This window comes from Nothobranchius furzeri, chromosome 7, assembly GCF_043380555.1.
Source record: "Nothobranchius furzeri strain GRZ-AD chromosome 7, NfurGRZ-RIMD1, whole genome shotgun sequence".
NCBI classification, from domain to species: domain Eukaryota; kingdom Metazoa; phylum Chordata; class Actinopteri; order Cyprinodontiformes; family Nothobranchiidae; genus Nothobranchius; species Nothobranchius furzeri.
The window spans coordinates 67009345-67081433 of NC_091747.1; the positions used below are offsets into that span (position 1 = coordinate 67009345).

General features: G+C 44.2%; 1 protein-coding gene across 4 annotated transcripts; it reads right to left on the reverse strand.

The window, feature by feature from the left end:
- Positions 1-6960: 6960 nt before the first annotated feature.
- Positions 6961-57155, reverse strand: hoga1 (4-hydroxy-2-oxoglutarate aldolase 1). 4 transcript variants are annotated; one of them, XM_054751877.2, is made up of 8 exons: positions 56925-57155; positions 46225-46507; positions 44638-44766; positions 40007-40134; positions 39484-39618; positions 19321-19417; positions 16086-16219; positions 6961-7769 (listed from the first exon to the last, which is right to left on the reverse strand). In XM_054751877.2, exons 2-8 carry the CDS (start codon positions 46433-46435, stop codon positions 7620-7622), a joined length of 984 nt encoding a protein of 327 aa, XP_054607852.2. In that variant the 5' UTR covers positions 46436-46507; positions 56925-57155; the 3' UTR covers positions 6961-7619. The 4 variants fall into 4 exon arrangements, 1 of the variants encoding a protein (XP_054607852.2); XR_011521225.1 differs by lacking the exons at positions 6961-7769; positions 16086-16219; positions 39484-39618; ... (2 more) ...; positions 46225-46507; positions 56925-57155 and adding exons at positions 27767-31829; positions 32039-34680; positions 35009-37583 and having other exon boundaries at positions 19331-19417; XR_011521227.1 differs by lacking the exons at positions 6961-7769; positions 16086-16219; positions 39484-39618; ... (2 more) ...; positions 46225-46507; positions 56925-57155 and adding exons at positions 27767-31829; positions 32039-34252; positions 34466-37583 and having other exon boundaries at positions 19331-19417.
- Positions 57156-72089: the final 14934 nt, after the last annotated feature.

The following is a 72089-nucleotide window of genomic DNA, read 5'->3' on the forward strand; positions in this document are numbered from 1 at the left end:
ATTTTCATCAATATAAGAACCCCCAGTCCGGACGTCCCGGACAGAGAGTGAAAAGTGGACACGGTCCATCTCCTTTCCTTTTTGTATTGTTTTCTCTCTGTAAACATGCTGTTAACTTGCTTTGCACATCTTCTAATTGAAATCTGTCTTTATCATATATATATTATTTTTCATAAGCTTGCGTTTGGTGCCCCTTCCCCAGCGTGGTGCCCTACGCGCTGTGCGTGGTGTGCGTGTGCGGAGCGCCGGCGCTGGCGGTCACGTTACTGAACCAGAGCCAGCTCTAAAGGTGAACGTTTTAGGCTGATCTCTGTGATTTGACTCCTGGTGAGAAGTTTTGTGTATTCTTTCCTGCGTAACCTCTGTGCCTTTAAACGAACAAAAAAGGGTAAAAAATGGTGCCTCTGGGAGCCAATGGGCTCAACGTCCTGATGGTGGAGCTCCTCCCCCTAAGGCTGAGACCAGACACCCTGAAGACGAAGCTCATCTTCTTGTTTGGGTCATAATCCACATCTCGTGACCATATTTACGGGCTGGAAAAGGAAAGGTCCAGTGATCCAGAGCATTGTCCAAACAGCATCCTGCTCCATCCTCTGAGACACAGAGGGACCTGAACTCCTCCAGCGGAGGCAGAGACTCTCCCAACCATCCAGGCTGGGAATGGTAACCATTTCCTGGTCTAAAGTTTAGATCGCTCAACTCCAAACAAAAACCTTTTTCTGGATAATTTAGGATAATTGTGAAACTGATCATTTAACTCATGAAATCAGCTTCTTCTCTCATCTGCAGACAAAAGCACACAGATCAGTTTGTAGAATCAGTAGAAACCTGGAGAAATCAAAGAACATGACCCTCACAGTGCTGCCTGCTTTGTCCAGATGACAGTGGGTTGGTTGAAGCAGCTGGATGATGGCATCTTCAACTCCAACTCCATGGCGATAAGCAAACTGCAGCGGGTCCTGATATGTTCTAGTTTGCTTATTCAGGTGGACCAACAGGAGTCTCTCCAGGACCTTCATGATGTGGGATGTCAGGGCAACCGGTCTGTAGTCGTCATTGACTGATGGACGAGTTTTCTTTGTAACTGGAACAAGGCAGGATGTCTTCCACAAGACTAGAACCTTCTCCTGGGCCAGGCTGAGGTTGAAGAGGTGCTGCAGAATCCCACAGAGCTGCTCTGCACAGGCCTTCAGTACCCTGGGGCTGACACCATCTGGACCTGCAGCCTTGTTCCTGTTCAGTCTCTCCAGCTGCCTCTTCACCTGACTTCTAGAGACAGATAGGTAGGTGTGTGTGTGTGTGTGTGGGGGGGGGGGGGGTAAATGGGGCAGCAGCATCTCCTGACTTGGTTGAAGACAGATTTATAGAACCAGAAGAGTCCATGACTGCGTTAGAGGACAAAAGAGCTGGCGTGTGACAGGAAAATGTTGGATCAGAGGAGGATGGGATGTCTGATTGGCTGGGGACAGGCGAGGAGGATGCTGGGTTTGTTCCTGAACTGAACCTATTGAGGAACTTGTTCAGTTCATTGGCTGTGTCCAGGCTGCCATCTGTGCAATCCTTCCTCTGCTTGAAGCCTGTGATGTTCTTCATCCCTGACCAGACATCTCTGATATTGTTCCTCTGTAGGTTGTTCTCCAGCTTCTTCCTGTATGCCTCCTTGCTGTCTCTGATCTTGATCTTCAGATGCTTCTGTTTACTCCTCAATAATTCCCTGTCTCCCTCCTTGAAGGCTCTTTTTTCTCATTTAGCAGATTCTTCAGTTCACTGGTGATCCAGGGTTTGTTATTAGCAAAGCATCTCACTGTTCTGGTGTGTATGATGTTGTCCACACAGAAGTTTATATAGTCAGTGGCACATCCAGTCATGGCATTGATGTCCTCTTCATATCCTTGGCAGAGAGTCATCCAATCTGTGGTCTCACAACAACTCTGCAGGGCTTCTTCAGCATCCTGTGACCATTTTCTCACAGTTCTTGTCACAGGTTTCCTCTGAACAAGTGGTTTGTATTCTGAGCAGAGAAAAACAAGATTGTGATCTGATTGTCCCAGAGGAGGTCTTGTTTGGACATGGATACATTCTTTACATTTGCATAACACAGATCCAATGTCTTGTTTTCTCTGGTGGAGCAGCTGACAAACTGTTGAAATGCTGGAAGTGTAGCAGAGAGCGAGGCAAGATTAAAATCACCAGATATAGCCACAAATGCATTGGGGTGCTGGGTTTTTAGCTTAGCGACAACGGAACTGATGGCATCACATGCATTTTCAGCAATGGCTGAAGGTGGAATATAAACGGTTGCCAAGACAAGACTGGTGAACTCTCTTGGTAAATATATGGGTGACAACTTACTGCCAAGAGTTCAATATCTGGGCTGCAGAGACGACATTTCACTGAAACATGACCTGGATGGCACCATCTGTTGTTGACAAGCACTGCCACTCCACTTCCTTTTCTTTTCCCGCTCCTCTTAAGACCTCTGTCTGCTCGTACAGTCAGGAATCCTGGCAGAGAGACGCTGGACTCGGGGATATGGTCTTGCAGCCACGTCTCAGTGAAACACATAACACTGCACTGCCGATGCTCTGGATGAGTCCTTGAAAGGGCTTGGAGTTCATCCATCTTGTTGGCCAGTGATCTCACATTGCCCATTATGATCGATGGAAGAGATGGTTTGAATTTCTTCTTTCTCTGTCTCCGTTTTATTCCCGCTCTGCACCCACGCTTCTTGCGTTTTAGCTCACTTGGAATTTGTGGCTTCAGTTGAGGTATTATTTCAGCCTTTCTAATGTTAATCAGCTGCTCCCGATTGTAAACCAGCTTGTTGCCATGGTTACGCATCATAACAAATGCTCAAAAAGTGAAAAACGTGAAAAAACAGCAGTAAAAATCCGCTAAGCTTCACAGCACCAGAAACAGAAAAGTAAAAGGTCCAAATAAATAGTTTTTCTTAAGACGCTAGAAGAACAAATGTCCAAAAAAGGCAAAACTTACTTGTAGTTAACAGAGCTACTCCAACATGCAGCCACCCAGAGCAGCGCGGGAATTGGAACTTAGTTATGTTTTTAATACAGCGCAGTAAAAACATTGTTCTTCACCTTGAAACTGACATGTTTCAGCAAGCGACTTTAGTCATCATCAGGGCTAGTCGGTGTTGGTGGTGTCACTTCCGTTTATCCGCGGCCAGCAGAGGATGATGTCACCCACTACTGCCTGTGTCCTTCTGCCACTGTCCCATGTGTGATCCAATGGGAATGCTCCATTGTCTCTGTTCATTGTTTTGGGTCCACGTCTCCTCATCAACATCGTCCTCCGCTGCCTCGGACAAACAGAAGTGAGGCCACCAACATGGTCACGCTCTGATGATGGCTAGAGTTGGTAGCCTAAACACGTCAGTTTCAAGATAAGCACTATTTTTATTACTGCACTGTGTAAAGAAATACAAAGCACTGGAATATTAAGTTACACAGAGAACGAATGTACAAAACAATATCAGTCATTCATAAAGCACCTCCATGCAACCAGCCAATGAGCCAAACACAATACACGCAAATATAAAGTAAGATAAAATGCTAAACTCAATCAGATTTTGTGATCCCTGTTGGCAATGAAATAAAAACCAAGTAATACTTTAAAACATCAACATTAAACAAACACGCAACACATAAAATAATAATTACAATCATTAACCAACCACCAAATAACCATTACAGCACAATTAAAGCAAAAGTCACCTGAGGGAAACAGTGACCTCAGGTTCTCATGCAGTCGGGCTTTAAAACTCCAAAGGGAAGTAGTAGATTGCTAAACATCACCAGGTAAGCAGTTCCACAGTTTTGGGTTATCACAGCAAATGCACAGTCTCCATGACATCTGCACTTGGTTCTAGGGACCACCAGCAGAGTGCAGTGATCCAGATGGAACATATCACACTGAGTACCTGGTAAGGAGTACCTGCAACCGAATGGAAAAGGTAGCCATCCCAGTGCATGCACAGGTGGTGATATGTGATCCGCAACCCAAAGATGGACCTCACTGCAGCATTTTGGGCCATCTGGAGCCTGGACAGCATGGATTGATTCAGTCCAGCATGCAGTGTATTGCAGTGTTCAAGCCTAGACAATACAAAAGCATGAAAAAATTCAGAGGGCCCAAAACAGATCCCAGAAGCACCCCCCATTTTAGCTGAGCCTTATCTGATCTGTGCTCACCCATCGACATGATGAAAGTTCTGTCTGAAAGGTAGGACCTCATCCACTGCTAAGCAGCTCCAGTTTTATCAGCAGAGGTTTCACGGCAGCATGTATGAGTTCCCATGGGACCACACCAGCAGTTTCAGAGTCTTTCTGTACATTCAAATACCAACTTGTTTCCATCACACCAACGTTTCCGGGCTAAGGTGTGCCCGTCGCATGGGTTGGACCAGAATTCCACTTCTTTTTTCCATCTGGAAGTGTGTGGCTTATTTCTGTGAGCCAATTAAGGGTCATCACCATCAGCTGCTCAGCTGGCAGCGACACTCCCACCAAACTCATATCTGATGACATGAAACAAGAAAACTTCCTCAGAGCTCACGCTGATGGTGGCGTCACTTTCTGTGTTTTAAAACGAACCAAAAAAAAGCGATGTCAGGATATTTTTGGTTCTCACTTTTTTGGAAGCTTACCAGAAGCTTACTGTAACAGTCAGAGGTCTGGTGTGAATTAAGTTAAAATAATCACAAGCCCCCCTATCATTTTGAGTTGTTTTAGGGCCGGGACTTTAACGCGTTATTATGATTAATTAGAAAATAACGACACGTTAAAAAAATTTCACGCATTTAATCGCAGCTTGCATTTCAAGCACGGCGGAACCTTTGTCATTGCACGACTTCCTCGTAGACTGAATATCACTGACGCACACAACAATGCACAGTGCTACTGGCTACTAACGTAATAAAAACAGAAAGAAGTTGCCTTGCTTGGACTGATGCAGGATTTAGGAAACACGTCCGCCTCTTTTCTTAACTTGAAAAAAACAAACTTCCAGACAACAACGGAGTCCATGTCGCGGACATTTTTCAGAGGTCGTCCCTGCTGCGGCTGCCCGGTGGCACCGGAAACTTTACAAAAGTAGCGGTAAGCTATACTTTTAACACTTATGTAACATCTGTGCAGCGCTGAAAGCACCAGACAGAATAATTCTTTGCCCTAACAGTAGTTTATGAAAGTAGTCAGAATAACGAGAGGCACCTGCAATGGAAGCTAGATGTTTAGCAAAACCGTTCTTTGTATCTGAGACAAATTGTGAAGTCTGGGTTGTAAAATAATTTGTTGTTTGTTTATAAACTAGAGAGTTGTTTATTTATAAAAGTCATCAGCCTCCAGTGTGCAGGAAGGAATTCTTGTTTTAATAAACCACCGTGTTACAAGTTTTGCCATATCAGTTTCGAGCACTTTACCAAACACTCCTCAGAAAGCCACGCCTTGTTCACATACAAGGATGTTTTTAACACTCTGTGAATGAGAAGGATCAAAACTCTTATGTGAGGTGAGTATTAACCTTAATGAGTATCTTATTGCAATGCGTATGAATGTAGATATGAACTTGTTACATCAACACGTACTGATTAGTGATATAAATGGGTCATAAGAGCAACATTCATTTTAAATTCATTGATTTAAGTGCAGATGATTCAAATGTGTGATTTAAACATCTTGTTCATTCATCACAGGATTATTTAAGCTTATGAGTTGTAAAGTCCTGCAGTCCTCACTTATTCAGAGTGAAGACTGTTGACGTCTGGCTTTAACACAGAGTGCCGGACCTTGGGTCTGTCTGAATGTTGTCTTGTATGTAAACAAGCACCGAGCAGGACTGATTTGGAGGCCAGATAGAGAGTGGGTTTATTTCTTCAAATCAAAGGTCAATTAGACGGTGAAAATGGACCATTTTGGTGTGTTACACACACTCCAGTTCAGCATTTTAAAGTCAAATTTCACACCTTTTCTTGCATTTTTGTGTCTCCAGCTAGCCACCAGCAGCCACTGCCTTGTGAGATATTAGTAATAAAAAAGCTTAGGGGGCTATCTTGATGCCTGCATCAGAATCTGAGCCAAACATGATTGTTTTTCACATCAGAGCTATTATCACAGCCTTCAAACAGAAGATCATATGAAAGGTTGTCTAAATATTTGTCTGGCTTGACACCAGCAGCAGCAAAGGCACCACCTTTAAGAATCCCCATAAATAAACAGAAAGGAGGTAAAAACACTGACGGTGTTTTAAAATTCTGCTGTGAAGTGAAAACCTTTTTAAAATAATGTAGCTAACAGTAAATACCGCCGGATCAGGGGAGACTCTTCTCGCGGCTGTGGCAATGCGCCCCAGGAGCATTTTCTCCGTGAACAGCTTCTTTAAACAGATGTGTGTTATTTTCAGACAGAAGTTGAATGCTTTGTTGTTGCTGGTGTAACACAGAGGGACACAGCCATCTTGTGATCTGCTGACATGACCTCCACTGTCTCTGGTCTAATCAGCAGCCATGACAGAGCCCCAGGATATCGCTCGAAGCCACTCACCAGGCCAGATGCACCACAGACCTTACCGGTCTGAAACCGAAGGGTGCCCTGAATCCAGCAGAACCCCCACAGGGCCCAAGGGTCCGTGCCCCATCAGGCAGCCAAGGGCGCCCCCAAGGGGTGGCCATGGCCACCCCTAGAAAATTGCTGCCCCACCCCCCAGGAAAAGCCAGTGTTAACAAATCATATTAATGCTCACTCAAACCATATATTGATCTTGTTTATTCTTGGCCTAATTGAAAAAAAAAAAAAAGAAAATATTACAATTAATGGGGGCCTTTGTGTTCGGACCCAAACCCAGCCTTTTCAGTTCTACTCCATGGTGGGTTCCTGTTAGAGAGCTACCTCCACACTGGAGTCATCTACGCACCGTGTGGAATAAACACAGACAGCAGCTGAGTTAAGGGAATTGGTTTTTATTCACTTACGGCCCAAATATTTAGACTTTTCATCTTCTGATGACATTCATCTGTGAGAAAATAAAAAAACATCAGCAATCAGCTGTTAATCAGTGAAATTTTAAAGAGCAAGTGACCCTCACTGCAACTTTATTTTGCTGATAACTGAGTGTCTATTGTACTGTAGACACATCTTACTAAAACTGTCAGTGTTACGCCCTCTTCAGGTAAAAACTCTGCACTACATTTGAATTTAAATCTGCCATCGCTATTGGCCAAGAGGTATCCTATGACGTTAGCTGGTGCCATATAACGTCACAAAGTGTGTGCAATTGTTGACAGGCAACCTCTCCTTGTGGTGTATTTTTCAAACAGGAAATGGGAGTGGAGTTGGACTCTGGTAGGGGGTGACTTTCTCTTTAATGTGTCACAGTTAAATAATCACAAAAATATATTATAAATTGTTTCACAATCACATTTTTATACTTTGTATGTTGCGCACCGTTGTTCAGTATCCATGGAAACGTGTCATTTCTATTGACATTGTTTAGTTTGGTTCGGTTTGGTTCATTTCAGTTCATTTTAGTTCAATTCAATTCAGTTCAGTTCAGTTTAGTATTTAGTAGCAGGCAGCTGCATCAGCGGCTTGGACTCCGGGTCGTCACAGCCAACCGTTGGTGGAGAAGCCCCGTCTCAGCTGCTCAGTCTCCGCCTCTGTGAGTGGCTGAAGTGGAGAGCGGCATGGACCGCCATTGAAACCAAACCACTCCATTGCCTGCTTGAGGGCAGGAACACCCAACGTCCTGGTTACCTAGCAACACAGAGCAGCATTCAGTCTTCATACACCCTCTCCCTCCCAACCCCTTTATACTCACAATAAAACACTACCTACGAGACGGGGTCATCTTCAGGGAGAAGAAAATAGATAAAGAAAAATTACCATACAGTTAGAATAAAAAATACTATAAGATATAAAGTATGCAGTGCAAGGTCACAGGAAACTAGTACTTGTAAATAAAAGCCCTTTTATTTCAATCCACAGATATCATGGATAACAAAGCTTTACGTACTGTTTTGTATGAAAGCGTGTTGCCGTCAGAACAGAGGAAACGTGTAATGATAAAACGATTCTTGTTATAACGATGTAAACTTGTCTTATAGAGAAATGTGTTTGTTATCAGGACACGCTGCTCCTTTGTTTTATGCTGCTTACACATTAGCGTCGGTACGGTCGGGAGAGGACAGCGTCAGCTCGGTCTCGAACAGGCAGTGTAGTGTTCACATATAGTTCTGAAGGAAAGCTCGTGGGTGGCATTTAAAATGCGCTGGAAAGTCTGCGGTGTCCTCCATTTTAAGTAAACAACGGCGGGCATGAGCTGTGCTGCTTTCAGACTCTGAACCACATTAGTTTATTAATTTGCTGTGCGTGTCCTCGCTGCTGTGGGACACACACACACACACACTGCTTTCTCCTCCCACTGAGCAGCTGTCTGCCGGCTCGCTGGGGCGAGAGCTCCGACGCAGCTTCGTGCTACAGGCAGAGATGTTTACCCAACAGCGTCCAGCATGAAATAGAATCCAGTCTGCAGGAACCACCCGCTGGCTGATTCCACTTGCCAATTGGAGGCAGAAGGCATAGTTCTCAGCAGGCCAATCTGTCCGAAGTGTCACCTCAGTCCCAGTTGGACTGCTGGGGAGGACGTCTGAAAAAGAGTCGCCTCAGAACCAGAAACGCTAATCTGATCTTTGCGTGAGACCAAAGTCCAGCCCCGGCTTTCGTGTTTCTTCTGACAGCAGCGTGCTTCTGTTCACCTTTTTATGATTCAGTTATGAAACTATCAGTTCAGCCATTTGACTACAAAAGCTGCTTAGAAAATGACATTTTTAACATTTGTTAAATAAGGCAAGTCATTTATAGGATAAATACAAACTTGTCCATAAACTGTATTTCAGAACTGCACCAAAGGCCAAAAGCAGCATGGCGTTGTGATGTAGACGTGTTGTGTGTAGACGTGTTGTGTGTAGACGTGTTGTGTGTAGACGTGTTGTGTGTAGACGTGTTGTGTGTAGACGTGTTGTGTGTAGACGTGTTGTGTGTAGACGTGTTGTGTGTAGACGTGTTGTGTGTAGACGTGTTGTGTGTAGACGTGTTGTGTGTAGACGTGTTGTGTGTAGACGTGTTGTGTGTAGACGTGTTGTGTGTAGACGTGTTGTGTGTAGACGTGTTGTGTGTAGACGTGTTGTGTGTAGACGTGTTGTGTGTAGACGTGTTGTCAGTGTTAATTTTGTTGACAAAATATTTTCGTCTTTTTTTCGTCACGAAAATATATTTACAGACGAAAATGAAACAAAAATTCAAAATAAATGCTTGGAAAAAGACGAAGACGATAATTAAATTGATTGAAACTTTTAGTCAACGAATGAAAGACGAGACGAAAATCTACGATGACGCTCTTCTACATGGCGCTCTATGGTGCGGTGCGACTATTGTGTTGTTGTGAGACGTGAACGTAGTAGAAGACAAGGGGCGTGGCGTGCCGTGAACGTGCGGGACGACGTGAGAGAAGACAGACCCTGAATAGTATAAAGGGGCAGGTATGCGCGGTGTGCTAAACATAGCTCACTGAATATATCGACGGCATAAGAAGAAGGAGTAGAGGAAAATGTTAACTGCTGGGCGAAAAAGAAGAGAAGATGTGTGGAGTCATTTTTCTTATGATAACATTGCTACCAAAACTACATGCCGAGAGTGTGGACTGTCGTTCCGAGGAAAGAACACAACGAATCTGAAGAGGCATCTACAGAATGGCCACTTCGCCATTTTCTCCGAGGTAAATCCACTTAAATGATGTACACGTGACGACCCGAAAAGTAATATACAGGCAAATAAAACTGTATCAACTCTGTCATGTTGGGATAAAAATTCGGAAGTACCGTATTTTCATGACTATAACGTGTGTTATTAGGGAAATAGCGGGCGAGCAGTGTTGATGCATGATTGCGCATGCGCCGTGAGCGGTTCTGGTACTTTTTGGGTCACAGCCGCTCGCTGCACGTGCGCTCTAAACCAGGACTAGACCAGTAAAGTGAAGCATGCTGTTGGCTGTTTATAATTTTCACAATGTCTGGTTTGCACTGATATGATCCGAGTCCCGAGCCCGCACAGATGTTTATGTGTGTGTGTGTATGTATATATATATATAATATAATGTATGAAATCTCAAAAAGCAACAGGTAAATCATTGTTAGAAAGTCAATGTTTTAATTGTGTATTTTTATTTTTTTGCAGTTGCAGAAAACCATTGCTGATGGTGGCCAACCAGCTACCAAAAAGGCAAAAATGTCCAACCAGAACATTGAGGACGCATTTACAAGTACTACAAAGTACAAGAGTGATGCCAAAGATCAACAAATGAAAGAAGAGGCTATCGCTACATGGATTGGATGCACAGGATGGCCGGTCACAACAGTAGAAGATGAGGATTTTATTCTGATGATGGAAAGTTTGGATAAGAAGTTTACTGTGCCAAAGAAAACCAAGATAAGTAATCTAATTGAAAAACACTATGAAAACAAAAAAGCTACATTTAAGAAAAGACTGTCTAGTGCCAGAAAAGTATGTATTGGACTGATCTGTGGACTAAAAAGGGAATGACAGCATCATTCCTTGGCACAAGTTGCTGCTTTTTCTGTGTTGAACAACAAAAACCAGAACACTTACTGCTAGCTCTTGAACAACTTGACCATCCACACACTGCCCAGTCCATTAAGGCTTGTGTGGAAAAGTGCAGGCAAGAATGGGGGATCCCAAATGAGAAAGTTCTCACCGTAATAACAGACAGTGGTAGCAATATGGTGGCAGCATTCAAACATAGTGCTCCAGAAGATGAAGATTCCAGCTCCGATGATCCAGATGCATCCATCCTAAGTGAAAGTGATTCCAAGGAGACAGAAAACCTGCAGTGTCAGGACATGGGCATGGACAGGATGCCATGTGTCGTCCATACTCTTCAGCTTGTTGTCCACATGATAAACAAGGAGGAAAGCATCAACAGAGTCTTGAACAAAGTCCGATCAATCGTGAGACTTTTTCGCAAGTCATCAGTCGCAACACAGAAGATTTTGGATGAGTGCGGCCTAACTGTTGGGAATGACTGCCCCACACGCTGGTCAAGTACTTATGAAATGGTTGCACGTCTCCTCAAAGTTAAAGAATCTGTTTGTGAAGTAGCAGACGAGATGGGATGGGACTGCTTGCTCTCAAGTGAGTGGCAGAAGCTGAAGTCAATGCAAGAACTTTTGCAGCCTTTTGCTGAGCACACACAAACTCTTCAGAGTGACACAATGTCTATGTCATTAACACTCCCTGCTCTCTTTGATTTACTCAGCCATCTGGCAGATGTGGAACAAAACACAAGTCGAGAGGTTGCTGCTCTAGCACGTAAAATGGAAGGTAATGTGAGCCAGCCTTTTGCCTGGGTACTTGATCCCTCAGATGACACGTTTTCCCCACTTGTAGCAGCTGCTTGTTTTCTCAATCCTACTGTGTGTCAGACCCTCCTCAATGTGGCTGATGATAACATTCAAGCAGGCAGAAGGGTATGTTGTTCGGTGCTCTCAGACACAGGAGAACCACTCTGATCTGGAGGAACTGAATGGACCTGAACCGGCACCACTCGCCACCGTCTCCTCTTCATCATCTGCCTCCTCCTCCTCCAGACAACCAGTCTTCAGGTTTCTCTCCAAATTCAGAACAAAGCCTAAACCAAAGTCTTCCAAGTGTAGTGTTAGACAGCAGATGAGCCAGTATAAGGAAGAGCTCTCACAGTCCATCACTTGTGAAACGGGAATGGAGTTTTGGCTTGGAAAATGTGACACATTTTATCACAGCCTGAAACCATTAGCATTAGATATATTGGCAATGCCAGCTTCTCAGTCTTTTGCAGAAAGAGTGTTCAGTATCACAGGTGACCTCACTAGAGGGAAACGCAACCGAGCAAAGGTCACACTAGCACGAAGTGCTTTTCTCAAAATGAATCGCAGCAAATAAATATTCACACTGTTTGGTTGAGCCTGTGTTGTAACAAGTGAATATCTACAGACTCAGGGTTAACATGTTTAAATTTGCTGTTCTTGTAAATTCTTGTTGTGCAGTTGCTAAAAAGAGCACCTTTGTAATTTCCAGTGTGCTTTTTGTTTTTTTATTAAACACGTAAGTGTTAAACATGTGAAGTGTTTTTTATTCAAATATTCTATGTTCTTAGCTGTGTGTGCTATATCTGATCAGTGGTGGTTAAGAGTTTGGACCCTGTGTATTAAATTACACTAGTTTTTCCGTGCTCTATACAAAAGTATGAAATTACTTCATTAGAAAAAATATATGCATTTTGTTGACTAAAATTGCTTATTTTTATCGACTAAAATTACTTGTTATTTTCGTCGACTAAAATGGGACTAAAACTAAAATAAATCCAATGACTAAAATTGGACTAAGACTAAAATTAATTTTTAGCCAAAAGACTAAGACTAAAATAAAATTAAAATTTCCTGTCAAAATTAACACTGCGTGTTGTGTGTAGACGTGTTGTATCGCGTTTAAAGCGTGCCACAACCCGTGCACGCGCATTGGGTCCACAGCGCGCGCGTGAACGGGACTCGCGAGCGAAAATATACATGGCGAGAGGTCATTTGTGCACTGAGAGGGAGCAAACTGTGTCTGTGAGCGCACAAGGATGTGCACAAGTGACAAACCTGCGTGCGCGCGTTGCCAACGAGCACACGGCAGAGGAAAATGTGCGCGCGCGGCAGCCTCTCTGCGCGCTTGGTTTCTAATTCCGCTCGCTCGGCTGTGAGGAGTTTTGGCACTCTGGAGGCGTGGCCTGTGGCAGATCTTCCCTATCCTCTGATTGGTTAGTTTACCCCGCACTTTACTCTCTAGCTATCTATATAAAAAAATCTGATATTCAGTAGTTGCTGTCATAGCTCAGCTGGGAGAGCGGGTGACTCTCACTCTGGAGGATCCAGGTTCGAGTCCGGCCAAGTAACATAGAGTTGATGTCATATTATTCTTTCCTAATTCCTGTGATATTATTTTACAGTTGTGACCGTTCAACTGTCATTAAACGTCCGAATGTTTGCTGGGCAGTGTTTTAAAAAGTGCACATAAGCTAGATGGTTTTAACCAGGTAAAAATAGACTTGTGGGTGTAGGTATGTTCAAGTTTAAAAAGTTCTTGCCTCATTAATGAATTGTTTATGTTTTTCAGCATTTAATTGACAAATTATCCTTTCAAATAATTAATTGATGAGTTACATAATTGTCCATTTAGAATTGTTGAATGGACTGAGTCAAGTTTGGTGCACTTTATATATTTCAAAACATGTTTTTTTTTATTATGCATATAAATAATTTTAATGTTAATTTATTGAAATATTTCTATTTCTTCATTACCTCACCCTTGTTTTGACAAAAACAAGACCTTGCTGGATAATATCACGGAGAAACTATTTGTTCACAGTACTTGGCTCAGTGAGGATCTGTGTACCAAAGGAGGAGATACTCAGAAATCTGTCTGCAGATTGTTACAACCCAGACTGGAAGTGGTGGGCTGTAATAAGAAAGGAGACCAAACAGAGGAGTGGGGGTTCAACAACTGATTTATTTAACCACAGTAAGGATTTACTAAAGCAGATCAGTGCAGTCAAGAATTACTGGTGTTTGGGTAGTCCTGAACGTGTTGTGATGCCCCCACCGTCTCATTGGGTTTTCATTTGTGTTTAATTGTGTTTTTCTTCTGTTGTAGGCAGCTGGTTAAGCAGCCTTGGAGGCACCTGGGCTCAGGGTGTGGTGCTGCCTACAAAGCCTACTGTTTTTCTGCTTTCACTGGGTCTCTCCTGTGTGGTGGAGAGTCCTCACTGGCCATTTTCTGTTCACTAACTTGCTTTAGTAAATCCTTACTTTGGTTAAATAAATCAGTTGTTGAACCCCCCACTTCTCTGTTTGGTCTCCTTTCTTATTACAGCCCACCACTTCCAGTCTGGGTTGTAACAATCTGCAGACAGATTTCTGAGTATCTCCTCCTTTGGTACACAGATCCTCACTGAGCCAAGTACTGTGAACAAATAGTTTCTCCATGATATTATCCAGCAAGGTCCCGTTTTTGTCAAAACAAGGGTGAGGTAATGAAAAAATAGAAATATTTCATTAAATTAACATTTAAATTATTTATATGCATCATTAAAATAAAAAAAAACATGTTTTGAAATATATAAAGTGCACCAAACTTGACTCAGTCCATTCAACAATTCTAAATGGACAATTATGTAACTCATCAATTAATTATTTGAAATGATAATTTGTCAATTAAATACTGAAAAAATAAACAATTCATTAATGAGGCAAGAATCTCTCTCTCTCTCTCTCTCTCTCTCTCTCTCTCTCTCTCTCTCTCTCTCTCTCTCTCTCTCTCTCTCTCTCTCTCTCTCTCTCTCTCTCTCTCTCTCTCTCTCTCTCTCTCTCTCTCTCTCTCTCTCTCTCTCTCTCTCTCTCTCTCTCTCTCTCTCTCTCTCTCTCTCTCTCTCTCTCTCTCTCTCTCTCTCTCTCTCTCTCTCTCTCTCTCTCTCTCTCTCTCTCTCTCTCTCTCTCTCTCTCTCTCTCTCTCTCTCTCTCTCTCTCTCTCTCTCTCTCGAAGCCGCACTCTAAGGGAGTTTGCAGTGTATTAGTGAGTCATATATTGTACAACCACAGTCATAAAGTTTTCAACCAGTAGTTTTATTTCAGTATGTATTTTTCCAGTATCACAAAAAATGTAATTTTATATGGTTAAAACCATCTAGCTTATGTGCACTTTTTAAAACACTGCCCAGCAAACATTCGGACGTTTAATGACAGTTGAACGGTCACAACTGTAAAATACCTGAAATTAAGAAAAATTAACATGACATCTACTGCATTTTCCTTGGCCGGACTCAAACCTGGATCCTCCGGGGCGAAAGTCACCCGCTCTCCCAGCTGAGCTATGCCAGCAACTACTGAATATCAGACTTTTTTATATAGATAGAGGGTAAAGTGCGGGGTAAACTAACCAATCAGAGGACAGAGAAGATCTGCCACAGGCCACGCCTCCAGAGTGCCAAAAGCCCTTACAGCCGAGCGAGCAGGAGTCAGAAACCGAGCGCGCAGAGAGGCTGCCGAGCACGCACAGAGGCTGCCGCGCGCGCACGTTTTCCTCTGCCGTGTGCTCGTTGACAACGCGCGCACGCAGGTTTGTCACTTGTGCACATCCTTGTGCGCTCACAGACACAGTTTGCTCCCTCTCAGTGCACAAATGACCTCTCGCCATGTATATTTGCGCTCGCGAGTCCCGTTCACACACGCGCTGTGGACCCAATGCGCGTGCACGGGTTGTGACACGCTTTAAACGCCATAGTGTTGTGTGTAGACGTGTTGTGTGTAGACGTGTTGTGTGTAGACGTGTTGTGTGTAGACGTGTTGTGTGTAGACGTGTTGTGTGTAGACGTGTTGTGTGTAGATGTGTTGTGTGTAGACGTGTTGTGTGTAGACGTGTTGTGTGTAGACGTGTTGTGTGTAGACGTGTTGCTGAGGTAGTGCATCCTTTCACACACACAGAACAGATCAGACATTTTCTTCTGGTTGTTCCTTATTCATTTCTACGGTTATGCTTTTGCTGTGCATTGTTCATGTTTGGTAGATGTTGTTATACAGACTCAAACATTCATTAAACTTTTCAAATATTACGATGCATGCAGTTATGCAGTGAAACTGTTGTTTTAGTGGACTGGGTCTGTGTGTGTGTAAGGGACAGCAGGACGAGCTTACTGCCACTCTACTGTAACTGTAATAATATCTCCCGTTTCACTCATTCAATTGTTCAACGCCCTGCAGGAAAGTGTTTCAAAAGCCTCATTTCATCAAAGAAAGTTTAAATGTTTGCTGCCAAAGAGGAGATAGCATGTTGCCCCATCAATACTGTGTCCCATTTTTCAAGTTGTACTTCTAAGAAATGTGATTAAATCCCTGTTCTAGCGCCGTCTGTGGGGGCCTGTGACAGAGAGGACGGGTTGTTTCATGGTGCGGTGAATAAAAGCACACAGCAGATGGTACTCACCGCAGCGTTGGGCTCGATGAGGCGCTGCTGCAGGAGCCTGGCTTCCTCCCAACACCCCGACTTACACAGACGCTCCAATTCACACAGCTCCGGGCCCAGCACGTTAGCTAGAGCGCACACTCCACCAACGGCTCCTACACACACACACACACACACACACACACACACACGCATGCACACACACACGCACACACACGCATGCACAAACACACAAACAAACAAAAAAGAACCAATCAGCAAAGGCAGGACTATACGAGAAAAGAACCAATCAGAGTCCGGTACCGGCCGCTGCATAAACAAGCTACTACTAACCAGACTGTCTTTATGTTTATGCCGGTAAAAGGAGGGGGGGGTTATGGTCTAATCGTTACTATTTTTGTGGTTGTTATGGTGATATGTTCTTCAGCGTGCTATTTCGAAAAGAAACGTTCAGGCAGCCAAACTTGATCAGTCTAATAAAAACTAATAAATACAACTGAATGCATTTCTCATCTTTAGTTTACCTCAGTTTTATTAGCGTAATAGGGAGCCTAAGTCCCGCACGGGTCCCTGGAAGAATGAAAAGATGAACGCAAGTCAACGAGGCTAAAAACACTATTTTATAATTCCGTTTGTGATGTTCCATGGATTTCACATATGATGTCCGCAAATTTTAAAAACACATTTTGATACCAAGAACATGCTTATTTTCGAACAGGGGGAACACTATCTTAGGTGTTGTGTGAAAATAAGTCCAGGACTACAAACGCGCTTCACCAAGGTGACGTCATCGAACCAGACACGGAGGAAACTGAGGCAAAATGGCCGTAAGTTCAGCAAACTTCCCACAGGAGGAAAGAACCACCATAAATCTGGTCATGTGGTGAGTAGCAGCTACGCTAGGGGGGAGGAGCTTATGTGGTGACGTCGCCAATTTCTAGTTTGTAGTCATGCTAATTACGAACTTTTACAAGTTAATAAATCTCAAAGTACGTGACTGGCGTGGTCGAAGCACCCATCATTACTTTTCATTTAAACTGCAGTACAACGTGTGTGATGCAGGACGTAAGGCACAGCGGGCTAGAAAATCGCGTTGCTAGCCCCGTTGACTCGTGTAACGTACCAAATGGGTCCATTTTTCACCATCTACATTGATCAACATAGTGACCTTTCATCTACAGAAATAAATCCACTTTCTCATTGGCCTTCCAGACCCAGAAGGTTCTGCTCAGTGCGTGTCACATACATGAAGTCAGAATAAACTGTCAAGGTCCCCTGCACTCTCTGCATAGAAGCCAGACAGCATTCTTCACTCTGAAGAAAGGGAAGCTTCCCTGACTTTGTAGTTAGAAGTTAAATAATCAGGAGTTGAATGAAAAAGCTGTTTAAATGAAATGTTTGAATAATCTGTGCTTAAAAGCAATGATGGCTTTAAAATGAATATTGTTCTTACAACGAGCCATTTCAGATCTTATGATCGTACGATTTAACAAGTTAATTATTGTTTACACTCATACACATTACAATAAGATACATATTAAGGTTAATATTCACCACCTATATGGATGAATGATGCGCTGTAGAGTTTTACTCTGAGAGGCGCTATACAAGCGCGGGTCATTTATCATGTATATATTTGGGATGTGTTTTGATGAAAATCTGGTGATGCGATACATATCACGATACAGAGGAGATGATACGATATATTGTGATGCATTCAGCCAGACAATATTGGCTATTTTTAGACTGAATTTCTTGGAAGAAAATTCTTTAAACAGTCCAAACTGATAGTTAACATGTTTAGCGTGAGGTATCTGAACCATAATAGAGGGATTTACATTTCAGTGGTGGAAACAAAACCACATTGCACAATTCTTAGGTGTGTTCTTGCTGTGCGTTATTTCTAATTCCATGTTGTCGTTCCGTCGGCGAAATGTAGCGTCAACAGGTAACAAAACTGTTTCTGTGTTTTAAAAAAGAACGACATGACATTGCACACTGCTGTCATCTAGTGGTCGGCGTTTGAACTGCACCAAAAGAAAAGAAAACACACAAATGTTTGTAAATTATTCCAAAGATTAGGTACACCGCTTTTGAATATCGATGTAAAACCACAGGAAAAAATATGACGATATATTGCCATGTTGATATTTTCTTACATCCCTTATAAATACAGTACATATGGTTTAGATGTGATGTAAAACATGTCTAACCATACATGGAATCTACATGTATAACTAATATCATTGCCTACCTTTGTAATCTTACTCTGTGGTAGAAAAAGACGGTTTTCTCCTCAGACATCATTCACCCAGACGCCCCGTGGACCGGCGCTACCTATTGGAGCTGACATAGCTGACATAGTGGCCGGCCGCCATCTTAGGTGGGTCTCCATTCTTACATATTCATGTCTATGGTTTTCCTGGTCCGCGCGTCTTTTTTTAAAAACGACGGAACAGCATTCGGGTGACACTCATGACCAATGAGATTGAAGCACTAATAAGCTCCTCCTACTAAGCCTTTCTTTCGAAAGCTAAGCAAAAACTCAGAGGAGAAGCAAAACCGAGGTGCAGCACAAACAGAGCTTTCAGCAGAACCAAAACACGCTCTTCAGAATAAAAGCCTAAATTGTCTCAATAATGCAGAAATAAGAGATAACCAGAAATGTGTCTAAAACACATCAAATATTTCATTTCTATTTGAAATATTAAACATGTATTTATGAACGACTTCATTTGGTTTTTGGAATGATTTTTATGATTTTGAAACCCACACGTTTGCTTCTGAAATGTTACTTTTTTGGTGCGTTTTTGTGGTTTACTTGGTGAGCAATTGTAATTTTAGGTTAATCCTTTTTGCACAAATCTAGTTCCATAAGATCTGATGTCATGCTTTCTGTCCCAATCGAAGTCTTTTAAACAGTTGTTGGTTGGAACGCTTTGCTTTGAGGATCTGATCCTTCTGGACTGGAGGAACAAACGTTCCTGCAAGCTTCCTTCCTACCCTCAGTCTGTTCTCCCCAGGATCCTTGCAGATCATTTCTGTTTTCCTCTGAAGGGAACGAACACCGAGCTTCTCATCCTAACAGCACCCATAAGAACTGGAAACGGGAATGTTTTTACAGCTGTGAGTGAATGCCTAACACGGAATATAAAAACAAGTTCTAGTTCTGGTTTAGTTTTGATTTCTGGATGAAAACTAAATGCAGACGACGGCTCCCTGTGAGGAACAGAAACCCTGATTTAAGGTCTCTTACCAACACAATAGGCGGCCATTAGAAACCCTGCTGAGCCTGCCAGAACCTGGAAATCCTGCCTCTTGGTTTTGTGAACAATCAGGCCAATCCGTGTGATCTGAGGATGTAACAGAAACATAAAAATAAAGAAGAAAGTGAAAAACAGCAGTATGTCTTTGGCAACCTTCCTCCCTGCTGCCAGTGCTAATATCTGCCAGAGTATTTTAGTCCCAGGAGAGGCTGTCACAGGAGAATAGGACATGCTGAGCATCTCACGTGGTAAACAAATCGCTCAGTGTGAGACACATGGTGGAGGTTTTGGGAGGAGGGGATCGTTCAAGATTCAAAACAGAAAAGGGAGGAGAAGAAATGAAAGATCAGTCCCAAGTGAGCCTAGAAAGGAAGAATGTACTTCAAAAGATGAGCAGCAGCGACAGAACGAATGGGAGAGGCTTGTGATTAGCATCTCATGAATATCAGATTGCTGTTTGGTTTTGCCTCTTTTGTCAATCCAGAATATTAAACAGAATCCAAACAAACCTGAAATGTTCAAAGAGGAGAGGAGGAATGTGAAGCTGAAGGCTCCACGGGGAAAAGCTGCAGAATCTGGTTTCCGTCTCCGTCGGTGTTACCACAGAGTGGGTATTTTAATCACAGGCTGTCAGTCACTTTTCTCATATTAGTTATTTTCAAACGTTCCGGACTGTAATTGATCAGTCAGTCAATCAGGTTGGAGGAGCTCCTGCTGCTCTGCTGAAAGCTGGAGCGCTTCGGCTCTAATGGGAGACCACCGTCTCCCTGGGTGTCAGCAGCACTCTCCAGCTTTTACCTTTTAAAGCCCCGAAACGTCGTGAGTTCTCAGTGAAGGCATGAAGTAAACTTTTCATAGAATGAAGTCAATGGGAGAAACACTCATCCCTTCCATCCACAGATCGTTTATTTTTACTAATAATAAAAGTAGACGCTCAAACCTACAAGCCATTTTGCGCTTTACAAACACGTTTATTCAGCACACCAACAACCTCAGTGACTTATTAGCTCTAAATAAAAATAAGATGGTGCACTTGTCTGACAAAAATGAGTGTAGAGATTTTAGGATTTTATCACATTTTAGTTTCTTTTCATTTCTCACACTCGTACATCCATCCGGTCATTGGGATGCTTACTTTCAGCTCTCGCCAGAAACGAGCCCGACTCTGCCGGCAATACGGACCAAGCTCTGACACCAGTACCCCGTACTCCCGAAGCACCCCCAGCCTTCCAAGGGACGTGGTCGAACGCCTTCTCCAAATCCACTAAACACATGTAGATTGGTTGGACGAACTCACGAGCACCCTCCAGGACCCCCCTAAGGGTATAGAGCTGGTCCAGTGTTCCACGGCCAGGACAAAAACCACATTGCTCCTCCTCAATCTGAGGTTAGATAATCCGACGGACCCTCCTCTCGGGAACCCCTGAATAGACCTTACCAGGGAGGCTCAGGGGTGTGATCCCCCTGTAGTTGGAACACACCCTGCGGTCCCTCTTTTGAAATTGGGGGAACCACCACCTCGGTCTGCCAGTCCAGTGGGACTGCCCCTGAGGTTCATGTGATATTGCAGAGCGGCTTCAACCGACACACCACCGCCGGAGCCTTGCCACCATGGAGCCTTTGACCACCTCAGTGTCCTCAGTACCAGAGAACGAAGAGCCAAACCCAAGGTCCCCAGACTCTCCTTCCTCACTGGAAGACGTGTCTGTGGGATTGAGGAGGTCTTCCAAGTATTCTGCCCACCGATCCACAACGTCCTGAGTGGAGGTCAGCAGCACACCGTTCCCACTAGAAACAGTGTTGGTAGAGAACTGCTATCTCCTCCTGAGGGTCCGGATGGTGGACCAGAATCTCCTTGAAGCTGTACAGTGTCTTGCTCCATGGTCTCACCGAACTCCTCCCACGCCTGATTTGTTCACCTCCACGACCACCCGAGCCACATTCCGCTTGGAGCACCAGTAACCGTCAGCTGCCTCTGGAGTCTTACAGGTCAGAAAGACCCGAGATGGCTCTTTCTTCAGCTCGACAGCATCCATAACTGTCGGTGTCCATCCGCAGGTTCTGGGGATGCTGTCACAACAGCTACCGACAACCCTGCAGCCTCAGCTTCAGCCTTCAACAACTGAGACATGGAACAAGGCCCACTCAGACTTTGTGTCCCCCACCTCCCCGAGCATGTTTGAAATGCTGTTGGAGGTGAGGATGGAAGCTCTAACCAGCTCCGTGGTCTGAGTGTCCACCCTGAGACTGGGAGATCGTGGGTTTGAATCCACAGTCAGGTCATACCAAAGACTATAAAAATGGGACCCCTGCTTGACACTCAGCATTAAAGGGTTGGATTGGGGGGGTAAACCTGGACTGGCTGGACTATTGCAATAGTCTTCTAAATGGTCTCCCCAAAACAGCTGAAAAACAACCGCGGCTTATTCAGAATGAGCCTTAACAAGAACCATGAGAACCGAGCACATCGCCTCTTGTTCTTGGATGTCTACACACGTTACCAGTAAACTACAGAATCAACTTCAAAGTGCTTTTAGTAGTTTATGAATCTCTCAATGCCATGGCGACACGTTCGATCTCCTGCTACACCCAGCAGGGCTCTGAGGTCCTTAGAAAACAGTCAGCTGGTAGAACCGGGCCAGAACCAAACAGGGTGAAGCTGCTTTTAGCTACTACGCTGCTCACAGATGGATTCAGCTTCCTCATGACCTTAAATGCGCCCCAACTCTAGAAACGTTTAAATCAAAATTAAAAACCTTCATGTTTTCATCAGCCTTTGGATGAATGTTCTTATGCTGCAGCTGCTGCTCTGTAACTGCTCACCTTTTGACTCGGCCTTCATTAGTTAGCTGAATTTAAATTAATGTTTCTTTGTTAGATTTCTTTGCTTTTCCTGCTTCTGTAAAGCTCTTTGATACGTCTTTATGTTTGAAATGTACCATGCAAATAAAGCTGCCTTGCCTTGGTTTTCCGAGCGCGGCTGTGTCCACAGCTCCCCAGGGGGTGGGTCAAATGTGGAGAACAAATTTCACACACACACACACACACACACACACACACACACACACACACACACACACACACACACACACACACACACACACACTAGTGTGACAACTAGTGGGACTTTAACTTCTGACAGGAGACTCCACCAGACGTTCCCAGCAGACCCTCACAATATATTTGGGCCTCCCAGGTCTGACCGGCGTCCTCCCCCACCATTGAAGCCAACTCACCACCAGGAAGTGGTCACTTATTAGCTCTTCCCTTCTCTTCATCTGAGTGTCCTAGACATGCGACCGCAGATTAGATGACTCGACAAAAAAGTGAATCATCGGACTGCGGCCTAAGGTACCCTGGTACCAAGAGCACATGGACACCTCACACTCATGTTTATTCTTTAAGTTGGTGAAGATGCACACTTTAGTCTTCAAGTACTTTTTCAGTAAAAACTCAACCATAAGAGAGGAATGTGGGCAGTATCTTTGTGTAAATGGGTCATTTAGTGAATAGTCTTTTGAAGTTTAATTAAATGTTGCCAGAAATATCTGAGGCTTACGAGTCATCAAACGCCTCTAATTTGTTTTTATTGCCGTTGGCTGTGACAACTATAGGAAATTAATTACAGCTCTGAAGAGGACAGAAGAAATAATTCCAAACCTGCACTGACAGAAATGTCCTGAACTTTTCAGCTTATGACCCACAAACTAGAAGGGCAGACTATCAGTGTGAAATCCAACAGCCTTGTTATTGAGCTAATTAAATAAGAATATGGCAACACAAGCAAATGCAGAATTTTCACACATTTTTCTAAGTTTTAAACTAGTTTATAACAAAAGAGAGAAGTCTTCCACTTCTGTAGCGTTCCTCAGCCTTCCAAGACAGATCTTCTACTTGCCGATCGCACCAGTAGATCTTTGATACTTGACCTGCAGATCCTGGAAATACCGAGAAAATTGGCAACAAATCATTGAAATGGCTCACTCAGCAGCGTGATCTACAGTTGTCTATCAAACTGCCGGTGCACACAATTGGTCCTAGCTAGGTCCATTCAGGGCGACAGAACAGACAATGGGGCAGTCTGCACCATAAAAGAAAAAGAACAGTGTTGATACGGCGTCCAACAACAACTACAGCGATTTCTACCATTTCATAAATCATTAAATTCAATAAATCATGTAAAGTTGCCAAAGGCTTTTCAGACAAGCGCCGTTCCTGAGCTGACGCCATCTTTGTTGTTTTCCTCCAGTGGTGTGACACAACGGTGCTTAAGAACCATTGTTTCATGTTAGTCACCTATTGGCTGAATAAAGAAACTCTACTGACTTGGAATGATTCACAGAGGCAATGACTGTTACAGCCAACACAAATGTAAGCATCTTTTAAAACAGAAGAAACCAGATCAGCTCTAAAGAGCATCCCGCTCAGCCCCGTCAAAGGATGTGGATCGACGGTGAGTTTGTTGTCAGGGAAGCTCCAGATTCGTCTAAAGCGAGGTGTACAAATATACGAACCCAGGAGCCAGGACTGCGGGTACTCGGTGGGTCATACTTGGTTCTGCACACAACACAACAGTGGTGCAGAGAAAAGAAGCAAAAGCACGCCTGCAAGGCTAGTGCGCTAGCTAGGCTAAGGAAGTAGTGATGTGTCGGTCGCCAACGAAACAGTTCTGAGCCGGCTTGTATGACGAGTGGTTTCTGCCACGACTAAGCCTGGCCAGACCCAGGAGAAGGTTATGTTGCCACGAGAACATCAGCACTGTCTGTGACCTTTTGCATAGAGCTGATTTAAAACCTGCGAAGACGTTGTGGCGACGCATCAAAACCGACGCTCGGTAGCGACGACGCAGCGATGCTGCACCTTAGTAACTTTTTTCATTTTGTGCGTGTCCTTACAAACGTCGCCTCTCCTACCTTCCTTTACTTGACCTCTACTAATTACATTTATCCTTGCATATAATTCAGGATAAGATCCTCAAATGTTGACTAAAAATATCCTAAATGAAATGAAAAAAATAAAAAACATTTTATGGCACAACTACAGCGCCTGATTCTGATCACTATTAAACAAGAAACAGCCTGCAGGTCCTTCCCCTAGTTTAACAAACCTGTGTTCATGTGTTTAATTCATGTTCTTATGGGTGTATTAGCCACTATGTAAAACCTAAGAATTCTTTTAGTTTTAAAAAGTTTACTAACGGCGATTAACTTCTCCACACGTTAGAGAGACGACGTGCTTCTTCTCAAACGTTAATGTTAGACGTGGGTCTCCTTCGGCTGATAATCCGTGACAGAAATCCCTCACCATACGGCTTGTTGATGTGACCGACAGGAGCCAGCTCCCTCTTTAAGGAACCGGAGTGACACAGACTGTACCTGCAGCCCTGATGGCATCCAGCAAGTTTTAGTTGTTTCTTCGCTCCAACACTCAAGATTCAGTAGCTGAATCAACTGCTCAAGCATTCAGCAATCACCTACTGATTAAAATCAGGTAAGATGAAGCAAGGAAACAACTAAAACGTGCATCCGTCGAGGAACCGGGATTCAGCACCTCTGCTTTGGGGGAAGGTTTGTCGATCCTCCCTCTGGTCCAACAGAGAAGTTTTCCCGTTTCTGGTCAAAAAAGACGAAGCAGGCTGCATCACACCCCATCCAGCAGGAGAAAAAAACTTGTGTTCAGTCAGACTTTTTGAAGCCCTTTTTTCAAGACACACCATGCCGGCAAATCAGCGTAATATCACAGAAACTATGTGTCTTAAACATGTGCCATGCAGGCATTGAGATGCACACATTTAGTGTCATTCACTCCGCCTCACTTGGTAATAATACTGCAGTAATTTTCTGTCTTATAAATGGCGATTGCACCTTGGTGCTGCCAAGGGAAGTGTCATGACCACCTGGCAAGTTACTTCCGAGCTCTGGCTGGCATCTGTGTTGAAAATGAAAGAAAACACAGGCTGTAAGTTTAGCTTTTGTTAACAGAGTCAGCTGTGACGATAACTGGAGCGATGCGGCGCTGCTGGAGCTTTTCTCTGTTAGAGCTGAAGGTCAGATCACCAGGGACTGCACGGGGACTGTGGAGGACAGACACCTTTACCAGCGACTTGTTAAGAAAACATAATGATCGTGGCTTCAATCACAATAAAAAACAAGTAATGTCCAACAAAAACGGAAGTCTACAGCAGCGCAGGAACCCCCCAGACCCCCTTTTTTACGCCGTTGCCTAATCTTTCGTGAAAAGACGACTGCAGTCTCCATCAGATGTCACCAGAAGAACAGCTGATAGAGACGCGTCACGCAAACATCGGTGACACCTCTGATGAGGACCGAAGTCGTCGGTCGAAACATGTCAAGGTAAACAAGAACTCACAACACAACCTTGCATGTCCAAAGCAAAAAGAAACTTAATAATCGTCTAAGAATAATGAAAGTTGTAAAGTACGCCTGCTACAAACTCAAGTATTTCAGTGTAAAAATAACCGTTCACATGTGCATGATATGCTTTGTGCACGTGGAGTCACAAGTTCACTTATTTTATCTGCCAACATTTTCACTGCAAACAAGAGACCCTCCATGAGCTTCTGCTGGTGGCTGGCTCCTCCAGAGCTGGATGTTCTTCAGATTCCCTCTCCATCAACTGACAGAAGAACTGCATCGTGGTATCAAACCGTTCATCTCTCTGCCTCCTGTTCAGCCTCTGACCCGAGCATCTCCTGCACAGTAGCCAGATGTGTCGCCCCCATCGACATACATGCTGGACAATTCGATTCCATAGGCTCCAATAACACGTTTTTGTCTATAATGGGAGGTGGCCACCACCGCCATTTTGACCGTGTCACAGGTTCCGTCCAGCCCAGACAATTCCATAAAAGGGAAGAGAGGAGGAGCTGAGGGTGGGGCTGTAAAGCTGGGATCGACTGACGACACCGGGTCGAACTAGCTACAAGCTAACCTGAAGCTAACCCTGGCTAACCCAAAGCTAACGCGGAGGTGGGAGCCAAGCTAACGGATGTAGCCACCTAGCTTCCACCCTATGGCGTGGTATGGAGGCCAAAATTCAGACTACTGCCCAGCAGCAGGAGGCTATAGAAGTTCTGAAGCAAACTACTGATCTGATTAATGATAAGCTGGCGCCGGTAACTGAGAGGCTGGCGCTGCTTACTGAGAAGTAGCACCTTTACCCCATACCGCGCCATACAACCCAACCGGAGCTAACTGTGGAACACCCATCGACCTGAACCTCACACGAAGTTTAGGTGGAGGTTTTCGGCGCCTTTTCATGAAAAGTACCTGGATTAAAAAAGTATTAAATCGGTAAGTTTATAATTTATTTCCGTAATGAAAACATTTTGCTTTGAGCAAGTTTTCAGTACCGTGTTTTCCGGGCTATCGCTCCTGAGTCGCACCAGCCATTAAATGTATAATGAAGGGAAAATATATTTAAGTCGTATTTTGGGGGGACATTTTATTATTTTTCTTACAAAATCTGAGACCAAGCGTTTCACATTGCACGACAAGCACCGGTAACCATAACAGAATGAACAGCCAGCAGAGGAGAGGATGGGGGTGTTTCAAACCCTTCCGGCCAGCGAGGAGAGCTCATTCCTGGGCTGGAGCCGGCCCTCAGCACCCCGCCACAGGCTCTAACAGATGCTGGCGGTGTTTGAAACCCTCCCAGCGGGACAGGGGAACTCATTCTTGGGTCGGAGTCGGCCCGCAGCAGCGCGCCACGTTCTCCAGTCGAGGAAGGCGGTGTTTGAAACCCTCCCAGCGGGACAGGGGAACTCATTCTTGGGTGGGTCGGAGTCGGCCCGCAGCAGCGCGGTGTAGCCTACATATTTTGTTATATAAGTCGCTCCGGAGTATAAGTAGCAGGACCTGCCAGACTATGTAAAAAAGTGCGAGTTATAGTCCGGAAAATACGGTAGTTATTAGTATTCAAGCTAAATTAGCAGCCTAAATACATTTCATATATTTCCAAAACGTAATACTTGTTTGTATCTTTTACAGCCAACTAGCCTTTATTCTGGACTCAGTACAATTCACCAAAAGTAAAGAGACATTATACAGATGAAGTAAGCACAAGATAACTTACTGGAAGACACAGAATTATTATCATGAGAACCAGAACAAGACAGCCTGATAACAGTCATGTGAAAATAACAGTTAAAAAGTATGTATGTGTAATAGAAATAAAAATATATTAGAATTAGTGTAACTCACTGTGATCCAAACAATAAATCAGCCATAGCTGATTAGTAAATATGACATGAGGTCTTGGAGTTTTTAATTTTCATTTTTTTCTTAGATCTGTTTAAAGGTCACCATGGCAGCCTGTGTGTCTCCAACATCAGCTACACAACGCAGCGTGTAAGTTCCAAGTACCTGTCTTGACCACTTCATGAATGGGTTTGTACTTTAAACAGCTAGGCCAAACCTGTTATTTTTTCCTCCATAGCCATTTGGATCATCGGTGACAGCTGAGTGAGGCGTGGTGCCCAGAGGGCTGCAGAGACCCTTGGAGACAACCTTGGCCTCCCTGACGTCTGTGTCTCCTGGTTCGGTTGGGGCGGACTGAGGTGGAAAGACCTTCTCCCCTTCTTGTTCCACTCCCTCCATGGAAGAGCAGCTCCTGGTGTCCTCATCATCCACTGTGGCAGCAATGACATGGGGGTGGTCAGCAGTGTGAAGCTGGTCAACATGATGAAGGAGGACCTGCACCGGCTTCACCTTCTCCACCCTCATATGACCATCATGTCATCCATCACCCAAAGGTGTAGATGGAGGGCAGGTGTAGAACCTCCTAAAATTGAGAAGGCCTGGAGGTTTGTCAACAGTGTTATGGCCACATTTATTTCTAGCTTAATTGTTGTGCATCCTCTTATCAGACATGACAGTCCAGGGACATTTTTGTCAGACAAAGTTCATTTCACTAATAGGGGAAATGATATTTTTTTAACTAATATTGCCGACTGTCTTAAAGGCCAGCTCCAAAAGCAGTGAAAGACTTCCAGGTGGGAGTCTCGCTGCTTTTGAATTTGGCCTTTAGGACCGGTTTATTTTCAGGCAAACAGGATAGACATATCCCTCCCCACATAGCTAATGTGTTGGATGTCCGATGAAAGTAAGACTCTTCATATTTATGTTCTGTCTGCAAATATCAGAAAAATGTTCATGGTCACAACTTCTGACAAGCACATAACAAAACGTACAGACAGACTAAAAGATATGATGAGGACAGCTTTTCTCTAATCTCCATAAAAATGGAATTATTTAGTGAGCTTCTTGCTGACAGTTTTTCCTTCTTTTATCCGGTCCGTCTCCTGCTGTGCTACATGATTTAATCTAATTTTGTAGTACCACACAGAAGCCATCTTTACAAGAACATGGACATGATTACTTTCAGTACACACGTCAAACATGTGGCTGTGCAGCTGCGGGAAGAGATTTTTCTCTGAGCAGTCAGTGACAACCTGGGCAACAATGGCTGCTGTTGTTCCTCTTCCACGTGGAGCCTTTCCTTCATCGGCTTTAAGAATCCACTGGAAGCATCTTTCTGTTGCATGGCAAACTGCAGTGATGCCTTGTGATGGTTTCTGTAATCCACCTCTGTCCTTCAATGCCAAGAGTGGATGCACTGATTCATCCGATGTCAGTGCCTGTGAGCAAGGCATGCATGTAATCTTCTGCTTCAACTTTTTGACAATGAAACCAGTGATGTAAGAAATCGCTGCTTCCTTGTACTCAGACAGGTTGTTGACATCTGGAAGATCAATGATGGAGTCATCGTCAAGTACAAGTGCCTCTACAGGCACCACATCCAACCTGCGTGCAATGTTCACAGTTGCTGGTGTGGAGTCAAGGATGGCTGTGTTGTCACGAAGAAGACAGTTACCTGTACCCTTTTAACCTGGTGCCTTACAAGAAGACGCTTGTATGCCCCTCTGAACTGCCTCACATTGGGGTTGTTGTTGTGACCACCACGTGCTCTGATTGCAGAGAAGAACAGCTCCGAGTGGTCCTGACTGAGTTTGTAAGTCAGAAGATATCGACAAAGAGCAGCTGGATGCTCTACAAGGTCTTCGTAGATGCCGATCACTCTTCTGAAGCAGGTGATGAAACCATAGATGGGTGTCCTTTTCTGTGTGGAATGCACATGTACCACTCCGTTGTCTTTCCCTATGATTTTGAGCCCTCTGAGGAGAGACTCTGTTTCTTTTAAAGTGACCAAGACACATTCTTTAGTTTTTGGTGTGATGGGTGCTTTGTATCATTTTCCAAGTGGATTGCGGCTATTTAGGACATCAAAAGCAGCATCAACTGTGCGCAGGAAATCAACTGTGGCTGCACATCCACTAAACTGTGGATACCTCAGTTGTTGCTCGCAGTACTCAAGAGCAGCAGCCACGCTGCTGCTAAAGATTTGGGCCGCAAGATGAACCTTCATTTTTTGATTTTGCCACTGAATGTGAGCCATTTTGAGTTTGTTGCCAAGACGCAAGCCTTCCCTCTCCTGAAGCTTGTGCAACTCCTCAACGTACTGCCGACGTATCAGCTGGCCATCTTCCCTAACAATAACTTTAACAGTTGAAAAGACATTGCGAAGAAACTTGAGCATGTGACATGGGTCCAAGAGAACATGGATTTTCTGTGTGTGATCTGCTGGATGGACAAAGTATGATCTCATGTCCATTATGTCCAGATTGGCACCAAGCTCCCTGATCATGGCCATGTTTTGGGAGAGGCCATCACATGTCAAGGATACAACCCTAACTCCGATGTCATGAAGCCTATACAGACTCTCTTGAATGAGGCTAGCTCTTTCTTTCCCATTCATGCTGTTGATAATAAAGTAGGCAATCGGGAGCTTCCAAGACTGGTTGATGGCAACAACCATGATGACCAATGCTTGTGTCGCAACAACATTTTCAATCTCACCAGCTCCAATGTCAACATAGCCATGAATCTGGTTCCCATCAGACTCAGTTTGCTCATGAATGTACATTTCATCTAACATCAAAGAGCAAACAGTTTCTTTTCCTTCCTTCTTCTTCTCAAGAACATGACTTTTTAAAGCTGTAAATGAAGAAAGAGTAAAACCAGGATCTGCAGAGATACTGCTGTACCAGTTGTGAATGGTCTCTGGATGAGGCAAAGCCAAGTGAAAGCGTTCTCTAGCATACTCATGAGCCTTAGGAGAGTAAAAAAGCAGTGTAGCTGCAAATTGCTTCAAGTTCTCAGAAAAAGATGATCTTTTCTTCTGATTCATTTTCTGAAACAACTCTTTTGGAACACCATCCAAACCATCAAGAAGAGAGGCACATTCAGTTGATATTAGAAGTGTCTTCTGAGGAATTTTGGTGACACTTTTCAAAGAAGAAATTCTTTCCTTCAGTCACCTTGTCTTCTGGGATTGCAATCTGAGCTTTTACTGAACTACACGTGCCTTTTCATTTGCTGACAGAACTCTCCTTTTAAGCGTTTTGGGAGACTCTGTGATCTGACAGCAATGGTCACTCAGGATGCTGTTTGGTTGTAATGGCACAGCGTTAAACTGACCAGAGTCTGAGTCATTCTGGTGTTGAACACTGTGACCAAAATGAGCAGTATCACACTCAACTGCTTGCAGAGGAATGTCATCATGTGTTAGAGTAACAAAGACCTCTTGAGGTGAGTCTTCACACATCGTTACATTGCTCAGATCAACAGCAACTTTTATGGTACTGTCTTCCCCTGCTTCTACATCTGCAACCTTCTCAAAACTATTTACAAAACCAGCGGAGTTGTCACTTACCTTGTCATTCCTACTTACCTGTACTTTCCTTCTTGGAAGATGTTTTTTTTTTTTTTACCTTAAAGCAGGGGCGGCGTTAGGCCCGGCTACTTGGGCTGAAGCCCCGAATCTTTAATGAAAAGCCCCGGATCTCAAACGTGGAAGTAACATGCAGTACCAAAGTCCAACAGAGAGGGAGCAGCTGGCAGTAGTTTGTATACAGCCTGCCTGAGCCTCCACCACTGAAGAAGAAGCCCTTCAGCAGCCGGCTTCTTCTACACTCTCTGCCTGAAACGCATGAGTGAAGATGGACATAAGGACGTTTTTTAGACCAAAAGTACGGCGACAGAACCCCAGCTTTGATGAGACTGGTGCTGACTCAGGTTTGTGAGTCTTATTAGAAAATATTAGTTGTGCTGCTGGTTTGCCTAAAGTTAGCTTATCAGGTAAAGTTGTTGGAGAAAGAAAGGAAATATTTACTATCATCTCACACTAAACACTAACAGGAACAATACTCTGCCCTGAATATGCTGAATATGTAGCTTCAGATTAAAAATTATGTGGTACAAGACAAATATATCTGTTGACTAGTGCGTGTGCGTGTGTGTGTGTGTGCATGCGCGTGTGTGTGTGTTAAGCCCCGGATCTTCTTCAGTCCTAAATCCGCCCCTGCCTTAAAGGAAGAGAAGATTGTAGGTACAGCTGTGTCCTTCAGGCAAAGTCTCCCCTAAAATAAAAAATAAAAATTAAAAAAAGAGAGCATATATTGTTAGATTTAATCCAGAATCCAGACTTTGAAAATTTATATTTTAATTACAGTTTGATTTATTTCAATTCAATTCAAAAATACTTTATTAATCCCAGAGGGAAATTGATTGCTGTAGTAGCTCAGGATAATAATAATAATCAAGTCATCAAAGAGGTGTTGTATATTACAACGGCTGTTGGCAGGAAGGATCTCCAGTAGCGGTCAGTGTTGCAGCCAAACTGAAGAAGCCTCTGACTGAAGACACTCTTCCGTTGTCGGACAGTCTTGTGAAGAGAATGCTCAGGGTTGTCCATCATGTTCTTGATTCTCTGGAGAATCCTTCTTTGCATTATCTCCTCCAGCGGTTCCACAGTCGTCCCCAGAACAGAACCAGCCTTTTTTATTAGGCTGTTGAGCCTTTTCAGGTCCCTGCTTCTGATGCTGCTACCCCAACAGACGATGGCTGAAGAGATTACACTCTCAACAACAGACTTGTAGAAGATCTGCAGCATCTTGCTACAGACATTGAAGGACCTAAGCGTCCTCAAGAAGTGCAGTCTGCTGTGTCCCTTCTTGTAAACGGCTTCGCTGTTCTTTCTCCAGTCCAGTCTGTTGTCCAGGTGAACTCCAAGGTATTTATATTCCTCAACCACCTCCACTTCTTCTCCCATGATGGAAACAGTGTTTGACTCCACCCTGTTTCTTCTGAAGTCTAAAATCATCTCCTTTGTTTTGTTCATGTTCAAGGTCAGATGATTGTTTCCACACCGTGCCACAAAGCGCTCCACCAGCTCTCTGTACTCAGCTTCCTGTCCATCTCTGATACACCCGACAACTGCAGGGTCATCTGAGTATTTCTGTAGATGACAGGTCTCTGACTTGTACTGGAAGTCTGAGGTGTACAGGGTGAAAAGGAATGGTGAGAGTACAGTCCCCTGTGGTGCTCCAATGTTACTGATCGCCTGGTTTGATGTGCAGTTCTTCAGCCTCACAAACTGTGGTCTGTTTGTCAGGTAGTCTTTAATCCAGGCGATAGTTGAGGCCCCCACCTGTGTCTTCTGGAGTTTCTGGCAAAGTGCATCAGGCTGGATTGTGTTAAATGCACTGGAGAAATCAAAGAACATGACCCTCACAGTGCTGCCTGCTTTGTCCAGATGACAGTGGGTTGGTTGAAGCAGCTGGATGATGGCATCTTCAACTCCAACTCCATGGCGATAAGCAAACTGCAGCGGGTCCTGATATGTTCTAGTTTGCTTATTCAGGTGGACCAACAGGAGTCTCTCCAGGACCTTCATGATGTGGGATGTCAGGGCAACCGGTCTGTAGTCGTCATTGACTGATGGGCGAGTTTTCTTTGGAACTGGATCAAGGCAGGATGTCTTCCACAGGACTGGAACCTTCTCCTGGGCCAGGCTGAGGTTGAAGAGGTGCTGCAGAATCCCACAGAGCTGCTCTGCACAGGCCTTCAGTACTCTGGGGCAGACACCATCTGGACCTGCAGCCTTGTTCCTGTTCAGTCTCTCCAGCTGCCTCTTCACCTGACTTCTAGTGACAAATAGGTGTGAGGGGGAGGTAAATGGGGCAGCAGCATCTCCTGACTTGGTTGAAGACGGATTTATAGAACCAGAAGAGTCCATGACTGTGTTAGAGGACAAAAGAGCTGGCGTGTGACAGGAAAATGTTGGATCAGAGGAGGATGGGTCGTCTGATTGGCTGGGGACAGGCGAGGAGGACACGCTGGGTTTGTTCCTGAACTGAACATTATTGAAGAACTTGTTCAGTTCATTGGCTGTGTCCAGGCTGCCATCTGTGCAATCCTTCCTCTGCTTGAAGCCTGTGATCTTCTTCATCCCTGACCAGACATCTCTGATATTGTTCCTCTGTAGGTTGTTCTCCAGCTTCTTCCTGTATGCCTCCTTGCTGTCTCTGATCTTGATCTTCAGTTGCTTCTGTATACTCCTCAATAATTCCCTGTCTCCCTCCTTGAAGGCTCTTTTTTTCTCATTTAGCAGATTCTTCAGTTCACTGGTGATCCAGGGTTTGTTATTAGCGAAGCATCTCACTGTTCTGGTGGGTATGATGTTGTCCACACAGAAGTTTATATAATCAGTGACACATCCAGTCATGGCATTGATGTCCTCTTCATGTCCGTGGCAGAGAGTCATCCAATCTGTGGTCTCAAAACAACTCTGCAGGGCTTCTTCAGCGTCCTGTGACCATTTTCTCGCAGTTCTTCTTGTCACAGGTTGCCTCTGAACAAGTGGTTTGTATTCCGAGCAGAGAAAAACAAGATTGTGATCTGATTGTCCCAGAGGAGGTCTTGTTTTGGACATGTATGCATTCTTTACATTTGCATAACACAGATCCAATGTCTTGTTTTCTCTGGTGGAGCAGCTGACAAACTGTTGAAATGTTGGAAGTGTAGCAGAGAGTGAGGCATGATTAAAATCACCAGATATAGCCACAAATGCATTGGGGGGCTGGGTTTGTAGCTTAGCGACAACGGAACTGATGGCATCACATGCATTTTCAGCAATGGCTGAAGGTGGAATATAAACGGTTGCCAAGACAACATTGGTGAACTCTCTTGGCAAATAATATGGGCGACAACTTACTGCCAAGAGTTCAACATCTGGGCTGCAGAGACGACATTTCACTGAAACATGACCTGGATGGCACCAACTGTTGTTGACAAGCACTGCCACTCTACCTCCTTTTCTTTTCCCGCTCCTCTTCAGATCTCTGTCTGCTAGTACAGTCAGGAATCCTGGCAGAGAGACGCTGGAATCGGGGATATGGTCCTGCAGCCACGTCTCAAGACACCATTGACCTTTGACACCAGTAGAATGTTTATTTTGTTCATTTCTCCTTAAATGCCAAACGTTTTAGTTTAAAATGAATATTTTTCATTCATACCAATACATAAAAGTCACACATTAAAGACTGACTAAAAAAATTGTTTATCAGAATAAATATCCATAGAATTAGATGGAAATTAATAACGTGATTGTTTCCCCATCCAAGCATCCCCGGTCACAGACAGTTCAAGGGAGGGGGAATTGTTTTCTAGTTACACAGCAATGTAACATCTGTATATTATACAGCTAATGCTTCAATTGTTTCAATCTTAACCAAAATATGAAGAAATGTGTTTGTACCCTGGAGTCCGTGGTGAAGTGATGACTCTCAAAGTGTTCACTGCACAAGCAGGAGTGTAAACTGGGAGTCCAGCACTCTCTTCTTTGGTTGCTTACCCAAAGGTCAAGCCTCTCTGGATCACCTAGAGGAAAATTTCATACAAATAACTACTTAAGCATGTGGGTTTAAAATACTTAATAGCTTATCATGTCCTGTAGTAAAAGGTCTAAAATTAGGATAAAGAGTAATACAAAATGCATACTTTATAAAAAAACAAAATAAAACCAAACACTTGAGTCTATCGCCTTATTGGATAGGATATGAACCTTTTAATAATCAATTTTATTAATTAACTTCCATTTTATTAAACTGCACTAGTTCCCATGAGAACAGGGCACCCGGTCGCGGCTCTTTGTGGACAAATTAGTTATTTAGTCGCTTCCCACCACCACGATTTTACAAATATGCAAAAAATAAAAAAACGAGCGAGTTTATCTGATGGCATAGACTTCTGGAGACCAACATCAAGCACTATCAACCAACTCATCGAGCTGCAGTATTTCTGTGGTCAGGTCTCTCTCCGAGTCCGAGAGCTCCACAAGCAGTCAGCCCGCGCAGCAGCCAGGCGCCGAAGCGGTCAGAGATGCGCCGGGCTGACCGCTGGGGAGAACCGGGTGGAAGGATGGAACACAGAAGTCTCCCTCCGAGAGCTCCCCCAACATGTCATATTTCAACCCATTTCTATGTTAAATGCACTGGGTTTTACCCATCGACGTATACCCTATTAATTATTTTACTGTATATTACATCTAAATTTCATGGTTAAACAGTACATGTTAAAATGGTAGTTAGCTAGCTGCTTTGATAAACTCAGCTAGTAAAACGGCGGCAGTGACCTAAAATACATGAATATAATTTAACTTACCGAAAAAAATGAAGTGGAGACTCCTTGGATGCTCTACTGGTGCAATTAATGCCACAGCAAGTCATTTTGTCCAACAATTGCACAAATAATATCCAAAAAAGAATACACACACACAGAGACACAAAATCCCGGAGCAGTTTCCAGGCCAGACCGAGGCTCTACTGAGGCCTTTCCCCAGAGCTAGCTCTGCGGTCACGTGGGTCTGATGCTCATTAATTATACAGAATTTTAGGCTTTTAATACACTTAAACAGAAGAGTGAGAAAAAATTCACCCCCCTCAGAGTTGTCATGAGTGTAAACTAGATCATTTAAACCAAAAAGATGTTCTGGTACCAGGCTGTAAACATGTTTATTTCTGCTGTGAAATTGGTATTTTTAACATGGGAGTCAATGAGGATTTGCTCGCTTCTGACACCAGCCCCTAGTGGATGAGGGTGGAACTGCAATTTATTTCACTTCCACATTTGCCTCACTTTCAGACCCGCATTGTGGGGGCTTGGGATTCATGTTACTGTAATGCACAATACTGAGTAGGTGCATTTGCTTTTATGTGCCTTCTGTGAAACCCTAAGAATCCAGTGTTTTCTACAGAGTGGAGTGTGTGTCCCTGATCTGAGTGTGTCCTCCTGTCATCAGTTATGTTAGGATTGTTAGGTGTTGATAGTAGAGCTTCAGTGTGACACAGGTGTGAGTGGTCTTAAAAACATGTTGTCACATTCTGCCTTGTAAATCATCTCCAGGATCCTGAGGCAGCCTCTTCTGTCCAGGATGGATCAGCTCCTATCTGATCGTTACGAAGATGTTTCTCTCACTCTTGTCCTAAACATGCATGACGTTTGGTGTTTTATAGTTTATTCTGACATCTAGATTTATTACCAACACCGCATTGGCTCAGCCAGTGTGGTGGCCTTCAACACATCTGCTTCCATGGTTTGTTATTCACTGGGCATACTTGAACAACCTCTCCACATGGGTTTCAATCATTCAGCCATCTTTTCTGGACATGATTCCTGTAGATGTTTGCTTCAGACACAAGGGACAGAAATGTTTAAATTTCATCATATAAATCATCTTTCTGTAACTTCTCTGCTTCCTGAAACTGACCCCTCATCCCTTCCTCCCTGTGTTTGTCCTCTTACCGCCCACAGCTGAGCCAGGCTGCACTGTGCATGAACTACACCCACACTCCCGTCTCCAAGCCAGTGGACAAGCATGTTATTTCCCAAATCAGAAATCCATTTGCAACTTCTTGCAAACACTTCCCACACAGACAAAAAGGTATTAAAAGCTCAACAAGAGCAAGATGTGCTTTTTATCCAGGATGCAGCCCTGCACTCGGCTCTGAAGAAACCAGACACGTTTCAAGTTCTGGTCATTTTAGCAGGAACCTCTGGTCTGTGCAGAAGCTGCAGATGATGTGTTCAGTAAACGCAGGAATACAGTTCTGTTTATACATAACTTACATCAGGATGAACTGACATGGTTGCTTTATTACTTTACCATAAAATGTATAAACAGCATGAATAGAACGTTTATCCAGCTACGTGTTTGGCTGATTGTTGTACAGAAGTAGTTTTCTTCCAGGCTCCCATAGAAGATGTGCTGCATCCCTCTGCAGGCGTGACACACCGAGACTCAGACTAGTCCAGATGATGTACAGCAGCTCTAAACAAATACCTGCGTGGATATTTTAGCATGAACTCTTCAAATTTCTTATAAAGCAAAATAACATATTATTCAGGATTATTATGAGATTATTAGCATGGCAGTTATATTATAATCACACAGGTTAATCCAAAAGGGTTCAAATGAAGGCAGCTGGACATCTTTGGTTTCTTGAAGACATTTTGCTTCACAACTGAGGAGCTTTGTCAGTTCTGACTGGAATATGGGAGTCAAGCTTATAAACTGTAGCTGCCTATTGTTGTTTAACTAGCAGAAACTACGCTGAATACCCCTCCTTTCTACCACTGATGAGTTGTTGGCCTCTATTGAGAGGGAGTCTGTGCGGTGCCTTGGTCTGCCTGAGTGTTCGTGGCTCCCGGGTCAGGGGGTTTAAGATTTTTGGCGTCTGCCTGATCAATCCCGGGGGTTGCCTGGTGAGGTTTGGGTCCCTGGGCTCTGCTGGCTCCCTGGCGGGGGTGGTCGCCCCTGGGTCCCGGGCTTGGCCGGTTAGGGGGTGGGAGGCTGCAGGCGGGCCTGTGGGCTTGCCACTGATATCTCCCGGGACTGGCTGTGGCCCCCCGGGGCGATCCTCTGCACCTCTCAAGGGGGGTGGGGGCCTTTCTGGTTGCAGTCTCCTTGGGGTCCCTGTGCTCTGGGGCAGCTCCTGGATCTCTGGGACTTGGAGCTCCCCCCATCTCCTACACATCTTTGGGGGGCGGATCTGTGGTCCCTCACACTCTATTGGACGCTCCTATAGAGAAACCTTACATAAACAAGCGCGTGTACACACACAGGTGCTCACATGGTGCTCTCATAAGTATGGACTTGGGCACGTTAAACACATGTCTTAAGGCTGTGGTTGCCACTAAATGCACTGTGATTTATTATCATGTGATTGTTCAGTAAAACAATGTTGATTTTATATTTCATCATCAGGTTGACGCAGTGATAGCTTGCTCCTGTTGTATTGTTGTGTGTCCCATTATTTATTTATTTTTTCTTCTCTCTTTCTGCAGGTCTAGAAGCAGATTCTTGTTCATTATTGTTTATTTTTGTGGAACCCCCCCCCCCCCCCCCCCCCCATCTTTTGTCTCTTCCTTTCTCTTTCACCTCTGTCTCCGTGTCTGGTCAGAATTACAAAGCATTCAAAAACAACAACAATAAAGTTTTAAGTATCAGGCGTGACATTAAAAGCAGACGCTTTGATGCTCCACCTGAGAATAAATCTGAAAGGCTTGTCACCAGCATTCAGACATCAATTTTGTTTGCTTCACAGCCAGACAGGACACGGGGGGGGGGGGGGGGGGAAGACAGAGACAACGGTGTTCACACGTTGGATCACACATGGGACTGTGTTATCAGTGTGAAGGATGCGGGCAGCAGAGGGCGACATCGTGCTCTGCTGCCCGCCCATAAACGGAAGTGAAGCCTCGAACTGCTGGCGGCTCTGGCAAAGGCAGAAGTTACGGCCGAAGGTAGAAAGACATCTACTTACTGCTCCGTGTTAAATAAGACTAAAGATGATTACCTTTCATGATTATTGACCGTTTACTAACTGTGACCACTTACAAAATGTTACTCAACACACTCTCTCTCACACACACACACACACACACACACACACACACACACACACACACACACACACACACACACACACACACACACTCACTCACTCACTCACTCACTCACTCACTCACTCACTCACTCACTCACTCACTCACTCACTCACTCACTCACTCACTCACTCACTCACTCACTCACTCACTCACTCACTCACTCACTCACTCACTCACTCACTCACTCACTCACTCACTCACTCTCTCTCTCTCTCATCTGTTTAATACTGTTTAATAATTAATGAACCAATTAGCAGCTAGAAAAACTTCAGTAGCCTTGCTTACGTCGCCTCCACTGTCCTTCAGGCCCAGGATGTTTGGGTGCTGGCAGAGCTCCACAACGGCGTCCAGCGGCAGCTCCAGTCCCGTGTTGGCCGGTACGCTGTAGAGAACCACTGGAACCGGGCTGCTGTCTGCCACCTGTGTGTGTGGGAGGGGCACCTTTAGATAGAGCAGCTGTTGACTGTTGGACTCCTCCTCCCAGGCGTCTGACCCTTGCCACCGCCCGTTGGTGGCAGATTTTACGGAAGTGCTTTTTATACTGATTCCTCTCTTTATGAACCCCCAACAGAAGGCTTAAGGCATTTAAATGTCGACAAAATCCTTTTAATGCAGTCATTTGCTCTCCTCAAACACACGGTGGAGGATGGTGCCTGCTAATGGCGCTGATGCGTCTGATAAAACATCCAGATGCACCTTTAAACTGAGGTCACTGCTGGACAAACACCGTGGGGATCCTTCCAGCTGTGCCGCAGCTGCAGGTAAACGGGGGATGTGTGAGTAACTGTGCACTGGCGCTGTAGCTGACCTTTGTGAAGTGGTGAATCAGAGCGCGGCTGCTCATCTTGCCTCTGTAGAAACTCGGGGTCACCACGAGGACTGCATCCGCTCCGCCTGCTGCCATCCTCTCCGTCAGCTGGACAGTGGCTCTCGTGGCTGGGAAACAAAGACACCAACTGGAGATTTTGGAGGTGTGACTCTGTTATGAACCATTTTTCCTCCTGAACCCGTCGGTTCGTCCCCAATCAACCCTGATGTCAGACATAACGGCTGTTGCTGCTTCTCCTCCCAGATGTTCCACCTGCTGTAGTTCTCTGGTTTCTAAACCAACGTTATACCAGCGGAAACCATCTGGGCCTGAAATGCAGGACTGCAGTTAGAACCTTCTCCATCCAATCCATCAGAAAAGTCCTTTTTGTCCTGTCCTGCTGCTGTTAGATGGGCCTCAGCAGCTTCCTCTGAACCGGGCTTTCAACATCAGTTGCAACTCTTCCTTCAGTTATCAGCTCATAAAAATCAAAGAGCGACAGCTTTGTTACAAGGTCGCTAAATCCACACATCAGCATCCGCCGTGAGCTTCCAGAACTCAGGCCAACGTGAAGCGGAAATGCGTGCAGCTCTAAATGAAGTCCGTTTGCTTAAAGCCCTGTCAGAAAAATAAAACATGCTTTCATCACAGATCAGAGTTACCTGTTGGAACGACTGCTTTCATCGGGAAGACGTTATTTTGAATTTAAAACTATTTGTGAATGAGAATGTTCTACATCAGACTCACATTTAGACGAGGTTCACGTTGGCTTTAAAGGGACAGAGTTGAACGTGACAAAGATGTTGACCACGGTAGAGCAGGAAGGTTTTGTGGGAGTAGAAACTTCCTAAGATCTGGTGTCTTGTCTGATCTGGCCTGAGTAGGACCTCACGGAGCGGGTGTCTCCATCGGTCAGCAGGTGAGGGGGTGTGGCAATGGATAGGATCGTTCGTATTTCGCCGGATGAACGTTAAAGTGAGCGCGTTCATTCTGGCGTGCGCGAACGGGTTTATGAACGCTGGAGCTCCAGATCTCCACAGAGCTGAAGCCTAGCTACAACATCCTGCTAACTATAGAGGGTATAAAAAGTAGACCCTGCTTATGCGGCCACCGTAGGCAGCAGCGGTCGGTGTGGCATCTACTCTTCTATGTCTATGCTGTGTGGAGGACAGACGTTCCTTTTACTATACAGCTGTACATCACGTCCATTTTAGATGCACCCTTACAAGTTAATCTTATAAAATAAATGTCTGCACCACTGCTACTATTGTTGTTACCGAGAGCTGCTATACTGAACCTCAAAGCTGAATTAAAAACATTATCTGACTTTTTTTTTGTGGGGGGGGGGGGGGGGGGTCCAGTTCAATATTTCTACTCAGAAGATTAAAAACTGAAAACACCAGTCAGAGTCGCACCGGTAATATCGGTATTTAATACTCGTTTATTTGTTTGCTTTAATTTTTACTAAATCATTTGGGGCTGATTGCTGCTCCTTACGACCCAAGCAGTGGCGGCGCCAGGGGGTGCTATAGCTGCCCCGCACCCCCATAGCACCCCGAGTAAATATTAAGATTTTTTTTTTTTACACTTTAATTTTAATGTAACATGTGGATGTGATCATATTTAACATACAAAACAAAAAAAACAAAACAGGAAATTGATGTTAACCTTTGACCTCATTTTCCACCAGCGAACGAGTGAAAGGTAGAGCTAGCGGTAAGATGGATCGATTTTTGTTGCCCACATTTCCACGGGTTCAGTCAGAAACCCTTACCCTAACCCTGACCCACAAAAACCTACGGATCTGGATGAAGAGCGTCAACCCTCAACCGCCGCAGCAGTCCAGGGTTCTGCCGCTGGAAATGCTAACTCTAACGTTAGCTAAACTTGCAACACTATAGATGGTTTTCTGTGTGGCTGTATGTGTTTATGATTTCATGGAAAAGTCAGCGATTGTTCATATGTTTATGATGTGTGTTAATGATTGTTTCAGGTGTTGTTGAGGTGTTGTGCACGCATGTGTGTCTGCTAGTGTTGAAGGTGTTTTAGAGAACAATAGGTACGCATGACCACTTCCTTCATAGCACCCTCAATAAAAAGACTAGCTCCTTCATAGCACCTGCAGGAAAACATTTCTGGAGCCGCCACTGCAACCAAGCTCTAGAACTTTTTCTTTTTCACGTCAGTAAAATTCCTAGAATATGAGAAGTTCCTTAATTTTTTTTTAAAGCACACAAACATACATATACACATGGACACACACACACACACACACACACAAAAACACACACCGCCAGACTGAGCGTTTGTGGAAGAAAACCCATCTCCACGTCCATCTGCTGCACCTAAAGGATCTTCTGACATCCTTTAACTCAGCAGTCAGAGACGCCAGGGTTTCCTATTTCTCCAACCTGGTGTCCCAGAGCAAAGGGAACCCCAAGGTGCTGTTTAACACCATCAGCAGCATCGTCTCTCCTGCCTCTCCTTCAGCCTTATCGCCGCCTCTCCCGACTCCAACCAGGCCCACCATCCTAGATAGCTTTGCTCCTGTTTCTTTGCCTGAGTTAACCAAACTAGTTAACTCTATGAAGACCTCTGCATGCCCCCTCCACATCTTACCCTCATCTTTGTTTAAAAGTGCTTTTCAGTCCATCGGCCCCAGCGTGCTCTCTATAATTAATGCTTCTCTGGTCTCTGGTCAGGTCCCTGCTTACTTTAAGAACGCTGTAATCCACCCGCTTCATAAAAAACCGAGTCTGGACCCCTCTCTCCATAGCAGCTTCAGACCCATCTCTAAACTGCCGTTCATCTCCAAGATCTTGGAAAAGGTTGTGGCTAAACAACTCACAGCTGCTCTTGATGAACATAACATCTATGATAGCTTCCAGTCAGGTTTTCGTAGAGCTCATTCTACTGAAACAGCTCTTCTTAGGGTCTCTAATGACCTTCTGACTCACAGTGATGCAGGGGACGGTTCTGTTCTGGTCCTGCTGGACCTGACTGCAGCCTTTGACACTGTTGACCTTCACCTGCTACTGGAGAGGCTGAGAGACTGGGTAGGCCTATCAGGATCTGCTCTGGAGTGGTTCTCCTCTTATCTCTCTGAGCGCTCCTTTTCTGTGGCCGTCTCCAAGTTTAGGTCCTCCACCACCTCCCTTACCCATGGTGTCCCACAAGGTTCTGTGCTGGGACCTCTGCTCTTCCTCCTCTATCTGCTTCCTCTTCAGCACATCCTGAGCTCCTTCAAAGGAATCTCCTACCATCTTTATGCAGATGACATCCAACTGTACATCTCCTTTAAGCCCCATGAGATGTCTAAGCTGCAGCTGTTACACACCTGCTTAGACTCTATCAAAACCTGGATGGTGGGAGCTTTCTTCAGCTGAATGAAGATAAGACTGAGATCCTCATCTGTGCCCCAGACAAGCTGGTTCCCAAAGTCAGAGACTCTCTTGGTCAGCTTGCTTCTCACGCCAAACCTTCTGTCAGGAATCTTGGCGTGACCTTTGACCCAGCTCTCACCCTGGATTCTCATGTCAGTTCTCTTGTTGGCTCTTCCTTCTTCCATCTCAGGAACGTTGCTAAGCTGAGTCCCATTCTGTCCCGCTCTGAACTTGAGACAGTTCTCCACACCTTCAGCTCCTCACGCTTAGACTACTGTAACTCTCTTTTCACGTGTCTGAGCAGAACCTCCCTGAACCGTCTACAGGTGGTTCAGAACGCCTGTGCTCGGCTTCTGACCAAGTCCTCCAAACACACCCACATCACACCGCTTCTCCTCCAGCTTCACTGGCTGCCAGTCACCTTCAGGGTTCATTTCAAGATCCTGGTTCTGGTCTATAGGGCCTTACATGGACAAGCACCATCTTACACTGGTGATCTTCTTAGTCCCTACACCCCCAGCAGGTCCCTGAGGTCCAGTGATCAAAGCCTACTGGTTGTGCAGCACCAGGCTAAAGGTCAAAGGTGACAGATCATCTGCTGCTGTGGCCCCCAGACTCTGGACCTCTCTCCCCCTGAGCCTGAGATCAGTGGACTCAGTGGTCTCCTTTAAAAAGCAGCTGAAGACTCACTTGTTCAAGCTGGCTTTTGTATGTCCTTCTTCACCTCTCTCTCTTTATTCTGCTCTCCCACCTATTCCACCTTCCTCAGGATCCACTGGTTTCCCTCTTTCCTGTTCACTCTCTCTCTTTCTTAACATTTTTAATCACATTTATCTATTTTTGCTCATTTTAATATATTTTTACACATTTTCTAAATTTTTATATTTTTACATTTTTTGTTTTTGTGAAGCACCTCGTGATTTTTATCTTGCGAGGCGCTAACACACACACACACACACATATATATATATGCATACACACACACACACACACACACACACATAAACACACACACACACACACACATATATACACACAGACACAAACACACATAAACACACAAATAAAGCACGACAACAACAGTCTCATTCTCTGCAACTAAAGAATCACTACATGATTTTCCGCGACATTCCAAATATTTGGATTATTATAACTGATCTGAGCGGTTTACTGATTCCAGTCGTCTTTCCCTCTGGAGCTAAATGTGACCAGACCTTTCCATTAGGGCCTAAAAACACTGAAACCTACATTCACAGCCAGATCCAGCAATCAGAAGTTTTTCCTTTGGAAGGGATCGTCGGACCATCGTCACCACCTCCACCCGCTCCTCCTCTGTCAGGTATGGATACTCCCCGTTGGAGCCCTGCACCACCAGACCTGTGGAAGCCAAATACATTCTTCTCTGAGCTGGGTTTTCATTCACTTTCTTGTTGGGGTTCAGAAACTTCTCACAAAGAGCGTGGTCCAAGAACAAAGTAAGAGTGACATCCGGTGGTCAAAATTGGGTGCTGCAGTCCTCTTTCAAAATAAAAGAGTGACTCACTCTCATGTTGGGAATTTCATGGCTGTTGTCAGCTATGGATGAGCACCAGAATATTCTAGATGATGAGTGAAGACGAGTCAGGCACAGGAATTTCATAAGTAGATGCAGACATTTCACTGTAACAGAGTTGCTGGTAAATGAAAAAGTAGCCTGAGATATTTTTAGAGCTGACTATTTGCTACTCATTCACCGTTAGCATTGTCAGCCCGCGCAGCAGACAGAAGCCGCGATCAGTCAGAGATGCGCCGAGCTGCGGGGAAGGGAGAACCGGGTGGAAAACATCGGTCTCCCGAGAGCTCCACAAGCCGATAGTGGGAACCCAGCTCCACCAGCATGTTATATTTCAACCCATTTTCTAAAGAGCAGCATTATTTTAAATGCACTGGGTTTTACCCTATTACATTTACATTTCATGGTTAAACAGTACATGTTAAAATCTAAGCTCAGCTCGGCAGTGACCTAAAGTACATAAATATAATTTAACTTAACGAAAAAACGAAGTGGAGACTCCTTGGACGCTCTATTAGTGCAATTAATGCCACAGCAAGTCATTTTGTCCAACAATTGCACAATAATATCCAAACAAGAATACACACACACAGAGACTCAAAATCCCGGAACAGTTTCCAGGCCAGACCGAGGCTCTACTGAGGCCTTTCCCCGGAGCTAGCTCTGTGGTCACGTGGGTCTGATGCTCATTAATTATACAGAATTTTAGGCTTTTAATACACTTAAACAGAAGAGTGAGAAAAACATTCACCCCCCTCAGAGTTGTCATGAGTGTAAACTAGATCATTTAAACCTAAAACATGTTCTGGTACCAGGCTGTAAACATGTTTATTTCTGCTGTGAAATTGGTATTTTTAACATGGGAGTCAATGAGGATTTGCTCGCTTCTGACACCAGCCCCTAGTGGATGAGGGTGGAACTGCAGTTTTTGGTACTTCCGGGTTTGACTCAATTTTTCACCTGCATTGTGGGAGCTTGGTCCCTCTCCTGCAGACTACAACACTGGCAGTGTCCTTGAACCAACAGCAGAGGGAGACACGTCCCCATCGGGTCTGGGGGAGGGGCACGTATTCCTGTCTCCTGTTGGACTTTGTCCAGTCAGGTTACTGTGGTCTCTGCACTCCCAGATAAACATGTATAACCAGTGTTTGGACTGATTAGTAAGCAGTTGATTCTAGAAATGGAACGCAGCCCGTCAGAAACTGTTCTGGGTAAAGATCAGATTGTGTGTGTGTGTGTGTGTGTGTGTGTGTGTGTGTGTGTGTGTGTGTGTGTGTCCTGACCTTTAAATGGTATCTTGGAGTATTTCTGCAGGTTCTCCTCCAGCCTCTTGTAGTCCACGTCCTCCTTGATGGTGAACGGAGTGGAGATAGGTGGATAAATCCCACTGAGGTCCAGTCTGGCTGTTGCAGTGTGGTTCCGGATCCATGTTCTGATCCGTAAGGCCCCCCTACAGAGTGGACTCAGGGGTTTACAGACACCGAAACACAGCATGGTGAGGTGGGCAGACGGGTCCTGGCTGTGGGACTGAGTGCAGCTGCTGGAACTCTGTGGAACTGTTAATCACTAACACACACACACACACACACACACACACACACACACACACACACACACACACACACACACACACACACACACACACACACACACACACACACACACGTTTGTCTTTCTATACAAGTGAGGACCATTGACTGACCTCCATTCTTGCTCCTCACTTGCACAAGGCCATTTAATTATTTACCAACAGCTCCAACGCAACAAACAAATAAACAACGCTGGGAGGATCAGGTTTGATCAAAAGTGAGCTACTGACAACATTGCTTACGCACAAAACCTGGTCAAAAAACTTTGGGATTTATAAAAGAAAACTTAGCAGAAAAATGTGCACAACTTTAAGTTGACTAAGGACCTGGCTTACGCACATGTTGGACATGGAGAGCACCTGCAGTGCTGCTGATGAGAAGATACCATTATGAATCCCAGCAGTGTTATCATTTGTACCGCTTCGTGTCACACAGGGGGACCAGAGGGGCCAGGGCCTCCGCCAGTGGCAGGCGCACTCTGGCAGAGGCAAAACATCTTTTGTTTGCCTCCACCTTCAGATCAGACCTTTTTTTTTATATCCGCCACAGATCTCTCTGAAGAACTGACAACATTGACGGCTTCAGCAACGCTGTGCCACTCCGTGGATTTTCTCTTCGTTGTTTTGCAAAAGCACTTCCTTTCATTGCTCCACCTCACCCACAGGTACCTCAAGTTCTGCTTCGGTGAAATAGCGCTTCCTTGATCTGCGGTCACCATCGATAATGGTGGAGCGCTGCAATAGCCAGCTTATGTAAATGCATGAGATCCACAAGGCACTTTGCATTGACCATTTATGGCAGAAAGTGGGCGTGGTGAGGGCGGGATCTGATCCAGAAACACCTGGGAACATTCCTAGGTACAGTGTGATTTATAAAGCGGAGATTGCGTGAAGCTGTGCATACCCCATGTTTTATAGGTCACAAATCTATAAAAATGGCGTAAGTGCTTTTTTTTTTTTTTTTTTTTTTGCTGAGCTTAAGTACGGTTTCGGTAAGGATTCTACTCAATGTTTGATAAATGAGACCCAGGGGTCTGATTGTTGGCCTTGTGAATGGTGAAGATGAGGGGGGGGGGGGAACCAATGGCACTACAAGTGGTGACAACTGGATCACTCCTCTACTAATTCATGGAACTATAGTTACCATGAGACTGGACACAGGTGCTAAAGCGAATCTAATTAGCATATCGACATAAAAAAAATGCAGGTAAAACCACACATTTACAGAAAGAGGTCAGGGTTGAAAAAATACAATGGGGCAGCCGATGGAGTGTTTGATACCTGCAAATTGACAGTGAATGTTAAGGGGAAAGTGCGCCATGTAAAATGTTCTGTTGTAAATTATGTGATGTTCCATATAAATATGAATTATCAACCTGATTGGTCTTTGAATGTTTGATTTAACATTACCTTAGGTTCTTTGGACTATTCAGAGAACACACACTTCCTATTAATTGAAACAGAATCAAGAGTATAGTATATAAACATGATCTATGTTTGTAAACTAATGATGACGCAGAACAGATTATGATGAATGATGGTAGGACAAGATTACTGAGACAATAAATGAATGGTGGAATGTAAGTGTAACAGAATGAAATGACTGTTTTCCACCAAAAGTCATTTTCCCCCTCTCCTCTGACACCTTAAGCCTTATGGCTTATTAAATAACATGTCATTTAAATCATTACATAAGCTTATGTTTTGTAGCAAAACCTTATCAAGTATCGAAGACAGCTTGTGATGTCTGGGTTGTAAAATCAGTCTGAATGTATGGTTTCACGCCAGTGTGCAGGTCTACGATACCCATGTTGGAAGGCAACTCTCGGCGGTCGGGAGGAAATGCAGCTAGAGTGGTGATGTCAGTCACCGGAAGGAAGTGGCTCCTGGAATCTCAAAAAGTCGTAGCTCCCTTTGAATTCAGTTACCACCGGCCATGAGATGCTACCAGGTTCTGCTAGTAAGACATTCCACGTCTGATGAGTTGTAGCATCTGATACCACTCACAAGCATTGCAAACTGAGGCTTTGACCTTGAGTCAAGAGAGGATGGTTCCAGGAGCTTTGCTCACCCGGTCGGCAGAATTGGTAAGTAGCTGAGAACTGACTAGCCCAGGAAGTGAACTAGCCTTTCTTAACTAGTGTTTACAAATTTAGACAAATCAGAATTTGACCAGTTAAAAGGCCTTACCAAAATACCTCAGACATCCCTCCTTCATTCAGGCACTTAGAGAGGTTATTTCTTAACGTGAAGTAAATGTTAAACATTATTAATAATATTATGATGTGTGAATATACAAATAGATTAACATTAAATCCAACAATTAATAATCTGGTGTAATTTAAGACCTGAAATAAATCATTACAGGAATAGCATTCAAGCTAACCCATCATTCATTAATGTGGAGTATTGGACACACTAGTTAAACACTTTGGATTTAAACATATTGTCCATTCAACAAAATATGATTATTTCAACTTATAAAATTATGAAGTCATTTATGAGCCAGGGAAGATAAACTTTATTCAGAGAGGCTAGATTGGAAGTCCCGCATCTTTTGCGGCCCTGCTGATGTTCTGACATGCCACCATAAGTTAAGAATATCGGGGCAAGTTTATCTTGTCAGATTGACCTGTATGAAGAAGTTTGGCCTGTAAGTTAAAAGATACCTTCTACTTGATACTTGGCCATTTGGTACGCTACAAAGAGAATGGGCAGATTCTCAGGCGCAAACGTGGCAGTCTCCTGAAGATTCCACATTCATCCAAGGAGCTCAGCAATGCCCATTCAGAGACACCTGCAGACACACTTCTTATGGACGGCAATGAAAACCTTCCTCCAGACAAACCTGAACGAAGACGTCCAGATGGGAGATAAAGAAATGTGACACACTGGACTTGTATGAGATTAAAAGAACTAAAAAGTGTCTATAATACCTGTTGAGTCGCTGATATGTTTACGTTGTTTATGATGTGAGTCTAAATGTAAAACTGATGCTGTGTTACATTATGATGTTACCATGGTTATGTATTCATCTCATACAGAAAGGGGTGCAGGCTATGAGTCATGTGACCAGAAGAAGAGGTGGGCTCAGCCAGAGAGTTAGCCGTGAGCCTTTCTTTGCAAGGACACTCAAAAGGCTGCCATCCATGGATGCTGTCAGTGTTTTGATCTGTTCACCATCAACATTGCGTGCAGCAGCAACCACAGCCTCCCAGACACGGTTCAGAGAGGTGTACCGTTGTCCCTCCTTGTAAATCTCACATTTGATGATGGACCACAGGTTCTCAGTGGGGTTCAGATCAGGTGAACAAGGAGGCCATGTCATTAGTTTTTCTTCTTTTATACCCTTTCTTGCCAGCCACGCTGTGGAGTACTTGGACGCGTGTGATGGAGCATTGTCCTGCATGAACATCATGTTTTTCTTGAAGGATGCAGACTTCTTCCTGTACCACTGCTTGAAGAAGGTGTCTTCCAGAAACTGGCAGTAGGACTGGGAGTTGAGCTCGACTCCATCCTCAACCCGAAAAGGCCCCACAAGCTCATCTTTGATGATACCAGCCCAAACCAGTACTCCACCTCCACCTTGCTGGCGTCTGAGTCGGACTGGAGCTCTCTGCCCTTTACCAATCCAGCCACGGGCCCATCCATCTGGCCCATCAAGACTCACTCTCATTTCATCAGTCCATAAAACCTTAGAAACATCAGTCTTGAGATATTTCTTGGCCCAGTCTTGACGTTTCAGCTTGTGTGTGTTGTTCAGTGGTGGTCGTCTTTCAGCCTTTCTTACCTTGGCCATGTCTCTGAGTATTGCACACCTTGTGCTTTTGGGAACTCCAGTCATGTTGCAGCTCTGAAATATGGCCAAACTGGTGGCAAGTGGCATCTTGGCAGCTGCACGCTTGACTTTTCTCAGTTCATGGGCAGTTATTTTGTGTCTTGGTTTGTCCACACGCTTCTTGCGACCCTGTTGACTATTTTGAATGAAACGCTTGATTGTTCGAGGGTTAGGGTTAGGGTTAAACCCTTACCCTAACCCTAACCCTATGATCACGCTTCAGAAGCTTTGCAATTTTAAGACTGCTGCATCCCTCTGCAAGATATCTCACTATTTTTGACTTTTCTGAGCCTGTCAAGTCCTTCTTTTGAACCATTTTGCCAAAGGAAAGGAAGTTGCCTAATAATTATGCACACCTGATATAGGGTGTTGATGTCATTAGACCACACCCCTTCTCATTACAGAGATGCACATCACCTAATATGCTTAATTGGTAGGGCTGTGGCGAAGCCTCGATTACGTCGACGGCTCGATTCTAAAAATTCGTCGACGTCAGATCCGGTAGTCGACGCACCGCGCCCACTTGTTGCATCCCCAGGAGTTTGTAAATAGAGGAGGAATCTGCCTGTTTTTCCTCTAGTTCGCCCTCTTCTCCGCCTTCACTAACATCTCCGCCAAATACCAAAGACCCGGAACAATGTCCGTCCGCTACTAGGTTCCTTTCGTGTTTTGCCCGCCTTCGTCTCCCGGCAACGGACAACAACTTCCGGGGTCAAATGCGCTGCTCCGTCTCTATCGCAGATGTAGAAAATCACCGGGAGCGTTTCTCCCTTCATAAAGGAGCTTCTTTCAGACATTAGGAGAGCTGTTTTTGTGGTAGCAGTCTCTCCTCCGTGCTGGTCTGTTTGCTGCTGGGTGTTTTTGGTTTATTTAAACTTGGTAACTTGAACTTAACGTTGTAGCATTTTCGCTAACGGCTTCTTGCGTTTGGATAAGCTGTTACGTTTTGGTTTAGAGTTTATCTTTTTTGTGGTGCAGATCTCCCTTTTATTACATTTAGAGTGTTGTGGGTTTTCGGTTTAGTTTAAAATATCACCTTGAGTTTGGTTTAACCACCCAGTTTAGAGTTTGGACTTTGGAGATTCTTATTCTGGTCCAGAACCCAGTAATCTTTGCCCAGTGGGACATCCCTACTTATTTGTACTTTTGTTTTAATTCCCCACAGGCAGAATTAGTTTTATTATTCCCAACCTGTGGATGGAAAGATTGTTTTTTTTTTTTTGTAGTTGTAAATAAACCTGATCATCATTTTAACTTTTAAATCCCACATTATTGTCCCTTCCTTTTTGCACACGAGCCAAACTCCCCAGGAAGGGTCGTAACACCACTCGCCTCACGCACATAAGTGACCAAAACAAAGCAGCATGGACACACTCCGTCTCCAACCAACTCTCAGGCAGCAGCCTGCACTCCCAAGTTCTACACGTCACCAGAACGTAACCAACCAACACAATAAAAGCAGTGTTGTACAAAATGGAAGGCCTGTAGTGTTTATTCTCTTACAGTAACACTTAATCAATTTTTTGGAGGAATTTATTAGAGATTTTTTTGTTTTTATTAACTGTGCAATAGAAAAATAATCATTAGATTAATTGTATAAAGTCATTAGAATAGTCGACTATTCGATAAAATAATCGTCAGAATAATCGTTTTAAAAATAATCGTTTACCCCCAGCCCTATTAATTGGTAGTAGGCTTTCGAGCCTATACAGCTTGGAGTAAGACAACATGCATGAAGAGGATGATGTGGACAAAATACTCATTTGCCTAATAATTCTGCACTCCCTGTATGTTTGTTGTACAAAAAGCTAAAAAGGGTATAAAAAGGAGATGTATCTCTGGAATGGGAGTAAAATTTTGCAATGAGGCTAAAATAGACTTTAAATTACCACCTTCACTTTCAGTTTTTAAAATACTTATCAGTAAAAATATTTTTGAAGAGTATTAATTTGATGTTGGTGGATGGGTTTGTGTTTTTATTTTTGGTTATTGGCACATTGAGGGAAATTGAAAAATTGATGTGTACGTAGGTTAGGCAATTCTATAAGCTTTTGTTTCTGCCTCAACCTGTTCAGTTATGAGATACTAAAATAGATACTATATACATATATACACATATATATATATATATATGTATATATATATACACACATATATATATACACATATATACATATATATATACACATATATACATATATATATACACATATATATATATATATATATATATATATATATATATATATATATATATATATATATATATATACACATATATATATACATATATATATATATATACATATATATATATATATGTTTGTGGAGAAATGGAATTATATGAATCTTTTTGTATGATATGTTACTGTTTACATTAATTATTTTTATGATGACTGAATAAAATTGATCATTCATTCATTCATTCATTCATAATGTAGTAGAAACATACATATGAATAAAAATCCTTACAAATGACAATAGAACAGGCACAAATATGATCTAGGACTTAAATGTACTAACTTTTAACACCAGAGCAGGTTTAACATATTCTGAGAATGATCAGGAACACTAACAGGTTCCAGTTGGATGATTTGAAGATGATGGGAAGATAAAAGATTATGAGGAGGATTTTATGATCTGACGAACAGGTGATTGGACCTTCCTTACATGGGAAGTCCTGCTGTCACGTGAAGAAGCGGATGGCTGCAGACCTGCAGATTCACGCCTGCAGCAGCAAATCTGGTGAGAAATCGGCCTGAACACAACTCGCTGCCTCTGATGCTCTTAAAGAGCGGGGCAAGTGTGCCTCAGAGTCCTTCTCCACCCACGTATCAATTTTAAAAACTGCAACATTTGTAGGCGTTGCCTGGTGGACCGAGAGGGCGGAGCTGTGGCAGTGACGAATACGATGGGTAACGAGAAGATGCTAGCTCCCTTCACTCTGAGCAGTCATTAGAAGTGGAGGACGTTTCTCCCCCTCCTTACCCAGATACTCGAGAAGAAAGGGACCAAGTCTATTTGGAGGAGACAAGCGGACCTGAGCCTCATTGTTTTGAGCTTGTGAGTTGCCTGTAACTACCGGAACTGACCCAACAGAACCAACTCTGAATGGTAAGTAGCCGTTAGCAATAGCATTAGATTAGCTGCAGGGTTTGGCTCCACGGCCCTAGAGAGCTAGTATTCAGCATGTTTTAGAGGTTTATCTGCTTCAACACACCTGGTTTTAATCAGCAACAAATAGCTGAGCTGCTTAACAACTAATCTAACCTGTTAACGCAGGAAAACCACTGAAACGTGCTGGATAGCAGCTCTCCGGTAGCCCTGGGCTTAAGTTACAGTCTGCTGCATAGAAAGTTATGAAACTACCCCATGAGAAAATTATTCTGTAATGTGTTCAGCCCACTAAAACTGCCCTGATTTCATTATTTACTGAAACTAGCTGCTCTTGGTTGCAGGTGATCCTCTGGTGTCGTCAGGATCAGGAGCTTCCAGAAGAATGTGCCTTTCAATGACTCTTTCCCCCTTATTTGTTATATTAATTAAATAAATCTCAATTTATATATTTCCTGTTTTTGTTCATGTCCATAAATACTTAAACATGCTTGAAATTAAAACGAGCTTTTAACAGTGAGGTGCTAGTTTAATTCATCACAATAGAGCTAGTTAAACATGCAACAATGTGATAATTCAATTAATGTAATTTATAAATATCCATTAAAATATCAAAACTGGAATCAAAATGAGATATTTGGCAACACAAAAAACTTGTCAAACACAATATTTATTATAATAATTGTAGGCAGACAGGAGACAGAGCTGATGGAGGTTCTCAGTCATCGAAGGATGGCTGAAGGCTTTCCAGGAACAGGAGATGTGGTGTTGTCTCTTCTCTCTCTATTCTGCCAGATGAGCTGATAGGTTACAGGTGTGTGAGGACATCCTCATGCTGTCATAACCAGATGACAGGAGGTATCAGGTGATCAGCCAGGCTAATGATGAGATGCAGAAAGAAAACAAATCCAGGACAGTGTACAGTAATCTGTGGTGTTGCTCACCTTATGTGCTCTTATAGAGTATTAACGTGTGCCTGCCTCATGGTGTAGAGTCCATATTTTGCTGAGTGTCCTGCAATAATGCAGGTTATTAGTTAATTTACTTTTGATAGCAAAGAACAAAATATTTAATGTAAAAGTTATTTACCAGGTGAATCAGCTCACATGTCACCACCAAGTGTCACAGGGCCAGAATCAGTAGCCTCCATCATGATGTCATGATGTAATCACATACTTATTTAATTGTTAATATCTTAAAAATTCTGAAATGTTTTAATTTTTTTTACCTTGAACAGTTTACTGAGCTTGCACTGTCACTGAGGTGGAAGCTGGAATCAACAGCAGACACCTCACATCTTGGTCTTTTCAGGGGTGTGGACGTTGCTCTGGGACTTTCTGGAAGATGAATTTCCGTCATGGTCCCTGTGTCACAAGACACACTGCGGCTGTGAACTCCATTCTGGCTGGCTATATAAAAAACAAAGAAACAGCACATTTATAAATGTTTAAAAGAGCATAAAATCACGTGTAACAATAATCTGTAAAACAAATTAAAACTAGAAGGTAATAATAAAATGTTTACATAGAAGATTATTAAAAATAATTCACCTTTGCTACAGGGAAGGCTTCACGTCAGCCTGGACAAGTGCATTCTTGCAGCTAAATCAGTCTGACAGCCAGTGTCTTGGGTAGATTTAGCCTGAAAAAAATAGAAGCACATTGTTGTTGGAGTTTATAAAGTCAGATAATATACAAAAGAAACTGTCCCATATAGGCGCTTTATAACATTCCTAGTGTGTGATCGTTGTTATAATGTAAAAGTCAGTCACATATGATGTGGAGAGCCTGAAATGCGACCTCCTGAACAGAATTCCTCACAGAACCGGGTCACAAGCTGGATTTCACGCTGTAATGCTGTCTGCCAGCTAGTGCTACGTTAGTTAGAGCCACTGTTGCAGAATTACCGACTGACACAAAAACAACAATAGTCATGTGGACCGTTTCGTCGGCCAGGGCTTCGAGATATGTTCCGATTCGCCGCTGACTCTAACCTTACATCCCGTTCCACATTTTTGACAAATCAGCCCGAAGGCAGTGCAGACTGATATTAGCTAAATGAAGTGAACCACGTCTCTCAAACTTTGCATTTAGGTAGGGAATTGTCTTTAGAAGATGTTAAATTTTTTATTTAGCGTACTCACCTCAGACTGGAGCCCGTCATGGTGGGGGAGCAAAGTCGGTGGGCTGCATCTAAATCGCGGAAGAGCCACGGTGGGCACGGCCTCCCTCTTCAAACGGAGACGTGCAGAATAACCCAGTTCAAACTCCATCGCGGAGGAATCGCGGGTAAAATGCTGGTTGCAAACCACAGCACCAGGCGGGAGCTGACTGTTTTCCAGACACTGATTGCGCGCAACCACTGGCACCTAATTTCTAAGTCCAGTGGAAAGGAGTACAACCCCACAGAGCCACCGCAACCATACTACACTACACCTTCTCACCATACTAACACGATATGGAGAATAAACCCGAACTACTTTCCTAATAACACTAACAGCCAAACACTAACTAAACTACAATATCTAACAGCCAAGCTAACACTAAATAAGTATGTATAACACTAAAAGCTATGTTAAAGACTAGGATATGCTAATGCTATATGCTAATGCTGAACTACGGCTAACCTCCTACACTCGCTTGCAAATCCAACTCCCAACTCGCCACAAGGCGTGGCCGAGACTCTCCATGCTTTACAACTTTGACACAGAGCTGCTACGTAGTACTCTACTGGTTTACGTAGTATCTTACTCTTTAGCCATTGGCTAAAATTTATTCAAAATGAGTCAAATTCTATGTTTTAAGCTGAAGGTGGCGCTATACTGTGATATTTAGGCAGAATTTTTTATTTTTAAAGAAAATGCACCAAAATGCTAAAATAATGAATACACACATTTAAACACTATTAGACACACATTTATACAGTTCATCAGCAAAAAAGGGTTAATTTAGACGTTACTTGCTCGCACGCCCCAGGGCAGCTGTGGCTACATCGTAGCTCATCCCCACCAGTGTGTGAATGGATGAATGATACACTGTAGTGTAAAGCACTTTGGAGTCCTTACTCTGAGAGGCGCTACAAGTGCGGGTCATTTATCATTAAACATCCTCCCCTAACTCCCCATCAGCTGATGACGCTTCAACACGCCTCGCTGCTTAGTGATAGTAACACGTGATGTTTAGACAGTCTCTCGTCTCAGAAACATATAATAAACCGACGGAATAGTTTAGAAAATTATCATTAAGATTTTAGGTTGTTTGTTACTTTAAGACACGTTGTTGGTGATTGTTTACAGAGGAGTGAGAACACGGAGCATCTTCCCAGCTGCAGCAGGTGTCTCTCGTCTGTCCGACTACTTTCATAAACTACTGTTGGGGTCAAAATATTCCGTCTGGAGCTTTAGCGCTGCACAAATGTTACATAAATGTTAAAACAGAGCTTACCTCCACTTTTGTAAAGTTTCTGGGGCCACCGGGCAGCAACAGCAGAGACTGTCTCTGAAAAATGTCCGCGACACGGCCTCCGTAGTTGTCAGGAATATTTCTTTTATAAGTTAAGAAAAGAGACTGACGTGTTTCCCAAATCCTGCATCAGTCCAAGCAAGGCTGTTTCTTTTCGTTTCTTTTCGTTTCTGTTGCCGTTAGCGCTGTGCATTGTTGTGTGCGCCAGTGATATTCGGTCTACGAGGAAATCATGCAATGACAAAGGTTCCGCCTTGCTTGAAACGCAAACGGATTAAATGCGTAACATTTTTTATAATTAATCAATCATAATTAACGCGTTAAAGTCATATATATATATATATATATATATATATATATATATATATATATATATATATATATATATATATATATATAATCTCAACACCCTGGCTTTACAAAAGCTTGCCACGCCCCTGGTATATATACAGTATTTTTTGAATGTTATGAATCTTCTTAGTGTTTCTGTATTTTGTTTTCTTGTTGTTTACTCTTTATTCTTATTATTTAGTCCCCTTTTTTGCCCCTGTAATGAATCTTGTCACTGTTGTGACACCAAGCTTTCCCCACTGAGGGACAATAAAAGGACTTTCGATTCTGTTTCTGTTCTGTTCATCTATCTGTAATCTTCCCAGTTCCCTTTTTACAGTGGGTTAAACATTTTTTCAAGGACCAACAACAAGAAAAAGTCTCATCTCGTCTTCTTCCGCCTATCGGGGTCCGGGTCGGGAGGGCAGCATCCCAAGTAGGGAGTTCCAGACCGTCCTCTCCCCGGCCACCTCCGCCAGAATATTCTATTTGAGACTTCAGACATGCGGGCCGCTCGGTTTGGACCAGTGTTGTTTTTGTTAATGAAAACGATGACAAATTTCTTTTGTTGATGCCCCTTTTTTCAATAAAATAAAGGAGACGCTGACAAGCTAAAAATAGCTCTTTGGGGACTAAAACATAACGAAACGAACGGAAGTTTTCGTTAACAAGGTGAGACTAGACGAAAATCATGATCAAAATGCACATTTATGTTTGTCTCACAAAAGCTAAAGGTAGCAGCAGCACTGCTGTCTGTCTGTCCTCAGCTCAGCCGCTCATTGGCGCTACTACGAGCGACGACGTTGCTACTTTTAAACATATCAGTAATATTAACACAAGTTTTATCCTTGTGCTTCCTGTAAACGTCCTGCTTTTGGGCATATAATTTAACAGTTTTTATCTGAACACATTTAAGACGAATGTTTTAAAGTCAGAGTGTCAGGATTGTTGTCTCTGCTCCCTGGTTCCTAACGGGTCACATTCCTGCTTTTTAGCCAAACAGCATCACAACTTAAGCCCGACTAAACGTTTATGAGCATCTCTGCTGATGCTCAAGAGCAGAACTGGGTTATTTATATTAATTCTGTGAATTCATTCTGAAAAATTAATGTTGCTTCGGTGTGTAAGTTTGCCAAAACAATGTCGGACTCCGTAATTTTCTCTGGCCCCCTGCCTGATCGGACCAGTGACGACATGTTTAGCCGCATGCTGTCCTTCAACCGCTGGCTGTCTAGGTGGTGTCCTGAAAACAACGTGGGCTACATTGATAATTGGAAAACTTTTCTGGGAAAACCTGGTCTGATGCGGAGAGACGGCATCCATCCCTCTTTGGATGGAGCAGCTCTTCTTTCTAGGAACATGGCCAGTTTTATTAGTCCTCCATGACAACCCAGGGTCCAGACCAGGAAGCAGAGTCGTAGTTTAACCCACCCCTCTGCAGCTTCTGTACTGTTACCCACCCACTACCCCATAGAGACAGTGTCCTGCCCACGGCCAAAACCACACAGATTAAATATCAGGCTTAATAAAGCAAATCATGGAAATCTCATAAATATTAGAACAAATTCAACTGAGCAGAAAACTAGAAAAATTAAATGTGGGTTGTTGAACATTAGATCCATTTTTTCTAAGACTTTGTTAGTTAATGACTTGATTTGTGATAATCATTTCACACACACACACACACACACACACACACACACACACACACACACACACACACACACACACACACCATATATACCATGTAGTGTGTCTATAGTTACATTGTGATGTCTTAGTAAATATTCTATTAGGTGAGAGATAAACTGTATTGTATTCATCCTAGTGGATCTATAATTAAACGGATAAACTAGTAGTAGCACATCCAACGTCAAAGAGAGTAAAAAGTTATTATCAGGAGAGAGAGAATGTTTAAGTGGTTAGCAGCAGTGTGCTAGACGATGGCCCCCTCCATGAGGCCACCACAGCTCAGCAGAACATCGTTGTAGCTTCTTCTGGGGAGAAAAACACTTAGAGAGAAAATAAAGTTAACAGCTGAAATAGCAGGAAATAATACAGTTAAAGAGCAGACTGTAGAATAAAGTAGTCGAGTGTGGAAAGTGGTCAGTGTGTCCTCCAGCAGTCTAAGCCTATAGCAGCATAACTACAGAGATAACTCTGGATAATCTATCCTATTTAGATGGAGGCATGTTGGAGGCAGGGCAAGGGAGAGCCGTCGTTACCGACTGTACACTCCACCTCCCTCTACTCCCCCACTTGTCCAGATTTAGGCTAACATCAGATTTTAACCATAGGCCCTATCAAATAAAAATGTTTTAAGCCTATTCTTAAAGGTAGACAAGGTGTCTGCCTCACGGACTAAAGCTGGGAGCTGGTTCCACAGGAGAGGAGCCTGATAACTAAAAGATCTGCCTCCCATCCTAATTTTAGACATTCTGGGAACCACCAGTAGACCTGCAGTCTGAGAGCGAAGTGCTCGGTTAGGAACATATGGAACAATCAGATCACTGATGTATGATACAGTCATGTTGCTGCAACACCATGGTGGCATCAGGGAGTCTTATGTCATTTATAAGTGGTAAGACAGTGGCGATAATGTAGCACACCTTTATAAAAGATTAGGCGATGGCTGCATAAAGCGGGTATGGGTGCGCGGACTTTCGCATAACTTGCCTTTTATTGTGATAGAAGCCGTGATCGTTACGTTTTTTTCAACAAGCAGCTTCTAAAGGTGTCTGACCCCCACAGTCTCCGTACAGTCTCTGGTGATCTGAGCTCCAGGTCTAACAGAGGGAAGGTCCTGGAGTGCTGCAGTGCTCAGGTTTATCATCTCAGCAGATTATGTTTACAAAAGCTAAAGTTAGGCCCCTATTTACTTTCATTTTGAATGGAGCAGTAACCCGCAGGACACCTCCCTCTGTTGCAACAAGGTATGTCATGTAATCCATACATTTCTGTTTGGTCTTTTATATCATCTAAGAAGAATCAACAGTTTAATTCTGTCAAATGTGGACTTTTAGCTTTTTATTATTGTTTTTTAAGCTCAATAATTGATTTTGTTCTGTTAAGAATTTTATTTTCAATATCTTATTTTGAACAGACTGGCACCAAATTAGGTTAATTTCCTTTTTCCTTTGAAGTTTAGGATTTTTAATCATCTCACACACACACGTACCACACACATGTGCACCCACCCACCCACACACACACATGTGCCCCCCCCCCCCCCCCCCACACACACACACACACACACACATACACACACACACACACACACACACACACACACAGGGAACAAAAGAAGGACACGGATTTAACAGGAGGTCTGATTGGCAGATTAAAATTAGGTCAATTCTATTTTGAGGAACAAATTATAGATCAGCATTAATGTCTAATTAATAAGTTTGTAAAGGTGACCTGATTCGGTCTGGAACACACCTGGATGTGCTGCTCCTACTGCTTCAGTGGCCTGTGCTCTGCTGCCATCGTGTGGGAGAACGTTGCATCACTCAGGCTGTCTAAGCTTTGAGGGTTACAGTCAGGAAGTAGATGGGCTTTTGTAGGCTCAACCAGCTGCTTCACAGTGTTTCAGCCTCCACACAAGCAACAACAGGTCTGTCAGAAATCATTTCAAACAGAAGAAAATCCTTAAAAGTTTTCAGAAAGAAGAAAAAACCATCAGATTTGTTGTTTCTCATGATTTGTCTTCACCTGACTGGTGCTTGGCTCACAGTCACAGCACATATCCAGAGCACACAGCTCTGGGGATTATTGGGAACCAATATAATCTGGTTTCCTTCCATCCATCCATCCCTTTTCAGCCACTTATCCGGAGTCGGGTCGCAGGGGCAGCAGCCTAAGGCGAGAGGCCCAGACTTCCCTCTCCCCAGCCACTTGGGCCAGCTCCTCCGGGGGAATCCCAAGGTGTTCCCTGGCCAGGTGAGGGACATAGTCCCGCCACCGTGTCCTGGGTCTACCTTTAGGTCTCCTCCCGGTTGAATGTGCCTGGAAAACCTCACCAGGGAGGCATCCAGGAGGCATCCTGACCAGATGCCCGAGCCACCTCAACTGGCTCCTCTCGATGTGGAGGAGCAGCAGGTCTACTCCGCCAAAACAGATCCCCTCAACACCTTGGCTGTGCCTAGAAATCCTGTCCATAAACGTTATGAACAGAATCGGTTATAAAGGGCAGCTTTGGCCAGGGGCGGCAACCTTTTCCCATCAAAGAGCCATCATTACCCGTTTCCCACAGTAAAGAAAACTCTGCATGGGAGCCACAGCAGCTGCGGCAGTGTGGGTGGGCCTACCGGGGCCTGGGCCCACCCACTTGCACTTGGGTCCATCCTACAGCTGAGAGCTGCTTTAACCAATCACAACAGGTGACAGCAACCAGCACCGGTCACTCATGTACGTCTCAGTTATCTTTCAACAGAAGATAGTTAATAAAATAATTTGTATAAAACTGATCCAGAAGTTGCGGCCCGTCTCTGCCTACAGTATTTAGATATATTTCACCGTTAGTGGTTTAATACTGTAGCTGAGCACGTGTTTCCTCTTAAACATGTTTAAACTGTTAAGATTACAAATCCAGGCTCTGTCTCGTTGGATGGTTGTAGTTCAACTTTGTACAGAACAAAACTTTACGTGAAACTGTGTTGAAAATGATCCGTTTGCTTTTTCCCTCTTTTACGGTGACAGATGGCTCTTGGTGTTAATCAAGTTTAATTTTTCTCTTTGCAACAATCTTCACAAGAAACAAAGGTACAGAACTGTCTTATTATATATGTAGATGTGTACTCTCTGTGGTCTTAAAATGGTTTAATTCTACAATTTTTATTCCTTCTGCATCTACAACCTACTACTGACCAGCAGCCCTGCCACCCCAGACCTAGTACCCACATCTCAGTCCACAGAATTACAATATAGTGTATTATGTGGCTCTTGTGTGTTAATTCTATCTCCACCTCCATGTAGTTTATCCAGGAAGGAGGAAAAGGGGCGACACGTCTGGCTACTGTGCAGGAGATGCTCGGGTCAGAGGCTGAACAGGAGGCGGAGGATGAACTTCCTGAGGCAGCTGAAGAATTCAGTCTATCAGTACAGTGGATGAGGCAGTTCTGCACCGTAGTCATCAGGTCCATCCTCACCTCTTCCATCACGGCGTGCTAAGCCGGAGCTACCATCAGGGACAAGAAGAAGCTGCAGCGTGTTGTACACCTCCAGGACTTTGAAGCGTGCAGGTCGGATCACAGCTGACCCGTCTCACCCTGGACACAAGCTTTCTGACTCGCTAATGAAAAAACTGAGACATGACGAACACCGCTGATTTAAGATGGATGTGCTCCTGTGTAATTGGGTTATTCCACGTTCAGTGTTGCTGCAATAATAAGTTTGTTTCCAAATGAAAAGGTTCAACCGCTCAGATCCGGAGATAAAGGAAAATGTGCACATTTGTCGTCACTTTTTTAAAAATGTTGACTTGGTCCCAGTTTTTCATGTCAGCCCAGTGTGAATGTGAGTTTGACCCCCCCCCCCGGTGTACATATATACTGGCTGTTTCTCTAATTATCGCCACTTTATATTATTTTGTCATGACTATATTCTTGCTTTTCTCTTATTTCTATCGTTTTTTGCACCAAGCACCACAGCCGCTTCCTAACGCTGTGATTTCTCACTCACACGGCAAGAAAACCCTGCTTCTGACAACAAAAGGTTCATGTGAAGCAGCCTTAAGTAAAAGGGCCTTCAGCTATCAGTACTGCATAAGGATAAAGGAAGATCATTCCAAAGCCTGGAAGGAGCGATCACCCCAGCTGTTCTATCTGGTCTTTGGACATTCTAGAAGGTTCTGGTTTCTCTGCTTAGACTGCTGCCGCCACGACCCGACCCAGGATAATGCATGGGTGCCATATTTGTGTCACAACGTGCCGGTGGGTGAGGCAGACACAGGGATCCACATGCGGGTGAGGGAAGCAGGCAGGCAGACTAACTGGAACAAGGAACAGTCTTTAGTGAGGAGAGCACGCAGGACAAAGAAACAAAGAACCAACCTGAGACACGGGACTGAAGGGGTTTAAATACAGGAGGACTGGGAGTTTGGGTGATTGGAAAACGAGAGGCAGGTGGGAGCGATTAACAGAGACATGACTGAACAGAACGGGGAGACAAGACAGGGTGTGACAATTTGTTACGTTCATGTTTTACTTTGTTCAATGAACAACTGTTTAAAAATCTATTCCCTTTAAGTTCCAACGTTATATTTTACCTCATATAAATAGATCATTTCTACAGGGTGGGCCGTTTCTATGGATACACCTTAATAAAAGGGAATGGTTGGTGATTTTAACGTCCTGTTTGTGGCACGTTAGTAAATGTGAGGGGGCAAACTTTTCAAGATGGATGGTGACCATGGTGGCCATTTTGTAGTCGGCCATCTTGGGTCCAACTTTTGTTTTTTTCAATTAGAAGAGGGTCATGTGACTCATCAAACTTATTGGTAATTTCACAAGAAAAAAACGGTGTGCTTGGTTTGAACGTAACTTTATTCTGTCACACCCTGTCCTGTCTCCCCATTTGGTTCAGCCTGTGTCGCTGCTGATTGCTCCCACCTGCCTCTCGTTTCCCAATCACCCAAGATCCCAGCCCTCTTGTATTTAAACCCCTCCAGTTCTGTGTCTCTGGTTGCCTCATTGTTTCCATGTCCTGTGTCCAGAGATCATTAAAACCCTTTAGAGTTTTCTAGTTTGTCTGCCTGCCTGCTTCCTCCCCAGCGTTGGGGTCCTTACCTCCGCTCCACTCACCAGCGCGTCCTGACATATTCTTTCATGAGTTATTTACAAGGTTCTGACCATTTATAAAATGTGTCAATGTGCTGCCCATTGTGTTGAACTATCAATGCAACCCTCTTCTCCCACTCTTCACACACTGATAGCAACACCGCAGGAGAAATGCCAGCATAGGCTCCCGGTATCCGTAGTTTCAGGTGCTGCACATCTCATATCTTCACACTATTGCCTTCAGATGATCCCAAAGATAAAAGTCTAAGGGGGTCAGATCAGGAGACCTTGGGGGCCATTCAACTGGCCCACGACGACCAATCCACTTTCCAGGAAACTGTTCATCTATGGATGCTCTGACCTGACACCCATAATGTGGTGGTGCACCATCTTGCTGGAAAAACTCAGGGAACATGCCAGCTTCGTTGCATAAAGAGGGAAACGCATCATCATGTAACCATTTCAGAGATCCAGCGGCCTTGAGGTTTCCATTGATGAAGAATGGCCCCACTACCTTAGTACCCCATGTATCACACCATATCATCACTTTTTGTTATTCCAACAGTTTTGGAGGGATCTATCCAATGTGGGTCAGTGTCACATCCTGGCACCGACAGCTCACACAGTGTTGAAGACGATTCATTTCAGATTGCTGGTCCATGATTTTATATCACTGCCCACACAAGGTTCTTGTATTAATATATAAACATGTTGGCTTTCTCTTTTATTTGAGCTGATTTTCATCTAAGAAAATTTAGAAAATTAAATGATTGTGGAAATATTGAGGCTTTCACCACGGTCACAATGTGCAGCAGGTAATTTAGTCAGGCAATCCCATTTCTATCCTGATGAGTGATGTAATGTCACTAAACTGGTCCCATGTGGGAAAATGTGTTCACTTTGTTCTCTGAGGCTGATTTAATGCCATTCAGGTCAGGTGAAGTTCCGGTCCAAAGTTTTGTCTTGATTTAGCAGCAGAAAGTTTAGAGTCATCCAATTTTTTATGTCTTCAAGACGAGTCTGTAATCTAACTAACCGATTAAGTTCATCGGGGTTGATGATAGATATAACTGAGTATCGTCAGCATAACAGTGGAAGTTTATCCCATGCTGCCTAATCATTCGATTCTGTTCGTAACTTTTATGGACAGAATTTCTAGGCGCAGCCAAGAAGTTGATGGATTTTCACGGCGCAATGGTGATGCTGCAGTTGACAGCGGCATCCTGACCAATCTCAAGCTTACATTCTCCTTCTCGTTGGACGGATGATTAGAACAGAGAGCTCAACTCCCTCTGTCCTTGTGAGCCTAATGGAGAGTCCTCGCAAGGATGGATAAGGGCGTTGCGTGTGTCCGTTCCTAACGCAGACGGAGAAGCATGGATTATGCCTTAACACTCGAAAGTTTGGTTATATTTTACAAGAAAGTATGACAACATGATGACTTGCAAAGGAGATATTTCATCAGGGGAGGAGGAATTACGAAAATACAAAAGCCTTTGGACACAATACATCATAAAGTCAAGTTAAAGTTGTGTTTTGACCTGATCCGGACTAGTGAATATCAACGCAGCAACAGCGGTGATTAGAGCCCTGCACTGAAGCCCTAGGTCCTCGGGCCGGGCTTCGGGCCAACGACTGTGTAATCACCTCGGACACGGGCCGGGCCGGGCGCCTTTATTTTTAATCGAATTCATTAAAAAAATTGAAACACAAACGCAGCAGTAGAGCCCTGCGCGGGACTGTTTTCTTCATACCGCTCCTGCCCGCTCCCGCTGAATTTCTGACCATTACCGCCTGCAACTGCAAGGTGTTACACTCCTGCCCGCACCCGCAGCGTGCATGTCTACTCCCGCCCGCACCTGCAGCGTGCATGTCTACTCCCGCCCGCAACCGCAAAACTCGGAGAAATTATTACCTCACAATAAAAGAGATGTATCGAGTTTGCGTCCTCTCTGGTCCTGGAGAAAACATGTCACAACCCGCGGCTCTTCCATCCATCTGATGCGGCTCTCTGTGCTTGTAAAATAATAAATGGATATTTAAATGCTTTATATTTTACTGAATTAATTTTATATCTGTAAGTCAATTCTATGTAAAGATTGTCTGCGTAAACCTGAACAGGTCCAACCCGGTCTTACTGTGAGACCGGGTTGACGCGTCACGCTTGTGCGTAATCATATCGGCGCTTCCTGAGCTGAAGAGGATGTGAGATTCTGGGATTCTCCTCAGACGGCTCCTGGATGTGTCGCCACATTGGAGACAGGAACAAGCGCTATTCAGCCAAAGTTTCATAATCAGGGAACATTTTCTAAGTGACAAGTCTCTCTGAGAGACCGGGTTTGGAAACAGTCGCTTCAGTGGGAGGAATCTTCCCGCATGCGCTCTGGTTCTGCGACGCGCTCCAAGCCCCTCTCCACATCTTCAGCTCGCTGTGCACATATGCGCTGAGCAGCTCAGATGTTCAGATGGGAATCTTTTCTTGGGTGATTTAGCTACATCTGCGATGTGCGTAGAATAAAGTGTCAGTTCGTCTGCATGCGTCGGGGTAATTCTTTCTATTCTTTCTCCGTCAAAATAAACGGTCAAATACGGGAACTGTCCGGTCAACACAACACAAGCCCTGCTTTTGACTGTTTTGTTTTCTTGTGAAAATTGTTGGAAAGAGATCAAATTTAACTTGATTACCACCAGAGCCAGTGCGCCGTTATCTCCGTGACGGTAAACGAGGGAAAAACAAATTGATCGGATCCCGCACGTCTTTTAACACATTGGTCAGGATTGACACACTTTGTTTTCATTTAGTTGGTTAAAAAAAAAGTCGGGCTCGGGTCGGGCCAGAGAATCCTGAAAACCTTTTCGGACCGGGTCGGGCTGGGGCTCCACCCCCTCGGGCCGGGCTGGACACGGGCTCAGATTTTAGGCCCGTGCAGGGCTCTAGTGGTGATGTTTGCATGGCCTCTCCTGTCAGTACTGCAGGTAACTAATCACCTAACACTGTATATCATGTTAGTGTCATTAGCCTTATATACACAACTCCACACTAGCAGACTCCAGAGACAAAGGTCTGACCTGTGGTGAGATTTTTCCGACTCTACTAAAGCTACAGCAGCACTGCACCCAACAAGGAGATGACTCTGCCTTCACAGGGAGCGGAAAGGAGATCATTTGGAAAGATATTTCCTACCGATTCAGGTCGATTGATTAGTTATCATAAAGAAAGTGACAGTTATATCGCAGGAGCAGTGTGCATTTAGTTTTTTGCCACCTGTTTAACTACTCTGGAACTGATAAGAAATTGGATCAATTGACAGAATTGATAATGCCATTGATACTGATAAAAACTTATCAATTCCCACCCCTAGTTATGGTTTGGCTGGCTTCATCAGAACGTGAACTCTGGCTCTCAGCAGAGCGGTTCACATCCAAGTGTGAAGCAGCTGGGATGAAAAAGCTAGCCCTAAATCCGAGACCATGGGCTTGAATCAGAAAGGGGTAAAATGCCATCTCCGGGTCAGGGATGAGGTCCTGCTCACAGTGGAGGAGTTTAAGTATCTCAGAGTCTTGGCCATGAGTGAGGGAAAGATGGAGCGTGAGATCGATTGGTCATTTGGTGCTGTGTCCGCAGTGACGTGGGTGTTCCAGTCTGTCGTGGTGAAAAGAGAGCTGAGTCTGTAGGCAGAGCTCTCAATTTACCAATCGGTTTATGTTCCTACCCTCACCTTTGGTCGCAAGCTTTGCCTCCCGCCTACTGGACGCCTCCCTGGTGAGGTTTTCTGGGTATGTCCAACCAGGAGACCTAAAGGAAGACCCAGGACATGGTGGAGGGACTAAGTTTTTCAGTTGGCCGGAGAACACCTTAGGATTCCCCCGAAGGAGCTGCTCTCCGAAGCAGCTCCTTCGGACCCTTCTCTAAACTTCAGTTCATCTCCAAGATCTTGGAAAAGGTTGTGATCAAATAACTCACAGCTGCTCTTGATGAACATAACATCTATGATAGCTTCCAGTCTGGTTTTCGTAGAGCTCATTTTGGCCGCTTGTATCCATGATCTCATTCTTTCGGTCACTACCCAAAGCCCGTGACCAGAGGTGAGGGTAGGAACGTAGATCGACCGATAAATGGGGACCTTCGCCTTTCAGCTCAGCTCTCTCTTCACCACAACAAACTGGTACAAGGTCCGCATCACTGCAGATGCAGCACCAATCCGCCTGTCAGTCTCGTGCTGGAAGACCTGGAGGGCATACGACATAATGTCACAAAGTGGGAAAAGTTTGGATTTAGTTTAAGTTGCATGATTTGTGTTTTTATTATTGACATGCTTATTTTATGTTTTGAATGGTTATTCCCTTTGTGGTACCTCCCTGAGACACTAATTAGAACAAATGGGAACAGGTGTGGAATGCCCACAGGTGCAATGGACTCAAAACGAGGTATAAAAGGAACTGAGGAAAGAGTCCAGGAGAGGAGGAGACACCAGAGACATGCCTGGGGTCTGATTGAGCGTAAGAGACGCCCCTGGACGGCGACGTCTCTGGCATGGACACGAACGCTTGACCACCTTGGAATGCAGATCGGCACCTGGAGCACTGTCCCAGGATGTGGATAAGCGGCCAAGTGTGGAGGATTGTGAGTTGCCCTCTCCTCCCCAGAGTGAGTGGTGCAATGTTGGTGCTGGCGCCTCTGTGTCTTATTAGGGCCATGGGCTGAGGAGGGCGCGACGTGTCCAAGGAGCGGAGCTGTGCCAGGGGGCTGCAGAGAGACTGGCGGTGTGTGCAGCAGCCAGCGGGCGAGAGGACGACGCTGGAGCCATGGTGGCAGCACAGACAGGTTGCTGCAGGAAGTCGACTCTGTGCCTGACAGCCAAACGACAAGGTGGAGCAGACTGGGTCCCGGCTACGTGGGTCAACACGGTCAGCTGGACCCAAGAGGTGGCTCCTTGTACTGGACACTGTCCCGCCCCTGGTGCTGCACAGGATGTTTTCGACTGTTTTCACGACTACTTTTATGTTTTTACTCCTGAAGCCTTTAAAGACTGGAACTTTTAGCGTTGTCCTTGCTGCACCCAATAAATTAGCTTTTAGTGTTCAGTGGTTCCCCTGCCTGTTCTTTGGACCATGAGTCACTTGTTTCCCCCTTGTATCCAGAACCTGCAGCCTTGGTCGGGCTGCTGCGGGGTGACACAAGCTCATAATGTCACAGCTATCCTGATAAAACCCTGCTAGAGAAACCACACCTGTTCAGTCAAGGATTTGATGACTCCGCCAATGATGCTCAGGTGGATTCAATCCTCTCTAATCCAAGACAGGAGCAGCAAGCGAGGCTCGTGCATCCACAGGCAGTCCCTGTTCATCCATGCTGGATAAATGAGAATGGAAGGACAGAAAATATAATATATAAATAAATATAAATATAAAGGTAATACTTTACATGATTATTATTATATCCTGTTTGTGTTAGTAAATACGTTCATTCTGGAAAGTAAAGTCTGACTGAGTTTTATTCATGCACTTTGGCTCTGAGGACAGACCTAGTATTCATTGCCTGGCCTAGAATGGGTTACATTTGGCGAGCCAGCCAGGAGCCATGCTGCGTGAATAATTTTTGCGTATGTCTTTGTTTTGTTTTGTAGTTAATAATGGATTTTGTTGCACAATCAGGAGTGAATGTGTAACGTTCAGTTCTAATTACTGGTGTTTCTAACACTAGTGCGGATGAAGATTGTGGGTTGCCTTCTCCTTCTTGATTTTTTGCGAGCATACGGCACACTCAAAACCGCTCTTTAAGTCAGTGATCCCAAATGTACATTTTACAAAAACCTGATCACCGAGTTTGAAGAGGAGAGTGCTTTTTCTGAGGTTGCACCACTCCTTCCATACAAATATAAGTCAAGTTCATTCTCTAACTGTATATCGTGTAACGGCTCTTGCTGATGAATACGTTGCCACAGCGGGATGCAGCAAACCCCCTCTCGACTACATTAAAAGCCTCAAGGAAATGTCTGACCGCATTGGCGTATGTTTTGAGGATATGTTGAAGACTGTGATGGAACAAATCAATCATCACTTAATATTAATGACTCCCAGTGAGGCAGAAGAAGAAAACGATAATACAGGGGATGAAGAAGAGGAGGAGAAAAAAATGGACATGCCAGCGGTCGCACCGACCGTGCTTCACTTACAGCCAAAGATGAACTCTCTACAACTCCCTCTTACCAGTATGCAAGGAGCACGACCCCGGGTCTCAAGGAACTGGGACTACACAAAGATATTCCCTTTCTGAGAATGATCTAAATCCTCCACAGGTGCAGAGAGCTGTTGTTGAACATGTAGTTCGCAACACTGACATGAGTGTTCCCACCCTACTTCGGCTCTGTTCATTTTCTGGACGTATTCCTGAGCCCACTAACGCAGTGGATAATGAATCATGGAAATCCCAAATGGACTTGCTACGTGCTGACCCAATCCTGTCTGCCTTGCATGTCTCCAGACAATTGATTGAAAATCTATTATCACCAGCTGCTGAACTGATTAAAGGGCTGAACCCTGATACACGTCCCGATATCCTACTAAACATCTTGGGTTCAGCATTTGGAACAGTACAAGATGGCGAGGAACTGTATGCCCAATACCTCAGTCTCCTTCGGAATCCAGGAGAACGACCATCTTTCTATCTCTAGCGACTTCATCTCATGCTTACGACCGTTGTACAGAGAGGAGGGGTTCCAGGTGCTGAGATTGACAAGCACCTCATTAAGCAGTTTGTGCACGGCTGCTGGGACAATGCTGTGATTGCAAAGTTGCAACTGGAAGAACCCACCATCATTCTCAGAACTCCTACCACTGTTGTGCACAGAAGAAGACAGACAACAGGCGAAAGAGTTGCTGATGAAGAAGCATATCAGCTCTGGGTCTTCTAAGCAGAAAGCCACCATCCAATCACAGAGCACTTGTTCTTGCTCTTGTGACCGTGTCACCTCTAACGACAAACTAAAACTACTGTAGACACAAATGCAGCAGCTCCAACGACAGATGTCTGCATTTCTGTCCTCACAGAAAAAAACTGATTCTGTGGGAGTGTCTTGCCAACGCAATCGCCCTTCACCTGGATCTGCAGCAAAGCCTAAGCTGTGGTATTGTTTTAAATGTGGCGAAGATGGACACATTTCTACTTCTTGTACCAAGTACCAACCCTGAGAACCCCAAACCAGTTGACCAAAAGTGAAAACCGCTACTTCAAAAACAGTAAACATGAGCAAAGACCAATACTTTGTCAAACTAGAAGCAGATTCTGTAGTGGGACATTCAGAAGCTGCTGTCGTCTACACTCCCAAGAAAACAACTGGTGGGCATCTCTTGGTTAAGGGCCTTGTGGGCACAAAGAGCATGGGTCAGATCCAAATAAAGGACAATAACTTTGACTGTCTTCTTGACACCGGCTCCCAGGTCACCACATTGCCTCATTCATTCTATAACGCATATTTGTCTGATCATGAAATCAAGTCCCTTAATGACCTTTTGGAAATAGAGGGTGCAAATGGGCAATCAGTACCGTACCCTGGGTACATTGAATTAAATATTACATTTCCACCTGAGCTTTTTGGTTCCTCCATTGTGGTTGGTACACTTGCCCTTGGGGTTCCTGACCCAAACCAAGCTCAACCACTGAATCTTGTGGGTACCAACACCCTTGATTCTGCTCATGATGAATGTTGTGAAAATCACCCAACCCAGGCTTTCTGACCTGGCGCCTCTGGTCATCAGGCTGCCATCAAAGTACTCCAACATCGCCACTACCAGAGATCAGATGGTGGGAATGCAAACCTGTCCCTAGATAACTCCTGCGTTATCTCTGCTGGTGAAACCACAGTCCTTGATGGATGTCTGGCCACACGATCACTGCAGAGGGAGAAGGCAGTTGTTATTGAGCACCCTGTTTCATGTGCTCTCCCAGGTGGTCTCATCATGCAGTCCTCTCTTGTAGACCTACCTGTGCCACAGCCATGCCGTCTGCCAGTCCTCATCACTAATGAGTCTGATCATG

Excerpts from the sequence above, each read along its gene's own strand:
- hoga1 (XM_054751877.2), bottom strand. The coding sequence starts at position 46,435 with ATGCTGTGTTTCGGTGTCTGTAAACCCCTGAGTCCACTCTGTAGGGGG. Across the intron at positions 44,767-46,224 it reads CTCCAAGATACCATTTAAAG|GTCTGGTGGTGCAGGGCTCC; the intron begins GTCAGGACACAC and ends TGGCTTCCACAG. Across the intron at positions 39,619-40,006 it reads TGATTCACCACTTCACAAAG|GTGGCAGACAGCAGCCCGGT; the intron begins GTCAGCTACAGC and ends CCACACACACAG.